Consider the following 60,948-nt stretch of genomic DNA (forward strand, 5'->3'; position numbering starts at 1 on the left):
TCCCATTAAAATACCAACGGCATACTTCACAGATCTAGAACGAACTCTCCAAAAATTCATCTGGAATTAAAAAAAGACCCCGAATAGCTGCAGCAATCCTGAGAAAGAACAAAGTAGGTGGCATCTCAATACCAGATATCAAGATGTATTACAAAGCCACTGTTCTCAAAACTGCCTGGGACTGGCACAAGAACAGGCATATAGATGAATGGAATAGAATAGAGAGCCCAGAAATTGGCCTGAACCAATATGCTCAATTAATATTGGACAAAGGAGGCAAGAACATACAATGGAGTCAAGACAGTCTCTTTAGTAAATGGTGTTGGGAAAATTGGACAGATATATGCAAGAAAATGAAACTAGACCACCAACTTACACCATACACAAAAATAAACTCAAAATGGATAAAGGACTTAAATGTATGACGGGAAACCATAAAAATTCTAGAAGAATCCAAAGGCAACAAAATCTCAGACATATGCCGAAGCAATTTCCTCACTGATACAGCTCATAGGGCACTTGAAACTAAAGAGAAAATGAACAAATGGGACTACGTCAAAATAAAAACCTTCTGCACAGCAAAAGAAACCATCAACAAAACAACAAGAAAATCCACTGCGTGGGAAAACATATTTGCCAATGTCATATCTGATAAGGGCCTAATCTCCAAAATTTATAGGGAACTCATACAACTTAACAAAAGGAAGATAAACCATCCAATCAAAAAATGGGCAAAGGATCTAAATAGACACCTTTCAAAAGAGGACATTCAGAAAGCCAAGAGACATATGAAAACATGCTCAATCACTAATCATCCGAGAGATGCAAATCAAAACAACAATGAGGTACCATCTCACACCTGTCAGACTGGCTATCATCAACAAATCAACAAATGACAAGTGCTGGAGAGGATGTGGAGAAAAAGGAACACTTGTGCACTGCTGGTGGGAATGCAGACTGGTGCAGCCACTCTGGAAGACAGTATGGAGTTTCCTCAAAAAACTAAAAATGGAACTCCCGTTTGACCCTGTGATCCCACTTCTAGGAATATATCCCAAGAAACCAGAAACACCAATCAGAAAGGATATATGCACCCATATGTTCATAGCAGCACAATTCACCATAGCTAAGATCTGGAAACAGCCTAAGTGCCCATCAGTAGATGAATGGATTAGAAAACTGTGGTACATCTACACGATGGAATACTATGCTGCTGTAAAAAAGAAGGAACTCTTACCATTTGCAACTTCATGGATGGAACTGGAGAACATTATGCTAAGTGAAATAAGCCAGTCAATGAAGGAAAAATACCACATGATCTCACTCATTCATGGATAATAAAGACCATTATATACTTATGAACAATAATAGATACAGAGGCAGAGCTGCCTCAAACAGATTGTCAAACTGCAGCGGGAAGGCTGGGGATGGTTGGGGGGCAGGAGGGAGGGGGGTAAGAGATCAACCGAAGGACTTGTATGCATGCATATAAGCATAACCAATGGACATAAGACACTGGGGGGTAGGGGAGGCCAGGGGATTGTCAAGGGCGGGGGGAAAAAAAGGACACATATGTAATACCCTTTGTAATACTTTAAGCAATTTAAAAAAAAGTATTTCAACTAAATTTGACATTCAATATTTATTTTATATTAGTTTCAGGTATGCAGCATAGTGATTAGACCAGCCGTGGGCAAACTACGGCCCACGGCCGGATCCGGCCCATTTGAAATGAATAAAACTAAAAAAAAAAAAAAAAGACCGTACCCTTTTATGTAATGATGTTTATGTTGAATTTATATTAGTTCACACAAACACTCCATCCATGCTTTTGTTCTGGCCCTCCGGTCCAGTTTAAGAACCCATTGTGGCCCTCGAGTCAAAAAGTTTGCCCACCCCTGGATTAGACATTTATATAATTTACAAATTGATCCCCCCAAAAAGTCTAGTACCCACCTGGCACCACACAGTTGTTATATTATTGACTGTATTCACTATGCTTTACATTCCTGATCAGCATCCCTCTTAAAGTATGATCTCAGAATTTCAGATGTTGTTTGACCAGTGCAGAGTGGAAAATTTCTCTTCCACATTCTAGACATTCTACATTTATTTTTTAAATATATATGTAAATAATTTTTTTTATTGATTTCAAGAGAGGAAGGGAAAGGGAAAGATAGAGAATGAGAAACATCAATGATGAGAGAGAATCACTGATCAGCTGCCTCCTGCATGCCTCTACTGGGGTTTGAGCCCACAACCCAAGCATGTGCCCTGACTGGGCATTGAACCATGACCTCCTGGTTCATAGATCTATGCTCAACCACTGTGCCACACCAGCTGGGCAAGACATTCTACATTTATTGAAGGAGCTTAAGACTAAATTAGCCTACTTGAGTAGCCTTATTTCCCTGTTTAATCTTATTGATCCTGATAAGGCTAAAATTCCAAAGGCTTTTGCACATGAAGTAAAAAAATGGGCCTGGAATATTCTCCTTCCTCATTTATTTAACCATTAGGGCCCAGACCAGACTTCCCTTCATCCATCATTATCTCCCTAAAACAGTGGTCGGCAAACTGCAGCTCGGCAAACCGGGGCTCGCGAGCCACAGGCGGCTCTTTGGCCCCTTGAGTGTGGCTCTTCCACAAAATACGGCTCTTCCACAAAATACCGACTTCTGCGCATGGGCCACAAAATTTCAATCGCACTGTACGTGCACGCCCGCACGTGGTATTTTGTGGAAGAGCCACACTCAAGGGACCAAAGAGCCGCCTGTGACTCTCGAGCCGCAGTTTGCCGACCACGGCGGCCTAAACAGCCTAGCTCTCAGTAATTGATTTTTTAAAAATATATTTTATTGATTTTTTAGAGAGGAAGGGAGAGGGATAGAGAGTTAGAAACATCGATGAGAGAGAAAAATCGATGAGAGAGAAACATCGATCAGCTGCCTCCTGCACACCTCCCACTGGGGATGTGCCCACAACCAAGGTACATGCCCTTGACTGGAATCGAACCTGGAACCTTTCAGTCCACAGCCTGGCGCTCTATCCACTGAGCCAAACAAGTTAGGGCTCAGTAACTGATATTTTAAAGGAATTTGCCTTATACTTTGGTATGCTAATTGGCACTAGCAGTCTGGCACTGAAATTATCCCAACATAAATATGCCTAATTTCCCTTAGTTCTTAATATATTAATGCCACCCCTTAATATAACAAAAAATTTCAGTCTATCTATTTTTGCTTTGTGTGATAACAGTCAAAAACAAATAAACAAAAACTGGATGATTTTAAAGGACTGTGTGAAACACTATATGCAGTGAAGGAAAGGATAGTCTGAACAAAGAGGGAGATAGTAAACAAGGAAAAAATGGCTCATTCCCGGGACTCTGGAAAGCTACAAAATGATTTTGGCTCAGCCAAGTCTTTCCAGAATCTGATCCCAACAGGGAGCCCAGTTCTGCCCACAGTTGGATCTCCTACCTCATTCCTGGAACCCACCTACCTTTGAATCAGGGAAGATTACATTCCTATTGCAGTAAGCAAGGAATGGAGAATCACAAAATCCACAGTCATCCAGAAAAATGTGTTTCTGATATAAAAGCTTTTAATTCCAAATACATTTTCCCAAATAAAACTCATGGCAATTCTAATATCAGTATTAATACAGCACTCTGCTCCAGGTTTTTTAAAAAATTGTTTAATCCTTACCCAAGGATATGTTTTTATTGATTTTAGAGAGAGAGGAAAGAGAGAAACATCAATCAGTTGCCTCCAACACACACCCCAACTGAGGATCAAACCTGCAACCTAGGTTTGTGCCCTGACCAAGAATCGAGCCCACAACCTTCTGGTGAGTGGGACAACACTCCAACCAACCAAGCCACCTGGCCAGGGCTGCTTCAGATTATTTTGAAGCAGGATTTTTTATTAAGCACCCAAATGAGAAAGGTACTGAATACAGAATTGTACAAAGCACCATAAAGGTAAAGTTCCTCCTTAAAAATGTCATTCATTCACTCACTCATTCACCAACAATAACATACCAGACACTGAGCACTTTATGTTGAGATCTCTGTCCTTAAGCATATCAAAGTAAAATAGAAGACAATGACAACTAAAAAAAATAAACACTACATTATGTTATAACACACTTCCATCTCTGCTCATGACATCCTCATCTTTTGCTTTTCCTCCTGTCAAATTGGAGGCACTTCCTCAGTCTATTTGCTGAGGTTGGCCCTTCTCTATCCAACATCTAAATATTATAATTCTGAAAAGGCTTAGTCCTAGGCCTTCTTCTCCTCTCAATTCTCTCTCTTTCTCTCCAATTACTCCCCATAGCTTTAAAAATTATTTACATTCTGCTGACTCCTAAATTGGTATCTCTAGCCTAGGCCTCTTTTATATATCCAACTGTCTAGTTAACATATTTCCCCTTAGATGTCACATAGCACCTCAATTCCTAAAAAGAATCATTGCTTTTTACCCCTCACCCCGCATCATCTCCTGGACTTCCAATATGCTATAAATATGAACATTACCATCTACCTTGTTACCAAAGGCAATCCAGTAGCAAGTTGATGCAGGTTCCAAAACATATCACCTATAAATCCACTTCTCTGTTCCTCCATTGTCTCCAGCCTTATCCAAACCACAGAAGCTCTCATCTATGCTACTATCTGCTTTCCTTGTTTCCTTCTATTCTTGCCCTCTTTCCTCTACCTCAGTCTATTCCTAATAGCCAGAGTGATTTTTTTAAGTGTAAGTTGGATTTCATGTCACTTCCCAGTTTAAAACATTTCGATGGCTTCAACTGCATTTGAAATGGTATCTGAATTCTTAATCATGGTCTGCAAAGCCTTTCACAATCTATCCCTACCTTTGTCTCCATATTCACCTGATACCAGTCTTCCCACAGCCCTTGATACTCTAGTGACAGTGGCTTTTTTAAATTACTAGAACACACTAAAAGCATTCATATTTCAGGGCTTTCATGCTTGCTATTCCCTTTGCCACAGTGCTCTTCCCATGGTTATTTAAATGACAACTTTAGATTCTCTACTTCAATAGCATTTCCACAGGCCTTTCCTGCGATGTTCCTGGCCTATCACACTCTATCCCACTATCTTATTTCTTCATAGTACCGATGTACGTATAAAAGGTTAACATACTCTTTTTTTAACGTATTTACTATATGTTTCCTACCACTAGAACATAAGCTTCTTAAAGATACAATTCTTTTTGTGTTCCTATAGTCTCTCCAGTGGCAAGCACAGCAGCTTTGTAACAATAGGTCTTAATGTCTGCCAATTGGCATAAGAGTAATATGTAGACAGAGTTAAAGATGCGTTAAAGGGATTAGGAGAAGGCTTTCCAGAGGTGGTGATCCATAAAGTAAGCTTTGAAGAACTAGTGTAATTCAGGCAGACAAATACTTTCCAGTGAAGGAAACTGTAGGAAGCAACTGTGAAATTTATTTAATTTTGTATTTAAAGATTTTTTTTCATTGATTTTTAGAGAGAGAAGAAGGGAGAGGGACACAGAACAGAGAGAGAAACATCGCCATGAGAGTGAAACATCGACTGGCTGCCCCCTGCACGACCCTACTGGGGATTGATCCCACAATCCCGGGCATGTGCCCTGACCAGAAATCAAACCAGCAACCCTTTAGTGCATAAATGATACCTAACCACCTGAGCAACAGCAGCCAGGGCTGAAATTTATTTTTTACTAAACTATGAAAAATATAATATACTAGAGGCCCGATGCACGAAATTCATTCAAGAGTAGGCCTTCCTTCCCCTGGCTGCTGGCACTGGCTTCACTCTGGCAGCCCCAGCTTCACCCAGAAGGTCCTCCGGAAGGATGTCCAGTCTAATTAGCATATTACGCTTTTATTATTATAGACTAGAGGCCCCGTGCACAAAAATTTGTGCACTGAAGGGGAAGGTCCCTCAGCCTAGCTTGCCCCCTATCACATACTGGGAGCCCTCAGGGGATGTCCTACTCCCTGCTCCTTGCTCCTTTGTGGGAGGCGACCGGGCTGATCAAGGGAAGGCACCAGCCCCATCACCCTGCTGTTGCAGCCACTGCCAGTCACTACAGCCACCAAGGTGTTTTCATCAACACGGACTCCAGTCCCTTTACCATGAAAAAATGACAACTTTCTTTAGGCATTTTCAAAATGTGTCTTTCATAGGATATGACATTTCTTTCTTTTTTCAAAAAAAAAATATGTATTTTTTATTAAGATATTACATGTGTCCTTATCCCCACGTTATCCCCTACCACCCCACTCATACCCTCATCCCCCCCCCCCCCGCCCCCCCATTGTCCCGTTGTCCGTGTCCATTGGTTAGGCCTATATGCTTGCATATAAGTCCTTTGGTTGATCTCTCCCCCTTACCCCCACCCTCCACTACCTTCCCTCCAAGGCCCAACAGTCCAATCAATGCCTCTCCATCTCTTTCTTTCTTTCTTTTTTTATCCTCACCTGAGGATATGTTTCCATTGATTTTTAGAGAATGTGGAAGAAAAAGGGGAAAGACAGAGAGAAACATCAAAGTGAGAGGAACACTTTGATTGGTTGCCTCTTGCATGAGCCCTGACCTGGGCCCAGGCCAGGGAGGAGCCTGCTACCTAGGTACATGCCCTTAGTCAGAATTGAACCCAGACCCAGCAGTGGGCATTATCCACTAAGCAAAACCAGCTAAGACAGGAGACGACATTCCTTAACCATCCAGCAGCGGACCTTCCTTTTTCTCTCCAGGAGTGTGGTAAAAAACCCTAGATCACCTATTTGGATTCTTACTACCCAAGTTACTAAGAATATTACCAGTGGCATACAGGGAGCTAAGCCAATGAGCAGTCAGAAAAGGTGTTTCCTCTGTAGTTCACACCAATTGCTGGCTTGGCCCCTGCCCAGGCCTAACGCCTCTGGCCGAGTCATTAGCCCTGTGCAGGGCCGAGTCATTAGCCCTGTGCAGGGACCTCCCTCAATCATAAGCTCAGCCCCTGCTCCCCATGAACGCTGGCTCTGCCCCTGCTCCCCGCCATCGCCAGCTCCCTCCCTGCTCCCTGCAATCTCTGGCTCTGCCCCTGCACAGGCCTAATGCCTCTGGCCAAGGCCTTAGGCCTGGGCAAGGAACCCCCAGCTCCCACCATCACCAGCTCCGCCCCTGCTACCCCCGATTGTTGGAACTGCCCCTGCCCTGACCTAACGCCTCTGGCCACAGCATTAGGCCTGGGCAGGGGACCCCCAGCTCTCCACGATCTCCCGTTCCGCCCCTGCCCAGGCCTAACGCCTGTGGCCAAGGCATTAGGCCTGGGCAGGGGACCCCCAGTTCCCAGCCATTGCCGGCTCCACCCCTGCTCAGGCCTAATGAATCTGGCCGAGGCATTAGGCCTGGGCAGGGGACCCCCAGCTCCCCGAGATCTCCTGCTCCGCCCCTGCCTAGGCCTAATGCCTCTGACCGAGGGGTTAGGCCTGGGCAGGGGACCCCCTGCTCCCCACGATCACTGGCTCCGCCCCTGCCCAGGCCTAACACCTCTGGTCAAGGCGTTAGGCTTGGGCAGAGGACCCTCAGCTCCAGGGATTGCCGGCTCTGCCCCTGCCCAGGCCTAATGCCTCTGACCAAGGCATTAGGCCTGGGCAGAGGACCCCTAGCTCCCACCATCGCCGGCTCCGCCCCTTCTACCCACGATCTCCCGCTCTGCCCCTGCCCAGGCCTAACGCCTCTGGCCAAGGCGTTGGGCCTGGGCAGCGGACCCCCAGCTCCCCACGATCGCTGACTCCGCCCCTGCTCCCCGCGGTGGCTGGTTCCGCCGTTGCCCAGGCCTAACGCCTCTGGCCAAGGCGTTAGGCCTGGGCAGGGGACCCCCAGCTCCCCACAATCGCCAACTCGGCCTCTGCTCCCTGCGATTGCCGGCTCCGCCCCGCCCAGGCCTAATGCCTCTCACTGAGGCATTAGACCTGGGCAGGGGACCCACAGCTCTCCGCAATCTCCCACTCCGCCCCTGCCCAGGCCTAACGCCTGTGGCCAAGGCATTAGGCCTGGGCAGGGGACCTCTCAGCTCTGATTGCAGGCTCCGATAGCCGATAGCCACTGGGTGCCTTCTATGCAAATTAACTGCCATATTTGTTGGTGGTTAATTTGCATATCGTGCTGATTGGCCAATGGGAGGTGTAGTGAAGGTACTGTCAATTACCCTTTTTGTCTATTATTAGATAGGACTAGAGGCCCAGTGCACAAAAATTTGTGCACTCGGGGGAGAAGGGGGGGTCCCCCAGCCCAGCCTGTGCCCTCTCGCAGTCTGGGACCCCTCGGGAGATAACGACCTCCTGGCTTAGGCCTGCTCCCGGGTGGCAGAGGGCACACCCAATCCCTAGGTGCAGGCCCTGGTCAGGCTCAGAGCAGGGCTGATTGGGGAGTTGGGGCGCCGCCCCGTCATGCACAGAGCAGGGCAGATCGGGAGGTTGCGATGTCACCGTCAGTCACGCTCAGAGTAGGGCCGATTGGGGGGTTGGGGCACAGCCCCCTGTCACACTCAAGGCAGGGTCGATGGGGAGGTTGCGGCGCCACCCCCTGTCACGCACAGAGCAGGGCCGATCAGGGGGTTGGGGCGCTGCCCCCTGTCATGCACAGAGCAGGGCCCATCAGGGGTGTTGGGGCTCCATACCCTGTCACACACAGAGCAGGGCCGATCAGGGGGTTGAGGAGCTCCCCGCTGTCACTCACAGAGTAGGGCCGATAGGGGAGTTGGGGCACCGCCCCCTGTCACACACAGAGCCGCAGGGCAATCAGGGGATTGGAGAGCTCCCCCCTATCAGGCACAGAGCAGGGCAGATAGGGAGGTTGTGGCCCCGCCCCCTGTAACAGACAGAGCCGCAGGGCGATCAGGGGGTTTGGGTGCTGCCCCGTCACGCTTATCCCGATGCCGGGAGCCTCACTGCTCCGCTGATCCCGGTGCCGGGAGGCATATTACCCTTTTACTATATAGAATAGAGGCCTGGTGCACGGGTGGGAGCCGGCTGGTTTGCCCTGAAGGGTGTCCTGGATCAGGGTGGGGGTCCCCACTGGGGTGCCTGGCCAGTCTGGGTGAGGGGCTGAGGGCTGTTTTCTGGAAGCGAGTGACTGAAGCTTCCAACCGCTCCTTGTTTTCTTTTTTTTTTATTCTGGGCCAGCTTTAGCTCTGAGGCCTCGCCGCTGAAAACATCGATACAATGTTGCTAAAGCCCGGCTGACTGAAAGCCGGTTTCTGGGGTTTTGTTTATCTTCTTATTTGCAACATAGTACATAGTTGCTTAGAGTTGTAGCTCAGAGGCCGGCAAGTGAGGCGGGGAATGTTGGAGTCCTCTTTCACTGCAGCAAGCAAGCCTCATGTTCGCTTCCAGCTGCCTGGCTGCCGGCAGCCATCTTGGCTGACAGTTAATTTGCATATACTCACTGATTAGCCAATGAAAAGGGTAGCGGTCGTACGCTAATTACCATGTTTCTCTTTTATTAGTGTAGATTCCTGGAACTGCAAGTAGTTCAACATGACAATGTGAGAAAGTGAAAGGTTTTAGAGTAAGAATAATACTTAACTCCTAAGGGACCCCCATTTCTATTCTGTAGATCTACTGAAATGTTGAGTAGAGTCCTAGGAATGAAGTGGGTAAAGGATTTTTACCCACTGGGCACTGTCTCCTGCCCTCTGCTGGTCTAGTAATACATATAGTAATATTAGTTAATATACCTTATAAATTTGGATTTAAATATGATTAGATGATTGATAAACTAATAAAAATGTAAAGCTAAAAAAGTTTAATTGTAAAGAAAATAAAATTTGCAAAAATTAGCAACAATATAATCATTAACAATGTAACAAACAGTAAAATTTAGTCAGATGCAAAAAATATGTATAAATGAGGCAAACCAAGAAGGGAAAGAGAATTCAGAAAGAGAAGCAGAAATCTACCGTAGAGAAAGTTCCCATTTTATACTTCAGTGTTAGGTTAGAATTGTACAAATAAGCTCACTGTTTTTTTCTTTTTAGTTATCCCCAGAACCCTACAGAGTCAGATACCTAGGAAATTCCCAGTAACTGCTAAATTAAACTGAACCATCCTAATCACAGCTTTTGGTAGGTGGTTTTAATTTCCACTAAATTGGAGGGGAAAGGACAGGATGTTGTACTATATTTTCTTTTGTAGGTAAAAAAATTTAAGTACAAGTAGTTTCAGGATGTATCATTAAGACCCTGGCTGGGTGGCTCAGTTTGTTTGAGCACCAGGATTTTGAATTCAATTCCTGGTCAAAGCACATTCAGGAAGCAACCAATGAGTGCATGGATGGGTAGAACAGCAGGTCAATGTTTCTCTCTTTCTCTCAGATCTATAAATTTAAAAAATTTTTTTTAGATATCTTATTAAGTATTTGTTCAAATGCAATGTCATTCCTAGAGGCCCAATTACTTGGTTTTACTCTCAGGGACCAGCATGATTATCCTATCTAATAAAAGAGTAATATGCAAATTAACCATGACTCCAACACAAAGATGGTGGCACCCAGTCCTCTCAGCCCCACTGGAGTCCTCCAGTCCCGGGGGCAGCAGCTGAGAGCAAGGCCTGCTTGGCTGTCGCCATGGAGACCCAGGAGCGGCCAAATGGGCCCCACAGACAGCAGAGAACCATGGGGAGCAGGCCTAAGCCATCCGTAGGACATCCCCTGAGGGCTCCTGGATTGGAGAGGGTGTAGGTCGGGCTGAGGGACCACTCTCCCCCCTGCACAAATTTCGTGCACCGGGCCTCTAGTAATATATAAAGAGGAGGAATAGTTTGGTGCTTAAAATATGTGAACCTCTGAACCAGATTGTGTGATCTTGGGTAAGTTATTAACTTCTCTGCAACTCAGTTTACTCATCTATAAAACAGAGATAACAGCAGTACCCATTTTATAGGGCTGTTGTGAGAAATATAGGTGAAGTGATAAAAACAATGCTTAGAGTAAGCACATACAGTACATCACTCACTGTCACTATGATTACTTTTCTATTGTTTTCCTAATTGAACTTTAAGATGGTATAAAACTATTTATGAAAACCTACATAAAGCTTTTTATTTTTTATTTTAAAATTACTAGATAAATTAAACATTTTAATATGGAAAATACTAATACTTTGAGGTACAAGAAGAAAATTTAGATATTTTTAATTTGACTTTAGAGGGAGGAAGACAGAGAGAGAAAGAGGGAAATATCAATGAGAAATAGAAACACCAGAGGAACACCGATTGGCTGTGAAGATCAAACCCACAACCTAGGCAAATGCCCTGACTAGGAATTGAACCCACCACCTTCTGGTATATGGAAGGAGGTTCCAACTAACTGAGCCACATGGGCCAGAGCAAAAATTTATGTATTTTTATAACCTTGAAGTAGAAAGAGATTCTTTTATAAAGATGATATCAATGACAGAGATCAAAAAAGAAAAATTTAAAGTTCTTGACAATTAAAAAAATTAAAAATTAAAAACAAATGAAAAATTGGGAGAAATATATTTGACCCATTATTTTGGTAAATGATAACTGTATAATGAGCCCTGAAAGAAAAATGATCTATGGACACGATAGAGAGTTCACAAAGCACTAATACAAATACCCCCCAAAATATGAAAAAAGTTCTATCCCAATACTAATTAGGGAAGAGCAAGTAAAATATCAAGGAAATCTTATTTCCCCATTTTTACCAAAGATGATAAAACACTAATACCCAATGTTGGCAATGGTGTGGGGAAGAGGATGCTCTTTAATTCATTGCTGACAGAAATGAAAATTCACACTTCCCAAGGTAATTTGGTAATATATGAAAAATGTATACCTTGTTTCTAGGAATTTATCTTAAAGATATAAAGGTGTGTGTAAGAAATCAGCTACTGGGATATTTATCACAGCACTGCAAAATGTCCAGGGAGGACTGATTATATACTTTGTGGTGTAAAGATAACAATGGAAAACAGTCATTAAATATGATGTGGTAGAAGTATACTTACTGACATAAAAGAACTTCACAATGAAATGAAAATATAAAACTTATACAACAGTAGTTTAAGCATGGGTGTATAAAGCTTTTTACGAAAATACTAGTGCCCCGGTGCGCGGATTCATGCACATTGAAAGGAAATTAATTAGAAGGTGGCTGGCAGGGCAGGACTGGGCGAGATGGGCCAGACACACTCTGGAGCCAAACTCCCATGTTTCCTCCCTGGCCTGCCATACCTGGGGTGGTGCTGTGGCTCGAAGGGCATCTTCGGAGTGAGCGGAAGGTCCCTCTGGCAGGTGGGGTCCCTCGGCCTTGCTTGCGGCGATTGGGCCAAAACCAGCTCTCCAACATCCCCTGAGGTGTCCCAGATTGCAATAGGGCAGTTCTCGATTGAGGCACCCCAGAATCGGGCTCCCTCCTCTCTGGTTCCGGGGTGTGTCACCTGAGAACCGCCACTGCCAGGTCACTGCAACTCCTGCATTGAGCCTGCCCCCTGGTGGTCAGTGTGCGTCATACCTACCGGCCAATCGGACAGTCGGATGGTTGCTTAGCCTTTTATATATATAGAGAACAGAAATCATTTCACTTGAATTCTAAACAAGAATTATTTACTAATATGCTACTTACACTAACTGATTAATTGTCTTCCTTTGCTCCTTGGATCTTCTGTACTTCAGAAGCTTACTTTGTGTTGGTGTATCAACACCTATGTTTTCAGGAGGATGGACAATGGGAGGTAACTTCAAGTTCAGAGCCTCCTTTTCTGCAGCAATGGCAGCTTTGTTTGGGTCTGACATCTTGGTCTCCTAAAAATACTCTATAATCTGAGGAGAAAAATCCATAAATCCGTTATTGTAAAAACTAGCATCAATATATTGATAACATACCTTATATATCAATACCCAAAATTCCAGGCCTTTTTAGATCTTCCTCCCAAGTATGGTATCAGTCTTCATGGCAGTTGAGGCACTATCCCTCCCGAGAACACGCTGGTGCCTTTCCCTTCCCCCTCCTCGTCCAAGGCACATTACCATTAGCTCCCTCACTCCCCAGGTCCAAGGCCCTTCCTTTACCTCTATAACTTGTTTCCTAAGGCCATGTCTTCCAGGAATTACTTTTTCTACCTCTGTGATTTACCAAATAAATGTTTTCTTACCAACACACACACACACATACACACACACACATACACTAAAACAAAACAAGAATGGCAGTTGAAATAAATGGGCAAGGATTCCTGTTAGAGTTCCAACCATCCACTTGCTATGAAAAAATGAAAAAAATCACTTCCAGGTTAGGGCTTCAGTTTCCTCAAGTATGAAATTACAGTTCTAAAAGTCTCAGTTCAGATTTTTCCTAAAATGCAAATCACAACAACAAATCCAGTTGTTGAGGTATAATCTCTCTCCCCCCAAACCAATTTAATATCATTAATATTTAAATATCAATGTTGTATCTTAGTTTTGCTACCTTCCTAGAAAGTGATATTATGATAAAGCAAAACACATAGAATATCTAAAATGTCATGTAAATGCTAGACAATTAACTGATACCAACTGCATTTACCACGGATTCCCACAGAGTTTGGAGATTTCTGCCATGAAAAAGTATTTCTGCAGGCATCTATTTGGTGATCTCTTGGCTTGAGAGAGGGGTGAAAAGCTGAAGACAAATAAGTACCTGTCTGTTTTTCACTACTTCTCAGCTGCGCAGATAAGAGGGAAACGTTCAGTGAGCTTCTCTCCTGGCAAAAGAAAAAGGAAAAACGAGGGGCGAAACTTCAGGAACCCACTGACTCCCCGACTCCCCGCCGAGGCAGGCGGTAACCTGCCTCAGATACAAAGTTGTCAGTCGCCATAGAAACTGCCCCCTGTCGCAGTTGGAGAGATTGGCTAAAAGGTTGCCTGGAGAGGCAGTTGCTGAGCTGCGACAGATTAGGATTACCTGCCACAACAAGAATTCATTACTCAAGTAAATGGAGGGTGGTTGAATGAGATTTTTTTTTTTACCTGTCTTCCTTCGGAAGGGGTCCAGGGAATCAGAATCTTCAAATTGTGGAAAACGGCAAGACTGAAAATTTGGATCTGTTGGAAAATAGATGTAAACACTCATTTCAATTGAGGATCAAGTGTTCAAGTGTCTCCATCGTAACTTCTCTATAAATATTGCAACTAATCAGCAATATCATTTATCTTGTTTCTATATTTGGTATTTATTTATACAGCACTTTTACTTCAGGAAATCATTGGCAAAAAAAAAAAAGGTTAAAGGTGTGTAAATTTTATGAGTATGCTTGGAAGCAGAAATGTGAAATTTTGCTATTTGAAGCTACACAATGGATATTCCATCTTAATAACAGCTTAAATACTATGTGCACAAATAAATAGGGGAAAAAATAAGTCCTGGGGGTGTACTGATGGCATATTCATTCAACAAATACTAGTATTTGAGCATCTATGTGCCAGTCACCATAGTATAGGCTACACTGTTGTGTCTGGCACACAATAAATCCTCTATGGGGGTGACTGGATAAAGAAGATAAAGGGATTAGCTAAAGAACATATATGCATACCCCTTGGACACAGACAATAGTTTGGTGAAGGCCAAGGGAGGGGGAAGAGGGCTGGGTAGATAAAGGGTGGACAAAGGGTGGGGAAAAGGAGGACACCTGCAATTATGTCAACATTAAAATTTTTAAATAAAAAATAGCTTAAAATAAGTAAAAATGTCATCTGAGTGAGCAAACGAACAAATTAAGTATACTTGTAGCTTGTAAAAGCAATCTATCTTTCTGTATAAAACAAAATATTTGTATGTGATGATTCTTTGACATATCCCTACAAGGACTAAAGGGAGAACAGCAGCCTTTTATATCCTAGGTGCATCTTCTCCCAGTTATTTAATCAAACACTAATCTAATAGTGCTGTGAAGAGATTTTTGCAGATATAATTCAAGTCCCTAATAAATAAAGAGATTTGGGTGGGCCTGACTCAATCCGTGGAAGTCCTTTTAAAAAGACTTAGCTCTGGCCAGTGTTGCTCGCTCAGGGGTTAGAGTGTCAGCTTGCACACCAAGGGGCTACAGGTTCAATTTCCAGTCAAGAGCAGGTACCTGGGTTACAGATTCCATCCCTACCCCCAATCGGGGTGTGTGTGGGAGGCAACCAATCGATGTGTCTCACATAGATGTTCCTCTCTCTCTTTCCCTCCCCCTCTCCCTCTCTTCCACTCTTTCTAAAAATCAATGGAAGAAATATCCTTGGGTAAGGATTAAACCACACACACACACACACACACACACACACACACAGAGGCTTAGGCATGCGAGGAGTCTGACTCCGAACAGAAACTAACTCTACAATTTCTCGTCCTCTCTGGATTTACCCTTCCAGATAGCCTGCACTACAGACCTTGGACTTGCCTAACTACTCTCTACAATTGCAAAAGCTAATTCCTTGTAATAAATTCATATATATATATACACACATATATATATACATATATATGCAAATATATACACATACATACATATGGATACATATAGAGGACATATGTAAATCTACTGGTTCTGCTTCCCTCATTAAACTCTAATACAATGCATACCTATTTTAACAGCATAATTTATGTAAGTATAATTTACATACTCTAAAATTCACCATTTTAAAGTATACAATTCAATTATTTTTAGGAAATTTATATAATTGTACAGTCATTACTAAGGTCCAGTTCTAAAATATTTCCATCTCTGCAAAAAATTCCCTTGGGTCCAGCTGGTGTGTCTCAGTGGTTGAGCATCAAGCCATGAACCAGGGGTCCACAGTTCTATTCCCTGCCAGGGCACAGGTCTGGGTAGCGGGCTCAGTCCCCAGTAAGGAGCACCTGATCCATGATTCTCTCTCATCATTCATGTTTATATCTCCCTCTCCCTCTCCCTTCCTCTCTGAAATCAATAAAAATATATTTTTATAAAAGTTCCTTTGGGCTCATATTCACTCAATCCCTACTTCCACTCCAGCTCCAAGCAACCATTGTTTTGCTTTTGGGCTATATAGACTTGCAATTTCTGAACATTTCCTATAAATGGAATCATATATTATGTAGATTTTTGTCTGGCTTCTTTCACTTAATAATTTGTTTGAGGCTCATGCATGAAGTTCATTCCTTTTTATTGCTGAATAGTCTTCCATTATAAGAACATATCACATTTGTTTATCCATTCACCAGTTGATGGAGATCTGGAGTGCTTCAGTTTGGGGCTATTATGAATAATCCTGCTATAAACATTCATGTATAAATCTTTGGGTTTATACATGAATAGATTGTCTGTAAAAGATGCAGCTGGAATTTTACATTTTCATGTCTCATCAATAAAAACCTAGAGTAAAATTCCTGGGTTGAATGGTAAGTCTGTGTTTAATCTTTTAAGACACTATCAAACTGTTTTTTTCAAAGTGTCTGAAAGATTTTACATTCCTACCAGCAAAGATTTTCTCCTATATTTTCTTCTAATTTATGATCCAGTTAGAGTTAATTTCTGTATTCAAGTTCTTTTTTTTTGCATACATATATAATTGTTCCAGTACTATTTGTTGAAAACATTGTTCTTTCCCTCACTGAACTGCCTTTGCATTGTTGTTGAAAAAAATAAATTGGCCCTAATGTAAAGGTTTATTTCTGGACACTGATCTATATGTATATCTTTATACCAATACCACACTGTCCTGATTAGTGCAACAATGGCTAAAAGTGGATAGTATTAGAGCTCCAACTTTGTTCTTTTATAAGAAGAAGTAATTTGAGGGAATGGAGGTAGGAGGAGGTGGAGGAGGTTATAGGGGGGATAAATGGTGATAGGAGACTTGACTTGGGGTAATGAACATACAATAGAGTGTACAGATGATGTGTTGAGGAATTGTGCACCTGAAACCTGTATAATTTTGCTAACCAGTGTCACTCTAATAAATTTAATGAAAAGAAAAAAAGGAAGTACTTCTTACTATTCTAGGTCCTTTGCATTTCCATATAAATTTTTGTATTAGTTTATCAATGTCTGTAAAAGATGCAGCTGGAATTTTAATAAATCTTTTGCTTTGAAGGAAAGAAAAAAACATGTTAACTAACTAAAGATATTTAATTTGAGGCTTAAAAATACTTATTTAAAAGCTCTATTTCTGAGTCTAAGGGTTATAAATATTATTTACAAGAGCAGATTATTTATGAGAGCACTTATGGATATGACACCATACTGTGAATCTCTAATACTACACAAAAAGTTTCATCTACTTCTTTTTAAAAATATATATATTTTTATTGATTTCAGAGAGGAAGAGAGAGGGATAGAGAGACAGAAACATCAATGTTGAGAATCACTGATCGGCTGCTTCTTGCATGCCCCCTACTGGGGAGGATCAAGTCCACAACCCCGGGCATGTGCCCCTGGCCAGAATCGAACCTGGGACCTCTTAGTCTACAGGCCGAAGCTCTATCCACTGAGCCAAACCAGCTAGGGCTCATCTACTTCTTAATAGAAAAATTAAATATGCTATGTTTTATATTATGCATTGTTTATATCAAAATTAAAAAAGGGATTACAGGAAAAATAAGTGAGTTCATATGTTTAAGAGTTCTTAATGAAGCTAAACTGCAATAGGTTTCACCTAAGTTCTTTGATTGAATTTCTTCAAACTAATTTTTTGATTATTGTTATATATTAACATTATACCTTATACTAAATGATTTGGCTACTTCATATATTATATATACGATGCAATACAGTATAGTATTATCTATACTAATAATAGAGGAATATGCAAATTGTCTGGGACACTGTCACAGTAACAGTAACAACCAAACAGCAGGCTGCATGGGGCAACAAGGCCCGCAGAGGGGTTAGTGAGGGACGACCAAACAACTGAACAACAGGCTGCATGGGGCAACCAGGCCAGCAGCGGGGGCAGTTGGGAGTGACCAGGCCAGCAGGGGGGGCAGTTAGGGGCAACCAGGCCGGCAGAGAGGGGCAGTTTGGGGCGACCAAACTGGCAGAGGGGGGCAGTTGGGGGCGACTATGCCGGCAGGCGGGGCAGTTGGGGCAACCAGGCCAGCAGAGGGTGCAGTTGGGGGCAACCAGGCCAGCAGGGGGGGCAGTTAGGAGCAATCAGGCCGGCAGGCAGGTGAGCATTTAGGAGCCAGTGGTCCCAGATTGTGAGAGGCAGTCAGACATCCCCCGAGGGGTCCCAGATTGGAAAGGGTGCAGGCTGGGCTGAGGGGAACCCCCCCCATGCATGATTTTGTGCACCGGGCCTCTAGTATAATATATAATGTCATCATTATAAATTATACAATTACCAGTAATAGTTAATATGAAATGTAGTAAAATATAAGAAAGAAATAGCATTGTTGGTGGTAGTGTAAATTGGTGCAGCCAATGGAGGCATTGGTTTCTGGCGTCCATTCCTTCTGCACCTGGCCCAGCCTTTGGGCCCGGCGACCGTCGCCTCCTCTCCTGAGCCCGCCGGGGCCTTTGGTCCGGGGCTGGGACGGGAAACCGGGGCTGGGTGGCAGTGAACGTGGCCCCTTTCCCAGAGGGGCCAAGGGCCAGCAGCTCCCTTCTCGGGGCTGGCGACCAACCTCCTGCGGTCCCTCCCCTGGCCAGCCAACCTCCCGTGGTCCTTCCCCTACCCCCGTGCACGAATTCGTGCACCGGGCCTCTGGTATATTCATACATATTTGTGTATGCATATGAGTCAGGGGTAGAAAGATTACTTTGTTCACTATAGGCGTATTTTAATCTTTTAAAAAATAAACGAAAAAAAGTATGACGCCTCAAGACATCTGTCTCAAAACCAAGATTAATACTGTTACAGGAATAAATTAGATCAGCCTGCTTGAAGGAAAGTTACAGTTTCTAGTAGGGTGTTTCTCTTTAAATAAGTTGATTTAAGATAGAGTTCTGCAAAGTTGCACGAAGGAAAGTGCTGGGGACCAGAAAAATGCCATGTTAATATCGCTACATGTGGGTGCTCTACACGGGAGGACTAGGACTTATTTTCTTTCTTCCGTAGGTCGGCCAGTTGATGCAATGTATTGAGGTTTATCCCTATCTTGTACCCCTGCACAACCGATAGGTCCTATACCGTCAGTCAGTATGCAGTCACCTGCCAAATGCTCGGGCGGGCAGGGGAGGGCAGGAACAGAAATTTCCAATGGCTGCAAAATTCAGCCTCCTTTTAGCACACAGTTCAGTTTCTTTTCCTCACGGTAAGCCAGGGGGGAAGGTAAGGTTTATTACTAAACACCCAATAGCCATTCTACTTGTAGCATAAGGTAGCATATACAAATAGACCATTTGTTCAGAAAAAAAGACTTCTCACTTGGTTCTTTGAATCTTCAAGGGCTTCCCCATTACCCCCCCCCCCCCCCCCCCCGTGAATTAGTCACAGAATAACAATTATATTAAACACACAAAATCACTGCTTCTTGAAATACTTTCTGCATTTGGCTTTCAGTGAAGCCACACTTAGCTCTCCTCACTCGCTGGTTCTTCTCAGTCTCCTGTCCTTTACTCGGCAATGTCTGCGTGACCTTAAACAGGTAACATCATCTCTCCGGCCTCCCACCTGAAGGAGACGTTTTTAGCAAAGTCATCGCGCACTAAGTGAGAACTGCTATATATTGTTCATTGTTATCAACTACCACAAAGCTCGGCTCCGCGCGTCGGCGCTGGCCCGGCCTGAGGCGACCCCACCGCCGCACCTCTGAAGAGGGCGAGCAGCGTCGGGAAGGCCGTGGAGAAGGTTGAGCAACGCTGGCCACGCCCGGAGCCGGACCGACTTTCCGGGCGGAGCGGCCTCGCTCTCGCGCAGTTCAGCCCAGGACGACGCGAACGGAAAGCGGGCGGTAACGGCTCTGGCGAGGCACCGCCTCCTTCCGTGAGGGGAAGGCGTGACACCGCCCAGCCACTTCCGGCGTGGCGCACCTTCCCTTCCATCCTCCAACTGCACTTTCGATAAAACCATGTAGTCTAATATTTCCCTTTGGCGCCTCTATGTGTTCTTCATTTTCCCCTCTTTAGGATTCAACTTGAAGATAAAAATTAATCTCGGAGCTATTAGACAAAGACGTGGCTACGGAAAGAAAGGGGCACGTGAGCGGCCCTCGCGAAAGTGCTTGGCAGGAGCACGTCCGCCCTCTCCTCACCGGCCGGAAGTTGCCGGACTGAATGGGCCCTCGAGCCGGCGGCGGCATCAGCTCGGCGAACACCTGAGGCTTAGCGGCCGCCGGTTGTGTCTGCCGCTGGGCCACCAGGTTCATGTGGAGGCTCCCAGGCGCCCGCGCCGCGCTTCGTGGGGTCCGCGCGGCAGTGGAGCGACACAGTCAGGCGGAGCCGGCGGTGGACTCGATGGAGCGCGCTGTAGTGCGCTGTGTGCCCTCCGAGCCGAAGCTCAGCCTGTCGTTCTCGTTGGCCGATGGCAGCCACAAGAACATGCAGCGCGACCAGAGCGAGCCGCTGGGTCGAGTCCTCAGCCGGATCGCCACCAACGCCCTTAAAGGCCACGCGAAAGCGGCCGCGGCCAAGAAGAGCCGGAAGAACCGGCCAAACGCCAGCGGCGGCGGAGCCTGTGCGGGGCCTGGGTCTGAGCAGGCGGCGGCCTGCGAGCCCGTGGTGAAGCTGTACTACCGGGAGGAGGCGGTGGCCGAAGATGTGCTCAACGTGGACGCCTGGCAGGACGGTGCGGTGCTGCAGATCGGCGATGTCAAGTACAAGGTGGAGCGCAACCCGCCCGCCTTCACCGAGCTGCAGTTGCCACGGTACATCATGGCCGGCTTCCCGGTGTGCCCCAAGCTCAGCCTCGAGTTTGGGGATCCCGCCGGCTCCCTCTTCCGCTGGTACAGGGAAGCCAAACCGGGATCGGCGGAGCCTGAGGGCGGGGGCCCCTCGTCATTGTCGCCCTCCTCGCCCAGTACTAGCTGGACGAGCACGGGCGTGGACGAGCGCGTCTACACCCCGTCCAATGCCGATATCGGGCTGCGTCTCAAGCTTCATTGCACCCCAGGCAATGGGCAGCGCTTCGGGCCCAGCCGGGAGTTGGAAAGTGTGTGTCCAGTGGAGGCTGGGCCCGGCACTTGCACCTTCGATCACCGGCATCTCTACACGAAGAAGGTGACGGACGACGCGCTCATCCGCACGGTCTCCTACAACATCCTCGCCGACACGTACGCCCAGACCGAGTTTTCGCGGACCGTCCTGTACCCGTACTGCGCTCCTTACGCCCTGGAGCTCGACTACCGTCAGAACCTGATCCAGAAGGAACTCACCGGCTACAACGCCGACCTCATCTGTTTGCAGGAGGTTGACCGCTGCGTGTTCACGGACAGCTTGGTGCCGGCCCTCGAGGCCTTTGGGCTGGAGGGCGTGTTTCGAATCAAGCAGCAGGAAGGCCTGGCTACCTTCTACCGAAAGTCCAAGTTCAGCCTCCTTAGCCAGCATGACATCTCTTTCCACGAGGCCCTGCAGTCCGACCCACTTCACAAAGAACTGCTGGAGAAATTAGTGTTGAACCCATCGGCCCAGGAGAGGGTGTTCCAGAGGTCATCTGTCCTTCAGGTAAAGCAGCTCCGCCAGTCTCTTTACACACTCATCCATGTTTAGGGTCCTGGAAAGGGAGTGTGGGTGGGGCTGCCTCTAATTGGGTGAAACCATCCAGATTTTACTGAAAGGTGTTTGCCCGTGTACCTTCAGCACGAAGGTTAACCGTCGTTCATTCATTGGGCAAGTACTTACTGAGCACTCCAGTGTGCCGGGCATGCTGCAGGTTGCCTTGAACAAGACAAACAGGGACTTTATTCGTGCTTATAACCTAGTGGGAGAGATACATGCTAACTACAAGGATAATGGGAATAGCTAATATTTCCTTACCACTTGCCAAGAACTGTTCCGACACGTTCTGAAGTACTTTAGTGTCTGACATCATGTTTTACAAAGTGCTCCATAAATACTAGCTATTATTTTAATTTTTGGTTCATAGTAATCCTGCTATTCCCATTATTTAGATATTAGCCTTCCTATTTTATAAATGGGGGAAATGGCCAAATTTACTTATCCAAGTTCATTAGTCCCTTGGTAGCTGTCCTGGGCATCAGATGGACTGTCACAGTACTCATGTTCAAGTAACCCTTATAGTAGCCTCACACCGTTACACTGCCTGCCTCTTCACTTCACTTCATTCCTCCCGTAGAGTGAGTACAATACAATATTTTGAGAGAGAGTTCACATTACTTTTATTACAGTATATGCAGTGTTATAATTGTTCTATTTTGTTATTAGTTATTGTTAACCTCTTACTGTGCCTAATTTATAAATTAAACTTTATCATAGATATGTATGTATAGGAAAACATAGTGTATATATATAGGGTTTGGTACTTTTTGTAGTCTCAGGCATCCACTGAGGATCTTAGAATATATTTCCCATGGATAAGGAGACACTACTGTATTCATAAACTTTTAGCCCTGGCAGGGTAGCTCAGTTGATTAGAGTGTCATCCTGATATGCTGAAGTTTCGGGTTCCATCCCCCGTCAGGGCACAAACAGGAATCAACCAATGAACGAATAATAAATAAGTGGAACAACAAATCAATGTGTTTCGTTTCCTCCCTACCCCTCCTTCTTCCTCCTCTCTCCTTAAAATCAATTTTAAAAAACCCACCTTTTAACAAAAGTTAAATTTCAGTTATGATTATACTTCATCAGTATGGGAAGGATATAGAATAAAATGTTATTTCATCTTATAGTCTTAGATTTTAAAAACATTCAGGAGATTGGCAGATAGCAACTGAAGTCTTAACACTTTCTGTATGTTTTAGGTTTCTGTTCTTCAGTCTACAAAGGACTCTTCTAAAAAGATATGTGTTGCTAATACCCATCTCTACTGGCATCCCAAAGGTAGGTTTTATTGGTTTTCACAAGTAACTTAAACATGGTAACTTAAGGTCAGTAAAGCTGTTTTACACAAATATATATATTTTTTCTTTAAGTTTTATTGAGATATAATTGACATACAACATTGTACAAGTTTAAGGTGTACAACACAATGACTTGATTTGCATACATTGCAAAAATGATTACCACAACAAACTTATATAAATACTAAAAAAAGGTGGGGGGTTTTTTCTTGTGATGAGAATTTTCAGGATTTATTCTCTTAACAACTTTCAAATATCGATACAGCAGTGTTAACTATACTCATGTTGTGCATTAAATCCTCAGTACTTATTTATCTTATAATTGAAAGTTTGTACCTTTTGACTACCTCTATCTAATCTTTTACACACACAAATACACATCTTGAATGTCACACAAATGCTGTAGTTTGTTTTGTTTTGTGTTTTGTTTTAACTTAAAGGCAATTTAAAAGGTACTTACATTAATGTTTTTTATATTCATAGGTGGGTACATTCGTCTTATTCAAATAGCAGTAGCCTTGGCTCACATTAGACATGTCTCATGTGATCTGTATCCTGGCATACCAGTTATATTTTGTGGGGACTTTAATAGTACCCCCATCAACAGGAATGTATCATTTTGTCATCAATGGCAACATTCCAGAGGATCATGAAGACTGGGCTTCCTATGGGGAAGAGGAACGATGCAACATGTCTCTTACCCATTTCTTGAAACTGAAAAGTGCTTGTGGTGAACCTGCTTACACAAATTATGTTGGTGGCTTTCATGGATGTCTGGATTACATTTTCATTGACTTAAATGCTTTAGAGGTTGAACAGGTGATTCCACTACCTAGTCACGAAGAAGTTACCACCCACCAGGCCTTACCTAGTGTTTCTCATCCCTCGGATCACATAGCACTTGTATGCGATTTAAAATGGAAATAGATTTGTGTTTAATGGAATTTAAGTCTGCTTTACTAAGAGATATTTAATATGAATCAAAGTTTATGTGTAACCTTCAAAGAGGAAAACTAGACACCAGGTTCTTAGTTCTTACCCTACTAGTTATGTTTTAATGTCTTCATTACATGACTTCATAATCTTTGCATAATATAGTTTCTGTACTCTTCTCCCCCCCCCCCCCCCCCCCCCCCCCTTACACTTGGAGGAAAAACAAATATATTTATGACTGGCAGGGAACATTGAATTATTGTGTACATTTTATAAATACTTTTTTTTTTAGCCTCGCTATTAAGAATTTTGTAAAATACCATTTGAATGATGCTATAATTTTTCTATCATAACATATTTCCAATTGAATCATGTTTATATAATTAGGGGGGGGGAATGCATACAAGTTAAGGTGAGAGGCCTAAGTTCTGATATGTGAGGAATAACATTAGGGCCTACCTCTACCTCAATTTGGTTAGCAATTTAATACAACTTGAGAACTTTAACAAAAGATTAAAATATTGTTATTGCTTCTCATCTTTCATTTTTCAATTAACATAGTTTCATTCTCTTATTTTTAGGATTTTAGTTGTTAGTACAACTAAATATGGTACAAATGAACATATATCTTTTTTACTGCAGCTCATTTTAATTTTTAGGATGCAAGCACAACTTAATATTCAAAGTGAATAGCAACAAAGTCAACTTTATCCCTTTGTCTTTAAGTACTCTTGCCCATGAAAAGTGTTCATAAATTAACAGAAAGTGACCATGTGATATTAGAAAATACTGCACAATACATTATGAGAAACTGCTGACTGATGTGGGCTTTAAATTTTGGATGAACTATTGAGCATTTCTGTTAGAAGTATTTTTGAAATTATTGGTTTTACAAATAGAAAAGGGAGTAGTGGGGCTTTTGAAGATCTTGGAAATAAACATCCTTTTATAGGCTTGAGCATTACAATTTGAGTTGCAGGTAAACATATATATAATTTATATACTGTAAAAAAATTTTTAATATGAAGCCAAACTTTCTAAAATTAGAAATTACAGTTTTACTGAATGGTATCTGGCCTAGAGTGGTAACCAAGCTTTTCTAACTCAATTATCACCATACCTAATTTGTAATACTTTAGCTGTTGTTTTTTTTTGATGTTTGGGAAAACTGAAATGTTATCTCATTTCTGCATTTAATTTCCAGCTTAGATATTAAAAGCCCATCCACTTCGAGAAGAGCTCTTTCCACAGTTGTGAGAGCTTTTGCTCCAAATTCTTTCATTTTTTTTCATCTTAAACCCAACACTGTAAGAACTTTACTCTTGATAAAGTAGCCTATACTTTCATATTCTGCTCACTAGCCATTGTATTTTTAACTCTTTGTTTAGTAAGTTTGAGAATGAGAGGGTTTTACATGCACTTTAGATTGAACTTTGAAGTACTTAAAAGTACTTGAGGGGGGAAATTAAGGTAGCAGTTTCTTGGGATCTTTTTTAGAAAAAGCTGTAAATGAAAAATTGATGTTACCAAATTGTGCTTTCCTAAATAACATTTTTGAGAGCATTTTAACATCAGTTTACAAATACATAAATATTAAAGCCAGAAGCTGATTCTTTTGAAAAAACTTTTTTTTTTTTTTAAATTTGGTTTTGGTCTGCCTTCAAACAAAGATGTTGACAGGGTCTTACAATAACTTGAGAGAAAACAAAAAGCTTCTAAGTGAAAAGTTGAGAAATACTTTGAAAGAAAAAATTATAACATGATATACTCATGCCCAAGAGAAAAACATATAGGTCCTATTGAACTCTGGTCAGAAAAACTCTAAACACTTATAAAACATTCCACATCTGGAATCTTTAAATTTTTTATTTGCTGACTAAACAGTGTGATCAGATTGTATATAAGCATTTCAGAGTAATTGAATATAGAATATTATAAAGTGCCACATACTCTGATTAAATCTTCAGTATACAGTTATGTTAGTATAATTGGGAGTTCAAAGGTAGGGAACACTAAGAAAACTGAATAAATATCATACCAAAATTTCCTTATATTCCAGTTAGAATAAAGCATCATTCAGAAATGTTTGTGTTTAAAGCCATCTTTGTGACTGAATTTTTCAATTATATTTGGATTTTTAGTACATTTAATTTTAATAAAATATGGAAAGTCTAACTCTATGGTGAACCACGTTTTAAGATGTCATTAGTTCTTGCTGTAGGAATTAACATTCTAAAGTTTTATATTGATTATAAATGACTAAGAGTATATAGAACACATCCTGTTCTTGAACTTTGGCACAGTTGCTACTTTAGTATACACTGGTAATTCATAATTCATTAGCAAACATTCCTGGCTATAATACAATGTTCTTTAAAATTCTGAATACTAATATCTGTTGTTTCAAATTTCCAAGAGTTTCACTGGGTGATGACTTTTCTGAAAGAATTAAGACCTGATTATCATCAGAATGTGGTGATTTCAGACTGGAAGTAGATCTCTGAGGAACATACTATAAGAGAGAGAGGGTCCAAAGAATACTACTGTGGTAAGAGCTCCTGGTGGAAACTGACACTTTTAGCTCTCATATTCTCCAGCTATGAAATACAGGCAGAAGTTCCCTACAAACTAGTTTGAGACAAAACCAAAACTCATACATATTGAAGGGTAAAAGTTTGCACTACTAGTTTATCACAAGACCCACATGGCAACTCAATAGGGAAAATCTTTCCTCTAAAAAATTAGAGTCAACACTGGTTTTCTAAACATCCCAAAACATTTTGAAATATATATATTTTATTGATTTCAGAGAGGAAGGGAGAGGGAGAGATAGAAATATCATTGATGAGACAGAATTATTGATTGGCTGCCTCCTGTATGCCCCCTACTGGGGATCAAGTCTGAAACCAGCACCCTTCAGGCCACAGGCCAACTCTATCCACTGAGCCAAAACAGCTAGGACCAAAAACATTTTGTTTAAAAATTTTTAATATTTTGCTCAATAGTACTAGAAGGAAATACTATCTAGATTTCGTTTGGGAGATGAAATAATTCAAGAGCTTTAACTGATTTGGGTAATATTCCAGTGCATAAAGCCTCGCTTTATGTGAAAGTCCATGCTTTAATTTTATTGAAGGTATTAGAGCTGTTTTGGGGTGGTTTTTGAAGCACTAAATTTAGAATAACAATACATTCTGAGATGACAGTACCAAAGCATTTTCAAAAAACATATTTTTATTGATTTCAGAAAGGAAGAGAGAGGGAGAAAGAAATAGAAACATCAATGATGAGAATCATTGATCGGCTGCCTTCTGTTCCTCCCCCACCCCCCTCCCACTGGGGATGGAACCTGGGCCCCGACTGGGAATCTGACTGTGACCTGGTTCATAGGTCAACACTTAATCACTGAGCCACCACAGCCGGGCAAAAGCATTTCTTTTAATTGAAGTGAAATTCACATAAAACCAACCATTTTAATGTGATTCCATTGCATTCAGTATAATCATGATGTGGTGTGGTGCAACCACCATCTCTAGTTCTAAAACAGTTTCATCACCTCTAAAGGGAACCCTTTATCCATTAAGCAGTCACTTCCTACCCCTCCAGCCTTGGCAACTACTAATCTGTTTTCTGCCTCAATGGATTTCCCTATTCTGGATATTTCATATAAATGGAATCATATAATATGTGACCTTTTGTGTCTGGTTTCTTTTACTTAGCACAATGTTTTTAAGGCTAATCCATGTTGTGTCAGTACTTCATTCCTTTGTATGGCTGAATAATATTCCATTGTATGGTTATGCCACACTTTATTTATCCAAATGGACATTTGGCTTGTTTCCACCTTTTGGCTATTTTGTGAATAATGCTGCTGTGAACATTTGTGTATAAGTTTTGTCTGGGCATGTTTTAAATTCTTTCAGTTATGTAACTAAGAGTGGTTGTGGGGCCATATGGTAATTGCATTTAACTTTTTAAGAAGCTGCCAAAATGTTTTCCACAGTGGCCACACAATTTTACATTCCCACCAGCAATGTATGAGTTTCAATTCCTCCATATCCTTACCAACTTATTTTACATTTTAAAAAATTTAGTTGTGGAAGTGGATGTGAGGTGGCATCTCTACCAATGCATTTTAAACTTGCTTAGTCCAATCAATTATGTTGTCGCAGTCATGAACTAGATTATTCACAATGGATTATACAACCTTCTATATTTTTTCCAGAGAGCTCATCATCTTCAGCAATTCCTACTTTTATAAGCTTGTGTCAAGCTAGAAAGGTCAGTCTTGTTGCTTCTTTTAAAAAGATTTGGGGAGAGAAACATTACACACATACACACACACACACACACAACCCCAAAGCCCTGGAGTGTAAAATAAATTAGAAAGAATTAGAAGTCTATGATAAAAACAACAAAAAAAGTGGGTCTACAGTGATTTCAGAGAATTTGCTTACTAATGTTGGCTTTTAAATGCTTTAGCCATGTTCCACTGTTACCCACCACTCTTAAAATCCCAATTTAGGTACAGAGTAGCAGCAGATGGCATGAATGCCTAAACACTAATATCTGAGAAAACTGAGCTGTCTATGGCTGAATATACCTTACCAAGTTGTAACACATAATCATAAAAAGAGACTAAACTTTGATTTTTAAAAACCTTACATTTTGAAAAAAAACCTTAAACTCAAAATAAACTTTAAAAAAAATTGAACTAATGACTTTAAAAATTATAATATGCCCGGCTGGTGTGGCTCAGTTGGTTGAGCGTCAACCTATGAACCAGGAGGTCATGGTTTAATTCCTGATCAGCGCACTTGCCCAGGTTGCGGGCTCCATCCCCGGTAGGGGGCGTGCAGGAGGCAGCTGATCAATGATTATTGATGTTCCTCTCTCTCCCTTTCTTCTCTAAAAATCAATAAAAAAATAATTTTTAAAAATTATAAGATGTTCTATTTCAGGATTAATTTATCAGTATACAAGTCCTTTTTCTATTATGGTTTTTGCTTTAAATTCTTTTTTTTTTTTTTTAATATATTTTTATTGGTTTTAGAGAGGAAGGGAGAGGGAGAGATAGAAACATCAATGATGAGAGAGAACCATTCATCAGCTGCCTCCTGCATGCCCATAGCTCCATACTGGGGAATAAGCCCACAATCCGGGCATGTGCCATACCAGGAATCCAACCATGACCCCTGGGTTCATAGCTGGACACTCAACCATTGAGCCATGCCAACTGGGCTGCTTTAAATTCTATTTAAATAGGACAAAAAGCTATCATAGCTGTTTTTATTTCTTGTTTGTCTTGTAAAAATTTGTTATATTGTGAATAGAATATTTTTTCCATTTTATTGCAAGCTAGTTATTTGCAATTCAGAACTTTTTGTATTTTTATAGCCAGTTATATTACCAGGTTCCCTGGGTAATTAGAATAGTTTGTGTGGGGTTTTTTTCAATTTTATTTTATAGATTTCACTTGAGTCTTTAGCAATAAAGGAGAGAGAATTTATCTCTTTCCAAATATTTATACCAATCATTTTATTTTATTGCTATGCTGTTATTTGTTGAATTATAGATTCATGCTTTGGGCATGATTTTAATGGAAGTGGCTTTAGAATTATTTTTATTTTTTGCTAACTTGTCCTTTATCATTTAGATATTTTTTATTTGAGGATTTTTTTATTTTCATTTTTTTAATATTTATGAATTTTCACAATTTTCTGGATGTGGTTTAATCATAACAAGTCTATTAGTGATGATCACGTAGTGATGTTTTCTTTTTTTAATTTGTTAATGGAAATGATTTCTCTTATAGATTTCCCAATATTGAACCATCCTTGTACTTCTATAATAAATTCTACTTGGTCAAAGCATAAAAAAACACAAAAACTATAATATGGAAAAAATATTATTTTAAGTTAGCCATCTTCACAGTGTATTGAATCATATTGAAGCCAGGTGTTAAAATTAACATTTTCTATATAAATGATAGTCTTTAAATTGCAGATCTTAAAAATACTAAATCTTTTTGTTCAGTTGGCTGAAACCCCTCAATATAACTAGTAATTAACAGATGGATTCATTCTGCTAACAAAATCCATGTTCAGTCCTAGCCAGTTTTACTTACTGGATAGAGCATCAGCCTGCGGACTGAAGGGTCCTGGGTTCGAATCCAGTCAAGGGCACGAACCTCAGTTGCAGGCTCCTCCCTGGCCTTGGTGGGGGCTCGTGCAGGAGGCAACCAATTGATGTTTTTCTCTCACATCAATATTTCTCTGTCTTTCCCTCTCTTCCACTCTCTAAAAATCAATGGAAAAATAGCCTCAATTTTCAAACTGAATCATCTCTACCTTCTGTCCATTTTGCATTCATTGTATGTCAAAGGGTTTATATAATGCAATCCATTTTGCCCAGTTCTCACTTTAATGATATCCTAGAATGTTACTGTATTAAAATATTCCTCGTTTTCATTTTTGCTGATTTCATCTCATTTTGTTCTATAATTGAAAATGGTTAAGTAGGGAATTGGATAGGCTTTATTTAGTTGGCTTTCTTATATTGGATGAGCAATATACAGACTTTTCAAAGTATAGCCTATAATCTTTATTTCCCCAGTGGAATAGTTTGAAGAAATGGTGTATCCATGGATACATTTACAAACAGCTGGCCCTTAGAAAATCTGAGTGAAGTAAAGCGTTTTAAAGGATATAAAACCAAAGACTATTTCTGAAGCTGTAGAATGTTTAAGTATTGCAAATAACATTATTACATTACTGTTTATTACATGCCTAAAGAAATCTAGCTTTTTGCTACCTGGCTTGTGTCCTTTTTCTTCTAAATGAAAGAACCCCATTTATGCTTTGGCTTTTCAATCCAGAATTGATCTAATTTCTCTTTAAGGGCTTTGTGTCCCTGCATATCAACTGAATTGGCAAGGATTGGCCCCCAAAAGAAACCCCATACTCATCAATTTATCAATTGATGGATATTTGGATTGCTTCTACTTTTTGGCTTCTATGAATAATGCTGTACATTTGTGTACAAGTTTTTGATTGGACATATGTTTTAATTTCTCTTGGACATATATTTAAAAGTAGAATTTCTGGACCATATGGAAAATGTTTAACCTTTTAAGGAACTGCCACACTTATTATTCCAAAGCAGCTGCACCATTTTGCATTCCCGCCAGCAATGTATGAAGAAGGTTCCAGTTTTCCACATCACCACCACCTTACCTTTTGATTACAGCTATCCTTATATGAAGCAGCACTTCACTATGGTTTTAATTTGCATTTCCCTCATGGCTAATGATGTTCAGCATCTTTTTTATGTGCTTATTGGCCAGTTGTATATCTTTGGAGCTCATTTTAAAAACTGAATTGTGGACATGCAGATGGCCAATAGAGACATGAAAAAATGCTCAACATCATTAATCATCAGAGTTGCAAATTAAAACTACAATAAGATATTACCTCACACCTGCCAGAATGGCTACCGTTAATAAATCAATAAACAAGTGCTGGTGAGAATGTGGAGAAAAGGAAACACTAGTACCCTGCTGGTGGGAATGCAGATTGGTGTAGCCACTATGGAAATCAGTATGGAATTCACTCAAAAAATTAAAAATGGACCTACCGTTTGACCCAGTGATCCCACTTCTAAAAGATATCCCAAGAAGCCAAAAACACCAATCAGAAAGAATACATGCACCCCTATGTTCAAAGCTTTATTTACAATAGCCAAGATCTGGAAACAACCCAAGTGCCCAAGAGTAGATGAGTGGATAAAAAAGCTGTGGTACATTTACACAATGAAATACTATGCAGCTGTAAAAAAGGATGTCTTGCCCTTTGCGACAGCATGAATGGACCTGGAGAATATTATCTTGAGTAAAATAAGCCAGTCAGAGAAAGACAAATATCACATGATCTCACAAGTGGAATCTAATGAACATAATAAACTGACAGACAAAATAGGTCCAGAGGCATGGAACAGACTGACATATCTCAGAGGGGAGTGAAGGGAAGGGGGGGGGGGGGACAGCGGAGATGAGAAGAGATTACAAAGAACTTATATACATATATTCATAACCAGTGGCCTGGGAGAAGGGGGGAGGGTAATTAGGGGACATCTGTAATACTGTCAACAATAAAAAATAAAAATTGGGTTGTTGTTATTTTTATATTTAGCAGCCTGCCCGCCCCCCCCCCCCCCCCCCCCCAGCTTTTAAATCATTATCCCTCATCTCTTTCAGAGCTATCTGGGAGGCAAACCTGGCTTAATACACATCCCTAATTAGTGTCACTCAACCCAGCCTAAAAAAAAGAACCATGGCCAGCAAAGTACTAGCCAGTTCCTGAGAGCCAGCTCCCTGCCTGCAGATGGCAGTGCTAAGCCCCATGATCCCAACTGAGTGCTTAGATGACCAATATAATTTAAAGCAGTGATGGCGAACCTATGACACGCGTGTCAGAGGTGACACGCGAACTCATTTTTTGTTGTTGATTTTTCTTTGTTAAATGGCATTTAAATATATAAAATAAATATCAAAAATATAAATCTTTGTTTTACTATGGTTGCAAATATCAAAAAAATTCTATATGTGACACGGCACCAGAGTTAAGTTTGGGTTTTTCAAAATGCTGACACGCCGAGCTCAAAAGGTTCGCCATCACTGATTAAAGCATACAATGAGAACAGTGCAGAAGTCCCTGGCAAGCTCAGTAAGGCAGGGCCCTGACTCAACTGTTCTATGAAATACAAGACTGCCCAGCCAGCATGGCTGGAGCGTCCACCTATGAACCAGGAGGTCACGGTTTGATTCAGGGCACATTGCCCAGTTGCAGGTTGAATCCCCAATGTGGGGCGTGCAGGAGGCAGCCGATCAATGATTCTCTCTCATCATTGATTAATGTTTCTCTCCCTCCCCATTCCTCTCTGAAATAAAAAAAATTATATATATATATAAAATAGCCCTAGCTGGTTTGGCTCAGTGAATAGAGCACTGGCCTGCAGATTGAAGAATCCCAGGTTTGATTCTGGTCAAGGGCACATGCCTGGGTTGCAGGTTCAATCCCCAGTAGGGGGCATACAGGAGGCAGCCAATCAATGATTCTCTCTCAGCATTGATGTTTCTCTCTTCTCACTCCCTCTCTGAAATCAAAATACAAAGAACCTTGTAGGCATCTATTTACTAGTACAGCTGCCTTAATTATTCTTTACCTGAGTCCAGATTGTTGCTTTTGCTATTGTTGATTTCTCACAATCTTTGTTACTAGAATATAACCATTTAAGCATTTTATAGTTTGTGAAAATAACTAAGGTAAAGGGATATTTGCCTAAAAGTAACACAGCAAGAAACAAAAGCAGCCAAGTAACCTTCTGGTAGTGGTAACTTCCTTTAAGTTAGGCACCTGAATGACATGCCACAATGTATATGCTAAGAAAAATTTATCAAGAATCCACTTGGGGGGGAGCGGCTGGGGGGGAATGGGGAGATAACCACACATTTCTAATACCTTAATCAAAAAAAAAAAAAAAGAATCCACTTGTGCTTAAATGACTCTCAGTAGTAAATTTTAGAACCAAGTTCTAAATCAATTTGATATTTATATTAATACAGCCTTTAAAGTAAAATATTTAGATGATCGTAATGAGATTAAGAATGTAAAGCTAATATTTCATTCCTAACATTTTCCTAAAAATAACTAAGCAGATTATAAACAAATCCTGTATGGGAAGAGTTCTTGGTGTTCCCAACACTAACTGCTGCACCTTGAAAAAGGTAAACTGCTGGTAGTAGACTATTTCTAATCACTTACTCAGAATTCAACCTTCTGAATAGGTAATCAGACTCTGGACCTGGTTAATTCTTCCCTATAACAGATCTTCAGATAATGTTCTTGCATATTTACCAATCATTTACTCTTTATTACTCAATATAAGTTTTCATATTAATTCTACCAGTTGGTAACTCATATTTACATTAAAGAAACATCTAACATGACACCAGAAAGCATAAGCACTTGTTTTCCAGTGATGTCAAAAGTGACTTTCAGTCCTAGCTGGTTTGGCTCAGTGAATAGAGCGTCAGCCTGTGGACTGAAAGGTCCTGGGTTCGATTCTGGTCAAGGGCACATGCCCGGGTTGCAGGCTTTATCCCCGGTAGGAGGCATGCAGGGGACAGCCGATCAATGATTCTCTCTCATCACTGATGTTTCTCTCTCTCTCTCTCTCTCTCCCCCTCTCTAAAATCAATAAAAATATATTTAAAGTAACAAAAAAAATAATAAGAAATATGTTAAGAAAAAAATGTCACTTTCACCTCCATGACCAAGAACCAGAAATCCACATTTAAGAGTTTGTTCCGGGATTTCTTATTTCTGGTCCTGCATATAAGAAGCTTGAAAGTTGCCACTCTGTCCTAACAAGAAGTAAAAACTCAACAGACTGAAACATCAACAATATTCTTAGATCCAAAAGAGAAATGTCACAGGGCAAACCAGTGCCCACCCACCCCCCCAAACTGTAGAGACAAACAGGTGAACAGAGTCACAACTTAAAGGAGCAGAAATCTCTGTGGGAACCAGTGGCAGGTAGGGAAACCTGAACTGTAATTAAGGAATTGCTGGAGGCTCAGTGTGGACAATTGAAAGTTAAAATTCCAAGGGAACCCAGTCATCAGGAGGAAGGAGGGGGTCACACTTGTGAGTTTTACTTCTTGGATTTCTGCCAACTTCTTAGAGAATATTGGAGAAAAATTCCCTCATGCTTCCAGCAGGGGGAGGGAGAAAGGAATCATCCTATATAATAAAAGCCTAACATGCTAAGTGTCCAACCTTCGACCGGTCACTATGACACACACTGACCACCAGGGGGCAGATGCTCCAACTGGAAGGTTAGCTTGCTGCTGGGGTCTGGCCAATCAAGACCAGGTAAGTTGGCCTGGAGCCCTCCTGTGGTCCCTCCCTGGCTGGCCCCGATCAGGACTGGGCAAGATGGCTCTGATTGGCCCGATGGGGACTGTGTGAGATGGGCCAGACATGCCCTGGAGCCTTCCCGTGTTCCCTCCCCAGCCCCGATTGTGCACTGGTGGGGTCCCTAGGCCTGGCCTGCGCCCTCTTGCAATCCGGGACCCCTTGAGAGATGTTGGAGAGCCGGTTTCTGCAGGCCAGGCCAAGGGACCCCACCGGTGCAGAAATCTGTGCACCAGGCGTCTCTAGTTTTAAATAATGCCAGAGCATCCTGTTCTAACAAGGTCTGCCCTAGTGAGAAACTAACCAGACTCTAATTTACAGGGGTTTTATCAGAGCCTAAATGACCAGCCAGCATAAGGAAATACTCAAATCCAGCCCACTTTAGCCCTCCTGTCTCACCTAATGAAGAGGAAAAAAAAATTAAGAAACATGTAAAATTCAGTCGAGACTGAGACCTACTCAGAACTATAGAATGCTTCCTCTACCTCCACACCTTACCATATCATTATGAAAGGCCTATTTATAAGAGGTCCTTTTACCTATTACTGTGGTTGGCAGACCACGGCTTGCGAGCCACATGCGGCTCTTTGGCCCCTTGAGTGTGGCTCTTCCACAAAATACCACGTGCGGGCGCGCACGTACAATGCAATTGAAACTTTGTGGCCCACGCGCAGAAGTCGGTATTTTGTGGAAGAGCCACACTCAAGGGGCCAAAGAGCTGGATGTGCCTCGCAAGCCGCGGTTTGCCAAGCCGCAGTTTGCCGACCACTGACCTAGTACATCATGTCCAACAATCAAGATTATAGGACATACTAAAAGGCAAAAAAAGTTTGCTGAGAGGAAGCATCAGAACCAGGCTCAGATATGGCAGGGATGACAGAATTACCAGACCAGGAATTTAAAATAATTATGACATTAAGGGCTCTAATGGATAGACAATATACAAGAACAGATGGGCAATGTTAGCAGAGATGAAATTTCTAAGAAAGAATAAAAAAGAAATGCCAGAGGTAAACACTGTCACCAATAGAGAATGCCTTTGGTGGGCTTATAAACAGACTAGAAAAAGCTAAGGAAAGAATCTCTGAGTTTGAGGATAACTCAACAGAAACTTCCAAAACTAAAATGCAGAGAGAAAAAAAACCCAAAAAATAAAAACAAACCCAAAACAGCAACAACAAAAAAACAGACTATCCAAGAATCGTGGGATAACTACAAAGGGTGTAACATATATGTAATAGGAATACAAGAGAACAGAATATTTGAAATGACCGAGAATTTCAAGTAAATGTCATGCACATAAAATTTAAAAACACACCAAGTAGAATGCCAAAAAACTTGTAACTATGCATATCATTTTCAAACTACAGAAAAATCAAAGAAAAAAATCCTTAATAATACAATAAACTTGTGTTTCGTGAACTCACAACTGTAAACCTACTTTTGCCCCACCCTGTATATGAACCCACTATAGAGACTTAACATACCTCTACTAGAATGGACTGATCAGGCAGGCAGAAATCAGTAGGGACATGCAATAGTTTAAATCAACACCACCAACCATCAACTGGCTAAACCTGACATCTATAGCCTACATCCATGGGACACATATTCTTCTCAAGCTCACATAGAACATCCATCAAAATAGATCACATTCTGGGCCATAATCACACCTTCACAAATTTAAAAGAAATCACAGTGTATACTCTCAGACCACAATGGAATCATAGAAGAAACCAAAAACAGAAAGCTGGGAAAATCTCCAAACACTTAAGACATTAAACAACACACTTCTAAATAAGACACAAACAAGGTTAGAGAAATTTGAAAATGTTTTGAAATAAAAACAACTTATCAAATTTTGTGGGATGTAGTGAAAGAAGTGCTTAGAAGGGAATTTATAGCATTGAATTTATATACAGGTTTCCTCCACTATCTGAAAGGAGAGTTCCTACGAAACCTTTCACAAGCTGAAATGGCATAGTGAAGAGTATCCCCTGCTTTCTGATAGTTCGTGCTCCACCGCTTTGCTTTACAAAAGACCTACATTAGTAAGGTAAGGTAATGATGGCTTTCTTCGTAAAAGCAAAAAACCTCTTTGGATTTTCTGGCTTAACAAAAACAAGTAATAATGTAGGTCTTCTGTTAAAATCTAAGTGGCATGACATCAAATTCTGGAAAGCAGGAGATAGCTGTATTAGAATCAAAAAACATCAGCTAAGCTTTCACCTTAGGAAATGAGAAAATGAGGAGCAAACTAAATCCAACCTAAGCAAAGAAACAATAAACCAAGAGTAGAAATCAATGAAACTGAAAACAGAAAATCAAGAGAGAAAGTCAACTAAACCAAAAGCTGTTTTTTTTAAAAGACGAATAAAACTGATGAGCCTCCAGTCTAAGAGGACACACATTAGAAATGAAAGCTGGGACATCACTAGATGCCATGGACTTTAAAATAAAGTTTGATCTCAGTAAATGTTATGAAACTTCACCATGTGATGTAATTCTGTACATATGCTAAGAAAAACTGGAAGTCTCAGTGAATGAAACACTGATGATCTGGAAAATTAAGATAACATTTCACTTAAATTTTATTTTCAATCAAGAATATATAAGGGGAAACCCCACAGAAACAAATATGCTACAAAATATCAAGATACTACATTACAGAAAAGCAACTAAGTGGTTAGACAATAGACAATGGGGGATATTATGGACTTTTATAAAAAATGCTTATTGGACAGAGAGAAAACAGATAATGGTTCTATCAACTCTGATGCTGCTAGTCAGCCTTTAAAAGAACTACAATTCCTCTTCAGTTTCTCTATTAACATACTTATTTGCCAGAATACTTTTTAAATCTAGGAATATAATCAATTGTTCTATGTATAATAGAGGTCACAGAGACCTCTTATTGATTGACCAATACTAAGTTTAACATTGTGTGAACAGTAAGCATTAAATCTTTTTTGTTGTTGTTAATCCTTACCCGAGGATATTTTTTCCATTGATTTTTAGAGACGAAGTCGGGAAGGGAGAGAAAAACATCAATGTAAGAGAGACACTGATTTGTTGCCTCCCACACTTGCCCCTAACAGGGCTAGTGAATCAAACCTAACCCTGGGCACATGCCCTTGAATGTAAGTCACTGGAGATCGAACTCTAGACTCTAACCATTGAACAACATCAGCCAGGGCAAGCATTGAATCTTTTATTTTTTTTAATATATTTTATTGATATTTTACAGAGAGGAAGGGAGAGGGAGAGTTAGAAATATCGATGAGAGAGAAACATCGATCAGCTGCCTCCTGCACACTCCCTACTGGGGATGTGCCCGCAACCAAGGTACATGCTCTTGACCGGAATTGAACCTGGCACCCTTCAGTCTGCAGGCCAACGCTCTATCCACTGAACCAAGCCGGTCAGGGAAGCATTGAATCTTGATAGTGTATTTTATAAAAAGTACTGCATATGGCCCTGGCTGGTTTTTACCAGTGGGTAGAGCACCAGCCTTCGGACTGAAGGGTTCCGAGTTCAATTCCAGTCAAGGGCACATGCCCAGGTTGCAGGCTTGATCCTCAGTAGGGGGTGTGCAGGAGGCAGTCGACCAATGACTCCCTCTCATCACTGATGTTTCTCTCTCTGAAATCAATAAAAATATATTTTTTAAAAAAATACTGCATATGTCAACTAATTAGGATAGTGATAGTGATTTTGCTTGCATTTACTGCAAAAAACATAGGGAAAAGCACTTAGGTATTCTCTCTTAATTTATTCATTTTTCCAAGTTTACTCCTATTTGGAAAAAAAAAAGAATTTCTCAATTTGATTAAAAAAACTAAAAAAAAAAAAAAACGACCCTGATTAGGGATAAAGTAAAATTTTGGGGGGTAAAAAACATACCAAGTTAATACTTTCTTAAAAAAAAAAAAAAGGCGGGTGGGGGCAGGGGAAGGGAAGTCTTCCTAATCTTTTTTTTTTAAAACCCATTTCGTGAAAATTAAGCAATTTTAGTTTCTTAATGCAGTCATTTCCAACAATGATAGAACCCCCTTACAACACAATTAACATTGTATGAATTTTCTTTACTCCCTTTCTTTGACTTACTTGGCTTAATTTTAAAATAATACAGTGGTAATTTAACTGTGATCCTACACTGAACCTACTGAAGTTTAATCTCTTGAACCCCATAAAGCTACACATACTACTAGATCTTAGTTTTAACCAACAAGAAATGATACCTTTCTTATTTGGAGAGAAGAGAAAACTCATCTGATGGGCTAGGAAAGTTGCACTTATATCAAAGTGACAGGTTAAACACACGCTTTATCCCAGTAACCTGTTTGACAATCAACTACTTAATTCCAATTTCTTTTCAGTTGAACCAGTACTTTTTGTTGTTGTTGTTAACTATTCAAAACTATACATTATTTTACAAGCATGTGCTTGGTTTTGAAAATAAAATTTCAATCCACAAATTTACCAAAATCTATGCAAGCCATTAACAATCATAAAAAATCAAGGTTTATAAAATACAAAGAAATTTAGACTATAGACAAAAACTAAGTTATTCATAAGGTTACCAAGTGGAGTCCCTAATAACTTAATAGATGTAGTTAATGAGGTATATACCTTTATTGCCTTATTCACAAAAACTTAGTCACATGTAATCTCTCTGAAGTTTCGAAATTCGTGAAGCAGAAAAGTGCTGTTACCTTTTTTCTTCTATGTAGAAAAGCAACATCAATAATAGTCTATGTATTCTGCCATGAAACAGCACTTAAATTTTTTTAACCTTAGCTGTAAAGCAAGCACATGCATACATGCTTTTGGGGCAGTTCATTTTGTTATAGCTTTTTATTCTTGATCTGTTTTTAGAAATGTACAGTGTCAAAAATGGTATTTTTTCAAATAAAACTAAATTTTAAACGTTGCTTCCCCACTCTGTCATACACACGATAGCAACACAAACTTTATTTTCATTTTAAACAATTAATAAATTTCACTGGGATCTGTATTATTATTCACAGTGTAAAGTATGTAAATCAACTTTACTAAATAAAAAATCCATGTCAAACATCTTTAAAACTCAAAAAGAACACACACAAATATATATTTTATCATTTTATTAGGAATAATTCCAAATGGGTTATGAAGAAAACTTATTCATTTGAGTTTGATGAGTTTTCCAAAAACTCTTAATGAAGATATGTTCACCAATAAACAATAAAACATCAGCAGAACTATCATATACTGGGCAAAGAGTCAGGCTGATACCAAAAGCAACATGCAACATAAAAAAGATACAATATAAAGAAAGACAATCTGCTGGGTATTAAAAATCATCTCCATATGAACTCTTTGCTACCAGCATAGAATTAATTAGCTATTGAATCCAAACCACACCAAGGTAAGCTTGGCTGATGGAAGCCAGGAGTCATAATCGGGGGGAGAGAAGGGAGGAGTAATAAGTTCCTCAGTGCAAGAGATCTCAATAGTGTTTTGGAGCATTTCCCTGGCTGGTACAAGCAGTATTAGAAAATCTTTTTGGCAAGGGAGGAAAATAAATACAAATGGAATGCTACACTTTATTTTTAAATCAGCAGACTGTCCCAGGAATGATAAAGGTATCAGTAAAGTAGCAAAGGGATAACTTTAAAACATTATTTTTTGTGGTCTCAAAAAACATTCAAAACGGATTTATTTAAAGGTGTCACAATAGCTAAGTTCAGGCATTTAGGCTTAAGGGAAGTAAAATTAAAAGAGGACACTTTTTTCCCCCAAGTTAAAGATAATTTCTTTAAAACCAAGCATATTGCTAAAGTGCAACATTTATACTTGGTAAACAATAATTGGCAACAAAATAAGTTTAAACGCTGTAATATTATGCCCAAACCAGTCCCAGATACTGTTTAATAACCAAGATGCAAACTAATTTTGTTGTAACAAGCCTAGACAAATTCTATCCAACATGTCCTTGATTAGATATCCAGTTTCATTTAACGTTTTGAAAGCTCATTTGACAGCCAGTCAAGTCCCTCATACAGACCAGTTCCTTGTGTAGCACAAGTGGCTTGAACATACCACTACAAAGAAAAAAAACAAGAAAATACGTGATTAACATGAGACTATGTATAACACAGAGTTTCAAATTTCTGAATCAGAAGATTATTTTCCCCCAATTGCTTAGGGGTATTATTTAGCCAGCAGTTTCCATAAACATACAGAAAAAAAGAAAACATAAGCCCGGCAGTGTTGCTCAGTGGTTGAGTGTCAACCCATGAACCAGGAGTTCACAGTTCGATTCCCGGTCAGGGCACATGCCCAGGTTGCAGGCTCTATCCCCAGTAAGGGGTGTGTAAGAGGCAGCTAATCAATGATTCTCATCATTGATGTTCTATCCCTCTCTCTGAAATCAGTTTTTTTAAACAAAGGAAACAAAATACATAAAACCATAGGAATAAATGAGTAAATACATTAAAGTTTTACTCAAGTGATTATTTTTATATTTAATGATCTCAGTAAGTGTATATATAGATTGGGAGTTCTCTCATAACTCTTGCTTCTCAAAAAACTCCTCTCACATTTAAAGCTACTTCTACCCACACATTAAATTTAACCAACTATCTACTACTTAATCTAAAAAGAACATTCGTGGGAAGATTAGTAACAAATAAACTACCCACCTATTCCTTATAACCCTCTTATTTCCCACTTTTTAAAAAAGTTCAGAATATAGGAGGCAAAAATTTTTGGAGTATGGGCTTGTTGGTATTTTTAGAGACATGCTTTTCAGATAATTTCATTATCTTTAGTCTTATGCATTCCAGAAAGTTCTACTTTTTAAAATTGGTAATGAATCTTTTCTCTAGTAACTCTATGTACTGCCATGAAAAGTTACAAATACAAAAAGACTTAGAAATCAATTTAATTATCTATAAGGGATAATTTATTTTTATTAATTTCTTTATTCACGTTTTATTTTGCCTTAAAGACCTTGTTTTAATATTGCAACACCACTGAAAGTATACAATGTTGCCAAGTATTATTTGAATATCAAACACCCCAGAAGGCTGGGAAAAGGCATAAATTCATATCATAGCATGGAAAACTGGTATCCTTTGCAGTTTATTTTATTTAAATCAGCCTGGAACATCTCAAACAGTCTTTACATTATTGCCACAGTACAGTATTTGCCTTGCTGACAAGCTAATAAAAAACTATTGTAAAGCACAAGCCACACTAATAGTTTGTGATATCATGTTTACATATAAAACTGCATGTTGTGTTTTGCCGATATTTAAATCACAGATATAAAATAAGCTGTTAGAGAGGGAATATTTCTTGTAATTTTAAATTAAAAACTTAGAGAGATAGAAACATCGATGAGAAAGGAACATCATCTATAGGCTGCCTCCTGCACACTCCCTACTGGGGGTTGAGCCCACAATCTGGATATGTGCCTGGACCAGGAATTGAACCAGCAACCTTCTTGGTTCCTGGGTCAACACTCAACCTCTGAGCCACACCAGCCGGGTGCCCCACAAGCTTTTGATATTACGGTACAAAACAATATCATCTAAAATATGGCTCCTAAAAACAAAATTACAAATTATTTGCCTGTTATTTAAAAGATATAAAATTTAAAATATCAATAATTTTTTAGTATTACAATTTATATACAGCAATTTTCTACATATTTATCAATACTAAAAATTTTGAGGATAAAGTTAACAAACATTAAATAAAATAAAGATATTTATTTAAATCTTTAGATCCTTAACGAATATTTATTAAAAGCTAAAAAAATGGAGAAGGTACCAGCATTCTCTAAAGTAAAACTGAACAAATTTATAACGGTATGAAATAATGCCTGAAAGGGGTCATATTTGTGTAAGCAAGAGTAAACTATAGTAAAATAATGTGTTCATTATCTGCTCAAAGGGGACAACTAGCTAATAAATTTTTAAACTAAATATAAAACAATTATCCTAATAAGACTAATAGTCAAGAAATTAATATAAGCCAAATACTTACTGTTCTGTTACGAAGAGACTGAAGACCTAATTTATCTGTCATTTCACTGATGGCCATAGCATTTGGCAAATCCTGTTTATTTGCAAAAAGCAGCAACACTGCATCTTGCAACTCATCTTCCTGAAGCTGAAAATAAAAGCTAAGACATTAACAACTATAAAACTGGAATTCAATCATTGTAACAAACTAAATAGAACACTGTCTTCCTATATATATTATTTATAAAATATCAACCCAATTTCTCTACATAAAGTTAAGGTATTCCTACAAGTTAAATCTCTTATCCTTCAGTTGTTGAGGGGTTTCTTCCAGTACTTATACATATTTTATTGTAAGTATGCCTATGCTATTTTTTAAATATACTTTTTATTGTTGACAGTATTACAGATATCTCCCATTTTCCCCTCCTATACCCCTTTCCACCCAGCCTCTACTCCCTTAGACCCGTCGTCGGGAAACTGCAGCTCGAGAGCCACATGCGGCTCTTTGGCCCCTTGAGTGTGGCTCTTCCTAAGCCTTAGGAGTACCCTAATTAAGTTAATAACAATGTAACTACCTATATAGTTTAAGTTTAAAAAATTTGGCTCTCAAAAGAAATTTCAATCGTTGTACTGTTGATATTTGACTCTGTTGACTAATGAGTTTGCCGACCACTGCCCTAGACCGTCACCCACACTATTGTCTGTGTCCAAGTGCTATGCATAGAAGTATTTAAGTTCTCTGGTTTATCTTTTCTCATCCCCCCTCCTCCCACCCAGAGATACGTCAGTTTGTTCCATGCCTCCATCCTCTAGTCTTATTTTGTTGGTAAATTCATTTTGTTCATTAGATTCCACAAATAAGTGAAATCATGTGGTATTTGTCTTTCTCTGACTGGCTTATTTCACTTAGCATAATAGTCTTCAGTTCCATCCATGCTGTCTCAAAGGGTAAGAGACCCTTCTTTTTTACAACTGCATATTTCATTATGTAAATATGACAGATTTTCTGTTGTTAATCCTCACCCAAAGATATTTTCCCATTGATTTTAGAAAGTGGAATGGAGGGGGAGAGATACATAGAGAGAAACATTCAGATGAGAGAGACACATCAATTGGTTACCTCCGACACATGCCCCAACCTGGCTGGGGGATTGAGCCTGCAACCAAGGCATGTGCCCTTGACCTGAATCAAACCCGGAACCCTTCAGTCCAGAGGCCGACCATCTATTTACCGAACCAAACTGGCTAGGGTGTAACACAGCTTTTTTTTTTTTTATCCGTTCCTCTACTGATGGGCATTTGGGCTGTTCCCAAATCTTAGCTATTGTAAAGAAGGCTGCTATGAACATAGAGGTGCATATATTCTTTCTGATTGGTGTTTCAGGGGTTTTAGGATATATTCCCAGAAGTGGGATCTTATCCTTCAGTTTTTAAATCCTGAGCAAATAATTATATGCCTTCAAGTAAAGCAAAACTTTTTCAAGCTAACCATGCTATACTCCATTAAGGTAAAACATTTATTCAGTCTTCATGATCATACATTGAGGGTAAGACTGGCAAGGACAAGAAACACATATGGCAATAAATATTTATGACAGGATCTTATGGTACTTAGAAGAACTATTTAGATTAATGATTCTTTTTGGACTTTTATCCTTTCCAGCCAGCTGGACTAGACAACAGTGCGACAACAATACAATGATTAGGGTATTAACAATGTCATAAAAAATGCAAGAATACCACCAAAAGTAGAAAGCCAGTAAAAATGAGATTCTGATACATGATACAATATGAATCTCGAAAACTTATGCTCAGTGAAAAGTAACGAAAATTTTAAAAATTAACAAAAGACCACATATTGCATGATTCCAATTATATAAATGTCCAGAATAGGCATATGTATATAGAGACATAAAGAAGATTAGTGGATGTCAGAGCTAGGGGTGTAGGGTAGAGTGGGGAATAAATAATAAATGTTCTATTTCTTTATGAGCCAATGAAAATGTTCTAAAATTAGACTGTGGTAACGGTTGTAAACTAATAACCACTAACTTGTGCATTTCAAATGAGTGAAGTTCATGGCATGTGACTTTTATCTCAAAACTATTTACAAAAAGAGAAGAAGGGGTGATATGTAACTCATCAGACAAAAGAAGAAAAAAACCACCCCAGCAGTTATTTAGTTACACATACACTGACAAAATGGTTTTACAGATTGCAATAGATGAGAATTAAGATTTCATTTCAGTAAATGTTTTATGGCCATAATTTGAAACCATGGCAAGTTTCCTCAACAACCCCACCCGCCCTGGCTTTTTAGCAAACAGACAAATGAAAACATTAACCCAATATATAGCCAGGCCAAGATGCCACTGTCAACCAAAATCCTACTACCTTCCCCCGGATTCTTAATCATGGTTACTATTACAAATCATTTCAAAGTATACATTGTAGGCACAATATAGAAAAAACTAAACCCAATGACCTTAGGAGCAAGGAATCTGAACCAGCATCCTACCCATAAAGTATCAGAACTACCAATTTTATACCTATAAAATAAGACTGGACTAATGTAAACACCCTCAATCAGAGAGATGCATCAAAAGCAGTCATGGAGCATTCTAAAAACAAGCTGGGCTTTTTCTCCTAGCCTACTACGTAGATTCTCTTCTGTGTCTGTGGTTTTTTAAAAAAAATTCTATAGGAGATTTTTATATGCATTCTTTTTTTTTCTTTATTGATTATGGTACCACATATGTGTCCTTATCCCCCCCCATTTCCGCCCCTCTGCCCCCCTCTCATGCCCTCACCCCCTGGTGTCTGTGTCCATATATGCATTCTTAAGAACCTGTGATGATAGTTCTTTCTCCCCTAAAAAGTCTCATTTGTGTAATCTAATCACAGTTAAAATGTGCCAACCACTGACATCACCACTGTCACCTAGAAAAAAATGCATCCTGGAAATGATAAATTAAAAAAATATATTCTTACCATTTTTTGCAGCTCTTCAGCTCCTTCCTGAATTCTTTCACGATCATTGCTATCTACCACAAAAATAAGACCCTGAAAAAAATTGTTTAAATAAATTATGACAGTTAAATTTAAAAAACACACTAAATATGAAACACAAGCATAAGCAGCAAAACCATATCAAGAGCTAAATGTTGAGAAGAAAATGTCCCATTATTTTAAAAAAATGGAAAAAGAACAGGGCTCTAAGTCCTGAAAACAAATTTGAGCACTATTTTTTACTTCAACATTTGAAATTTTATTTTAAATCAAAAGAAATGACACTCTTAACCAAATGAAATCTTTTCTTAGTTGTGCCAAGACTAAATTTTACCCCACTCCCTTCCTTCCCTGTGCCCTTGCATGTTTTAAGTCCAGATAAATTTAAGTAACAAAATGGCCACAAGTGGGGACAAAAGGAAAAGAATAAGCCAAAGATTCATAAATTTACTAACTGGATTTTTTGAAAGTACACAGTGCTTAAAAAAAAAAAAAAAAAAAAAGCCCTAACCGGTTTGGCTCAGTGGATAGAGCGTCGGCCTGTGGACTGAAAGGTCCCAGGTTCGATTCCGGTCAAGGGCATGTACCTTGGTTGCAGTCACATCCCCAGTTGGGGGTGTGCAGGAGGCAGCTGATCGATGTTTCTCTCTCATCGATGTTTCTAACTCTCTATCCCAGTCCCTTCCTCTCTGTGAATAATCAATAAAATATATTTAAAAAAAAAAAAAAAAAAGAGGGAGAAGAGGCATGCTTCATCAGGAAAACTTAGCCTTGCTCCAGAATGTTGCCCACCAACTCAATCAGGGTAAGGAAGTTTTAAGCAAAACATATCTAAAATTCATGGTTGACTTGATGAAACAAGAAATACTTAATAAGAAGGAAGGTAGTAATCATTCTTAAAGATATTTACAAATATTAGAATTTTATACTACGAAAGAAATGGAATTGGGAAGCAGTTCTTTGAATTAAGACTTTTCTAAAAACTTTCAAATGGGAAAATATAAAAAAGTTTTCAACTTGAGAGGGCAGATTAATTTTATAGCTTTATTAAAATCTATTCCTATTAATACAAAAGTGATTACTTTGAATGTTCTCCCCACAACCCTGATCACAGAATATTTATGATCATGTGTCACTTTTATCAGAAACTGTCTTGTGTTATTACTTATGTAAGTAACTAGATTAAATCCACTGAGGACAAAGGTCTACATCACTTTGTATTTACTCCTAAGTATTACACTGAGTTTGCCAGGGTACTTAATAGTTATTTTAGGCTATGGATGTTAAATGACATAGTATTTTGATCTAGCAACTTTCAAACCCATTTCCTTTATGTCTGTTAGAAACCATCCTTTTTATATACATTTTTTAAAAATTGATTTCAGAGAGGAAGAGAGGAGAGAAACATCAATAATGAGAGAAACATAGATTGGCTGCTTCCTGTACACCTCCTACTGGGGATTGAGCTTGAAACCCATGCATGTGCCCTGACAGGGAATCGAACCCTGACCTCCTTTTCATAGGTTGATGCTCAACCACCGAGCAACATTGGCCAGGTGTAAACAATCATTTTAAACATCCTAACCTTTAAAAAAAATTTTGGTACTAGGAGAGCCAGTATGGCATAGTATAAAGATACCCAAATTCAGATCTCAGCACTACTTACTAGTTATCCCCTCTAGAAGAGTTAATACCTCTAAAATGATCTACTTTTTTTCTGTACTATCAACCCATTTTTATTGTTTTAAAACATAAGTAATGCTATCAGTCCCAAAATAGTATTATTGAGAGGGAGAATTATTTTAGAAATAAAGTATGTTATTCACTTCCTTGGACAGCCTAGAATCAAGAGTGTAGAAAATGCCCTGACTGGTTTGGCTCAGTGGATAGAGCGTCAGCTTGCGGACTGAAAGGTCCCAGGTTCAATTCCAGTCAAGGGCATGTACCTTGGTTGCGGGCACATACCCAGTAGGGGGTGTGCAGGAGGCAGCTGATCGATGTTTCTCTCTCATCGATGTTTCTGACTCTCTATCTCTCTCCCTTCCTCTCTGGAAGAAATCAATAAAATATACTTTAAAAAAAAAAGTGTAGAAAAGGTAAAATTCTAAAAATAGGTCTGGCTATTATAAGATTACTTAAATGGCTAAATATTTATTTAATTGTTTAGAACAAAATAGTTGGAATTATCTAGTGAGGGAAGGGGAATTTACTACAATAAACACTGTGTCCTGGATTGTTAACACAAGTTAAAATCATGGCATCAGTTTCTTTTAAATTTTATAGCTGAAAGAACTGGTCAGGAGTGCTGGCAAATCTAGCTGTAACAGCTTAGCTGTTATTATCAAGTAACACATAAAGCTTTCTCCAGCAGGCATGAGGTCCCTAGGAAGAAGTACTTGGACTTTTGATTTAAGGTAATCCAAAGAGGTCAGGAATGGATCTAATCTCAAATTAAGACCTTGTAACTAACTTGCACATGCTGGGAAGCCCTTGAAATGGGCATGGCAGAGTATCTCTTTGATAAGCACACCCTGGGAGACAGTGCTGACAGCTAAGCCTTAGGCTGGCTTCCCAGTCACAGGGGTGACTTCCCTGGTCACCAAAGCAGTACATGCATGTTGGAGTTACCTTCCCTTTTCTATAACTTGTACCAAATCATTCATTCATGTCTTTCATTTGTACCATTCCTTCAAATAAAGTAATTTGGTACCTACCCTCGCCCCATAAAAAAAAAGATCTCAAAGTAAACTACCAAGCATGCTAAACAAATCTAGGGATAAAACCAGGGCTACCCTTGGTTAAAAATTATAAGGCTTAAGATTAACAAAGTTTTACTTCGCACATAATTTTACTTCAAAAACATGTTCCCTAAATGAAATACCTATGACTTACTTTAAAATAATCCTAAAGGTGAAGTACACTACAGAGGAGTACTGATTAAACAATATAGCCATAGCCTAATAACTGAAGATAATTAATAGTTATGTGGGAGTTTATTATGTTACTCTCTCTCTCCTTTTGGGTATATTTGAAAATTTCCAAAATAAGATTTATTTTTAAAGCATATGACTCATCAAAATACCTTTTCTAACCACAGCTATGCTAATGAACAGAAACATAATCTTTTAAAGAAGAAGAGGGAAATAGAAACATCGATGATGAGAGAGAATTATTGATTGGCTGCCTCCTGCATGCCCCCTACTGGGGATGGAGCCCAAAACCCAGACATATACTCTGACTGAGAAACCATGACCTCCTGGTTCATAGGTGGATGCTCAACCACTTAGCAACCCGGCTGGGCACATTCTTATTTTTAAATAAATAAACAAGCTACTTACTTAACAGGATATACTACTTAAACCTGGTTGCTAGGGTATTCACTGCCACCTGGTGGCAATGTACCTCACTTGTATACAATGTTATAAGAGCTGGAGACCAAGAATAACTGCTATCTGCAAATCTTAAACATAGGAAGTGCATGTTAACATCGCACATTACTTCGGAAACACAGCAGAGTTGGAAGCAGGTTAAATAGAAATGTAGAACAAGAACCAGCTCTCCAGTCTTAGGTAAGTCATTCCAAGCTTCAGTTTCCTTACATATAAGAGTAAGACTAGAGCAGTGGTTTTCAAGAGGGAGCAATTTAGGTTGTTGCAATTGGGTTGGGGGGAAGGAGGGTACTGCTACGGCACCTAGTGGGTAGAAGCCAGGAATGCTGCTAAACATCCTACCATGCAAAAGAGAGCTCTCCCTTCACCCAACAACAGAATTGTTCCGCCCGAAATGTCAACAGTGCTGCTGTTGAATTACTCTGTACTAGAGCCTTGTTCTGCAAAGTAAGATCTCAAACAGCAGCATCAGAACCACTACCTGGAACTTGCTAGAAACCTCAGGTGTTACTTAGCCAAGCCCTAGTGAATTGATCTGTATTTTAACAAAGACCCAGATAATTAATAGGCATATTAAAGTTTGAGAAGCACTACTAATGCCTAGTTTATAGTCCCAGAAACTCTGATTCAAGTGGTCTGGAGTTCAGGACTTTAGGATTTTGAAAGCTCCCCAAGTTACTCCAATGTGCAGCCAAATTAAGAACTTCTGCGCTAATGTCTCTTCCATGTGTTATTTACATATACTACACAGTAATGTAAAACTATCTTACAAATCAACAGGGCAGATTAACCTTAATATATTTTTGTAATGCCATTTTTTTTAGAATTTTTTTAAATTCTCACCTGAGGATTTATTTTTGATTTTGAGAGAGAGAGAGAGAGAGAGAGAGAACATCAATGTGAGAGAAACATCAATCGGTAACTTCCTGTGCACACCCCAAATGGAAATTGAACCAGCAACCTTTTGGTGTAGGGAACATGCTCCAATCAACAGAGCCACCCGGCCAGGGTTGTAATGTATTTTAGTAAAGTAAACAATTAACTGGGGTAAATGAAGAAAGATTGTCTTACATTCATTAAAAACTATAATGACAGAAAGTTATACATATCTTACTTTCTAGACTAAGAATGAAACCAATAGAACTACTGCTGAAACAGCTAATTCAATCTTGAGAATAATCCACACACTTAAAAATATTACTATGACAGCTATGTAACTCTTCCACCCTCAGTAATTTAGCCTCAAAAGCTTGAGAGTTCACTGACGAATATGGTAGTGATAAGAAGAATGCCAACTCATATAGTAAACACCAACAGCCAGTTAAACAGTAAATATTAACATAAATTTTAGAGCATGAAACCTATAAAGAAAAGTTATAAAAAATGTATAGCATTCCTTACCTGGGTGTTCTGGAAATAATGCCTCCAGAGAGGCCTTATTTTATCTTGACCACCAACATCCCATACTGTGAAACAAATGTTCTTATATTCTACTGTTTCCACATTAAAACCTACAAAGAGAAAAACCAAAAAGACTGTTGTGCACAATGTCATTAAGAAAATAAACCCCTTTAATTGTGGAATTATCTCAAAATTGCTTTTTTAAAGTCCCACTAAATAATAAACAAACTTAAAAATCAAGGAGTTATAATGATGAATGCATGTCATTGTACATCTGTTTAGACAGAATGTACACCAAAAGTGAACCCAAAGGTAAAAACTATGGACCTTGCGTGATTATGACATGAAAATGTAGGTTCATCAACTGTAACAAATGTTATCACTCCAGTGCAGTGGTTCTCAACCTTCTGGCCCTTTAAATACAGTTCCTCATGTTGTGACCCAACCATAAAATTATTTTCGTTGCTACTTCATAACTGTAATGTTGCTACTGCAATGAATCATAATGTAAATATCTGATATGCAGGATGGTCTTAGGCGACCCCCGTGAAAGAGTCGTCCGACCACCAAAGGGGTCGTAACCCACAGGTTGAGAACTGCTGCTCTAGTGAGTGATGTTGACTATGGGGGAAGGGATAATTTAGGATACCTCCCAATTTTTCTGTGAAAATAAAACTGCTCTAAAAACAAAGTCTTTAAATATAAGGCAGTTTCAAAATTAAGCTCTATTCTATTTCACTTTATAATAATCACCTGTAAACTTTCTTACCAATGGTAGGAATTGTGGTGACTATCTCCCCTAACTTCAGTTTATACAGAATGGTCGTCTTGCCAGCAGCATCCAATCCAACTAGAAAAGACATCACAGGTTTTAAATCTAGACCAAAAGCACACACTAAGAAATTATTTTGCAACAAATATATAGTTTGAAAGCTAAAGTTGACTGGTCAAGGCACAAATGAGTTAGAAATAAAATCACCTCATTTCTGATTTCACTTTTTCTTTCTAGACCTAAAGAGATAGCATATAGTAGTGAAAAGAAAATAGCATCTGGCTGATTCAGGCAATAATTTCTAGATTTGCTTTGCCATAAACTAGTCAAGTGCCTTTAAACAAGTCACTTTAGGAAACTAAAGCCAGAGAAATTAGCTATAAAATAAGGACACTGGATCAGATAATTTATGATCTCCTCCAACTCGTCTGTATTATTTCTATGACCTATTACCATTTTAAAAAACACAAATTAGAAGTTGAGTAAGAACACATAAGAACAAGTGAATAAAGAATTAACTTTAAGATTAGTAAACTCAATACTATGTCCTAATCTCTTTAAATGACTTCCAAAGGAAGATAAGGCCAATTTTACTCCTGCTTACATTCATTTCAACGTCAAATGTGCAGAAATGAGAACAAAAGACTGGTTAATATGAGTTGTAAAAATGATCCTATCATATTCATCTCCAACATATGTCTAAATTCTTAAAATGCTTCCTTGAGGCATAGACAAGTGTGGAAGAATGTGGTTTCTGAAAAAAATTCATATTAAAACAAGAAGTCATACCACTTTATTACAGTGATAGTGAAGAACAAATTAAATACTTATTTTAAGTATGAATCTCTCAAAACCTGAATATTCTACATTGTTTGCTAAAGTCTTCATAAATGGAAGGAAGGTCAGTATCTAATAATCTCATTGAATGTACCATTGCTGTAAGGATATCACATTTGGCCACTTGAATTTCCACATTACCACAGATTTTGAAATTCAACTGAGTGTTGATTTAAGCAAAGATGTGTTTTAAAAATTTAAATCAAAGCAAGACTTGGCACATGAAACCAATTCTATTAAGTTTTAAAAGAAAACCAGAAATCACCTCACTTATCTAATCTACATTCCCGTGCAAGTAAGTTTAATTTTGATCAGTTACTTCAAAAACAGAACTAAAGGCTATAGGCAACTCATACTCCTACCCTTTCTGCTTTGTTCCCTATAAAGCAGGGGTGGAGAACGTCCGTATAAGGCCCTCCAAGTCATTTGGTCTGGCCCTGCCAAGGCATTAGGGATGAGTTAATTTAGCAGAAGTTGATAATTTTGTATGGCCCGTGAATGATGTTATAAATATCCAAATGGCCCTTGGCAGAAAAAAGGGTAGCTTTAAGATTTCTCTGGAAACTCTGACATCTTCAATCTTCTTATTCCTATGTCCTCTAATAAAACTTTGGTCTCTACTTCTTCATACTGGGATTCAGGTTTATTCTTTCCAAAATACTGACACTTACTAGACAGAGTGAGCAGCCCACTCTCAGCCCTCACTTATGGACATAAGAAAAATCAACTGTTACCAGGAAGAGTTTTGTTTTCTGTGTATGGAACATTACCAAAAAAATCGAAAAAACAAAACAAAACAAAACAAAAAAACAAACAAAACCACACAGGTCTTCAGCAACAATACAGAAAATGGGAATAACATATAATCTTTTCATTGTTGAAAAAAAGCTGTCTCTTGAGAGCATAAATGCCACTCTCGATTCTGATCAAATTTTAAAATAAAGCAAAAGTCCCCTTTAACTAAGTCCAAATATGATTAGGTACAAGTCAGAAGAATTGAAATTGAGATGGTGATTAGGAAAAATACTTGAGTTACAGTTTGAGAACTATGGCACATGCCACTCCTCACTGGGGTCCAAATGAACCTCATACTGCCATTTAAAAACAATGTAAATTCAAAAATATTGACAAGGAACGGGAGAAAACAGAATTATGATTATATAACTACTGTAAGTTACAGTAATCTAATTTTTATTTTAATAAAAGCTTTACACCTTCCTGTATGCATAATTACTATTCTACTTACATATTGTTAATTTTTTTGGTAACACAATAAACGTGTTACTTTCATTAAAAAAAGAACAGCCCTAGCCAGTTTGGCTCAGTGGACAGAGTGGACTAAAGGGTCTTAGGTTCGATTTCGGTTGAGGGAATGTATCTTCGTTGTGGGCTCGATCCCCAGTAGGAAGCATGCAGGAGGTAGCTGATCAATGTTTCTCTCTCATTGAGGTTTCTAACTCTCTATCCCTCTCCTTTCCTCTCTGTAAAAATCAATAAAAATATATATATATATATTTAAAAAGGAGTTTACAAAATAGTGCAACCATAGGTTTTTTAAGTAACCACGTTATTTTTAAAATAAAAACTATAAGACAATATTTAAATGACTTGCAGCCACATAGAAGTTTCTAAAATCATGAAGCTATCATTTGAGTTGAACCCAAAATGATAGTGCTACATATATATATATATATATATATGTATATATATATGCAAACCAAAAGTTTCTTTAAAAGATATTTCTATTGTAAGATTTAAGATGCACACATTAATGTTTACCATCATTTAAAATTCATTATACAGGTCTTTACTCAAAAACATGTTGGTCTAACAATATTGTGCTATTTTAATAATTTCTTAAGTTTGTACTTCCTTAATGTTCCAATGTTTGGCAATGAGACTTCTCCACAAAATGAAAATTATAACCAATTTTTAACTAGCCAAGATAAGACTCTAATCTGTACAGTCCAGTTATGTCCTCCCTCCCTCTCACCCCCATAAACAACTCACTGTATTGAAAGATACACTGGAATTACTTGTTCTCCTTACTGGACCCACACTTTGACCAAAGTGTTAGCAGCAAAACTAACCCCCAAAATCTCTGTCAATCATTAAAAAGTTTGTCTACCAAACTGTGGCAGCAAGAAATATTTATATTTTAAATTAAGATAGATTTCAATTATCTCAACTTAGAGAAAAAAACAAATGCAGAAAGGAAAAAACGGGGAAGAAAAAAAAGTAAAATTTCATATACTTTTATTTCCTTTATCTTTCAAATTTTCTTACAAAGAAGATTGAAATACAACTTCATAATAATTTAACATTGAGTGTTTACTGTGTTCCATCCATATCTCTAGGTGATTCCATTTTTATAATTTAATCCCCACAATAACCCTCAATTTTTCAGATGAAGCATCTGAGGTTCAGTAATGTCCCCAGAATCACAGGAATAATGGAGAACAGATAATTCAACCCCTGGGCCTTGTGGAGAAATTAAACCCCTCATACTAGTGGGAATGTAAAATGGCATAGCTGCTTTGGAAAACAGTTTGGCAGTTCCTCTGAATGTTGAACATAGTTAACAGGACCCAACAATTCCACTCCTAGGTATTTATTTACCCAAGAGAATAAAAAACATATGCCCACACAAAAACTTACTCACAAATGTTCATAACAGTATTATTTGTAATAGCCAAAAAGTGAAAACAACCCCATTTCCATCAAACAACCCAATTTGAACTGTAGTATATGTATACAGCAGGATTATTGTTCAGTCATAAAAAGGAATGAAGTACTGATACATGCTATAATATGGATAAACCTAGAAAACATGATGCTAAGTGAAAGAAGCTAGACACTAAAGGTCACATATTGGCCCTAGTTGGTTTGGCTCAGTGGATAGAGTGTCGGCCTGTGGACTAAAGGGTCCCAGGTTCCATTCCAGTCAGGGGCACATGCCAGGGTTGCGCTCCATCCCCAGTGGGGGGTCTGCAGGAGGTAGCTGATCAATGATTCTGGTTGCTGTTTCTAACTCTCTCTCTCCCTTTCTCTCTGAATGTTTAAAAAAAAGGTCACATATTGTATGACTCCATTATACAAAATATTCTAAGTAGACAAACCCATAGAAACAGAAAGTAAAGTAGATGAATGGTTGCAAGAGGTATTGGGGGATGGGGCAATGACAGACATTTTGGGGGTATGGGGTTTCTTTCTGGGCTGATAGAAACGTTCTAGAATTAAGAAAGTAGTGATCGTTACACAACTTTGTGAATATACTAAAAACCACTGAACTGTACATTTTAAAGGGATGAATTACATGTTTTGTGAGTTACATCTCAATTTTTAAATTAAAAACAAAACAAACAAAAACACCTAGACTGATGCCAGAGCTCTCAAATAGTATTTGCACACTGCCATTCTGCCTTTATATTCTTCTGGTGGACACAATCTATCTTAATATTTTATCTAATTACTCAGAGGTTTGACCATCAGGGGATCCTTCCTCCTAAACCTATCTGGTCCCCACCCCCCCCCCACCCCCAAAATAGTCAAAATATAAGGGAAAGGCAGAACTTAACTGGTATTAGCAATCTTTTAGAAAGGAACATTTTTCAGCTTTTCAACTGTCAAGAACTTGCAAGTTCAGAGAATAGAATTAGTAATTCCTCTATGAACACACTGGTGGTTTTCAGACATAAACAAAATGTGTGTGGGGGGGTCATTTACTGAAATTACGTATTATCAGATCAAAATATGTTGATCCTACATAAAATAGCATAATGCAGGGCTACAGGAGAGATAAAAGTTGGAAACTCTGAATTTAAGCTCATATTAGTTACAGGAGCAATTTCTCCTTCAAGGGAAAAAACTATGATTGACGGATTTCTGTCAATCTATAGTTTAAATTACTTTAAATCTGATACTGTTTTTAACTAGTTTACTGCAAGCTGTAACTTCAATCAAACACCTTTTTAAATTACTTGAACTTTTGGGAGAGTGGATATAGGAATAAAACTTAAAATTCTCCACAGTAATTTGGCAAACCAGACTCAGTAGCTGAGTATTAATTCTAATACTTGAATAGAGGCAGACATTTTGAGTGTCCATTATTTATGCTGCCACTCAGAAAGCTGAACAAAAATTTCTAAGACTTATCAAACTTTCAAATCACCTATTTCTCTATCCATCATATGGTTATACTTCATTTGATGAGTTACCTAAAAGTTGTCCTTGTGACTGAAGTATTTTTAATCAAGGAACCTAATATCCTGAAATTATAATGCAAAACAATAGCAAACCTGAGTAATAAATGAATAATTCCAAATCAGGACTTCTACGCCCTGCACAAATGCACAAAGTTAAATACTTTTCCTCTTCCATTTTCTTTCCATCATTTTTGAGAAGGGGAAGAAATGCTCCCCTAATATAGTAAAAATAGGAAAGTACTTATAGCATAATTCTACTGTTCTTTTCCCTCTTAACCTGTAGCCATCACAAAGATTAAGGAAATGAAAAACAGCAATTTACTTCCAACAATCTTCAGTAAAAGGACCAAACATACATTTCCAGGAACACAAGGTCATACTAGTTCATCTCTTTAAGGAACAGGCTGAAAATTAATTTATCACAGTCCAAAGTTCTCTCATTAACTTCGGATACTTTTTTAGACTGCCATTTTTCAGTGACTTTTAAAGCCTAAATAACATGCTTGCCCTCCTAAATTTCGTTTTCAAAAATGAAATCCGAGAAACACTTTGAAAGAGAAAATATTTTAATTTTCCTTTGTGAATGATTCATTAACAACTGTCCCATGAATTGTGAAGAAGTCAGAAGCTTAACAGAGAAGTTAAAAAAAAAGAACAAAATGTGTTTACCCTTCATCTTAATACACCTTGAAATATTACTGAACCTTGCTTTGGAAAACTTTCAAGGTTACAACTTGAAAATAAAACCTTTACCCCTTCCACTCTCTAGAAAACAGGTAATGACCCAGGTTGCAGTTTTAAAGTTAGAGGGGCACCTTTTAGCATTCCTGGGTCCATGGAGCTTAGCCACAGCGCAGACTCCCCACAGCGCTGCGCGGAAAGGGCTGCTGACTTCCCTCCAATGACAAGTCCCTTCTCCCTCCGCTGAGCAAAAAATGACCCTGAAAAGCAGGTTTCCAAAAGCCTATTTCCCAAAAGAACTAAAAAAGAACACCTTTGTAATGATTAAGAAGGCTACCCTAAAATTAAGCGTCATAAAGTTCAGTTACTGAAAACTTGTTATCGGCTTAAGAAAATTACTTTCTAAAAGTTCCTCCCCACCCCCATTAAACCTAGGGCTAATAAAACTACCAATAAAAATCAGTTTGAAAACCAAAGAGACTGAATCAAACACCTTTAGTTTTTGAGAGTGGCTAAAAGGAACATATTCATGAAAAACTCCGTTTGCAGGGCTACTAACGAGGAAAGGGAAAAATACGAAGCGGAACCCAGCGCGAAGCCAAGTTGAGCGAAGTGAGCAGAGGTCTCCGGTCGCTCCTGAACCCTCGGGCGCTCCCGGGCCACCGCGCCGAGCCGGCCACTTCCGCCCACGGCCAGCCCCGGGCTCGGCGACCGCTCGCTCGCATACCACTGGCGTGTGCAGGGTGTGCACCGGCGGAAAGGGGGGCGGGGAGGGCTGGAGTCGCTCTGCCTCCTCCCGACCGCTGCCCACACCCGGGGAAGCGGGGAGCCAGCTCGCACTCTCAGAGGGGGCCCCGCGAGATCCCAGTTCGCTTCCCCCGTATCTCCGCCCAATCTTGCTGGCCTTTCAGTGAGATCGAGGCGAGGAAGCCAAACGCAGGGGGAGGGAGCCTTGCCCACGCCGCTACAGGGCCTCCGGACAGGTCTGGGACCACCACCCACCCTTCACCCCATTGTTCCCCCTTAAGAATTCCGCCCGACCCCCAACCGCCGCCCCTCCCCCACCACGGCAAAATGAGGCAAAACCAGGCCCCGACGCCGCCGCCACCGCAGGGACCGGCGTTCCCCGACCCCCACTGGGCTCGGACTCCGCTCTCGGTCGCTCACTCACCCATCAAAATGCGCATTTGCTTCTTGCCGAAGAGGCGGGAGAAGAGGGAGGAGATGGTGAGGCCCATGGCGGTAGTTGCACTCGCGATGGGCAGGAGCAGAAGGGGTTCGGAGCTTCCCCCGGCCTTCTCTTTTCACGCTCCCGGCAAGCTGAGCGAGGAGGAGAGGCGCTAACGAAGAAAGAGGGCGGCAGGGGCGGCTCGCTAGCCGGCGCGCCGGGCGACGCTCCGGGGCCGGGATCAGCGGGGCGCGGACCTGCTCGACGACTGCCGCGGCGGCTCCGGCTCTAGAGTTAAGGCTTCGGCTGTGCCACGTCACTCGGCAGCCGCGGCGACTCCGGCAGCGGCCCGGCCCCTCCAACGCGGACAGAATCGCGTCACCGCCGGCCCATCCCCCTGCGCTTCCGGTGCTGCCCGAGCCACTGCGCCTGCGCCCGCAACGGAGGGGCCAGCTTTGCTGACGAGCATCTCCAGTCGCCGCCACCTCCGGGACGTGGCTGCAGGAAGCGGGCGAGGCCGGTTAGCACAGGCGTACTGGGGGACAAAGTCCCACAATGCCTCGCTTTGTCACTGCCAATCAGACTTTAGCGAGACCCTTCCGCCTGATAAGTGCATCCTGGAGGTTGTCATCCTTGCTTCCGGAAAGGTGGGCTGTGCCTTGCGGGTTGGGAGGCAGTTAACTTCGTTCTCTATGCCTTTTGGGCGTCGTCCTCCAATGCTACGCGTGTTGGGGATTCCCCGGTCCCACCAACGAACACGTTGCACGCGCTGGACCGGACCCATTCCCTAGTGGAGGACGAGCCGGCGGAGAGCCGGCGGCAACCGTTGAGGAAGCCAGGTCTGCGGCTTCGACCCCCCCCAGGCGAGGTCATACTGAAGATCCCTACTCCTAAGTCAAGACAAGAGAACGCCTATTTTCAACAACTATTCAGCTTTTTAAGAGAAGCCAACGAGCAAGGCTCACTTTTCTACTGTCTCCCAGAAGCATGTAAGATTGATTCCTTAAGTTGAGGAAGTGGGAAGCCTTCTCACTTTAAATATATTTATGATCTTAATGTTTTCCTGATTCAAAATAAGGCATACGTCTTGTGGGGGGAAAAAAGGTATGAAAAAACAAGTTCCCGGTAATCTCTGCCACTTCCCACATAGACCCCAATTGCTGGAGCAGTTTAGGATGCTCACCTGCTCTGAAGATCTCTTTCAATTTCAACCCCCTTGGAAATACTTCCTTGACTGACTAGATAAATCACTCCCACTCAAAGAATCATAACCGCTCTTCGTAGTTAAGACCTGACTTTTAATATTAACTATTGACAACCCTCCTTTCGCCCACTTGTCTGAAACCTTTAAAAAGGGGTATCTGAAATACTTTCAAAAATAAAGATAAATTTTTTAAAAGTAATTTAAAATAACCGTCAGTTATGAGAATGCAAATCAAAACCACAGTGATATACCAATTTGATACTGAAGAAGATGGCTAAAATAAAAAGATAACGACTGTTAAGAATGTAGATAAATCAGAACCCTCATACACTGCTGATGGAAACATAAAATGGTAAAAGAACTTTAGAAACAGTCTGGCAGTTTCTCAAAAAGTTAAGCATAGACTTTCCATTTGACTCAGTAATTCCACTCGTAGGTAGTCAAGAGAAATGAAAACATGTCCATACAAATACTCATAGCAACATTATTCATAACTAGAATTCTGGTGCATGAATTTATGCACTGGTGGGGGGTCCCTCTGCCTGGCCAGCGATCTGGCCGGCTGTGGGGAGGGACCTCAGGAGGTTGGCCAACTGGCCCAATTGGTGGGAGGGGGGAGGTGGAGGCATGGGAGGTTGGCTGTGAGAGTGCACTGACCACCAGGGGGTAGCTCCTGCATTAAGCATCTGCCCCCTGGTGGTCAGTGCACATCCTGGCTACCGTCCCATCAAGGTTGCTTAGGCTTTTATATATATATAGATAGCCCAAAGTGGAAATGACTCAAATGTCCATCAACTAGTGAGTAAACAAAATGTACTACAGTCATACAATGAATATTATTCAACAACAAAAAGGAATAAAGCACTGACATCTACAGTGGGGCCTTGACTTACGAGTGTCCCGACTAACAAGTTTTTTGAGATACCAGCTGTGTCTCAGCCGATTTTTTGCATTGAGTTGACAGAGTAATTTGAGTTAACGAGCTCCTTAACGAGCTCGGTCTCGGAATGAATTAAACTCATAAGTCAAGGCCCCACTGTACTACAAACTAGCTAAGCCTTGAGAAGTTTATACTAAGTGGTGGGAAAAATCTAGTCACAAAGGACCACATAGCCTATGATTCCATTTGTATGAAGGGTTCAGAGCAGTCAATCTATGGAGACAGCAAATTTGTGGTTGCTTAGGGGTAGGAAGGATGGGAGGCTTGGGGATTACAGCTAAAGAGTGGAGGGTTTCTTTTTGAGGTGATAAAAATGTTCTGGAATTGATGGTGGTGATGGTTACATGGTTCTATGAATTACTGGAACTAGTGAATTATAAACTTTGAATGAGGAATTGTATGGCAAAGTTGTTACCAAAAAATAAAATAAT

The 60,948-nt window shown here is 40.0% G+C and overlaps 3 protein-coding genes across 8 annotated transcripts in view; 1 reads left to right on the plus strand and 2 right to left on the minus strand.

The window, feature by feature from the left end:
• Positions 1-13,816, minus strand: part of DNAH12 (dynein axonemal heavy chain 12) — a 239,044-nt gene extending 225,228 nt beyond the window's left edge. For 5 of the 6 annotated variants that reach the window (XM_070390826.1, XM_070390827.1, XM_070390825.1 and 2 more), the window contains exons 1-2: positions 13,703-13,816; positions 12,650-12,846 (exon numbers count right to left, since the gene is read on the minus strand). In XM_070390826.1, the coding sequence (XP_070246927.1) occupies positions 12,650-12,819 (170 nt within the window). In that variant the 5' untranslated portion in view covers positions 12,820-12,846; positions 13,703-13,816. Of the gene's footprint in view, positions 1-12,649; positions 12,847-13,588; positions 13,655-13,702 lie in introns of those variants that run through there. The other variant, XM_070390824.1, reaches the window with a different exon arrangement.
• Positions 13,817-20,226: 6,410 nt separating this feature from the next.
• On the plus strand, positions 20,227-31,952 carry PDE12 (phosphodiesterase 12). The gene is given in 4 exon segments (XM_070390829.1): positions 20,227-21,626; positions 22,886-22,964; positions 23,468-23,580; positions 23,582-31,952. Coding segments are annotated over 4 exon segments (1,818 nt in total). The 5' UTR covers positions 20,227-20,330; the 3' UTR covers positions 23,912-31,952.
• Positions 31,953-37,618: 5,666 nt separating this feature from the next.
• ARF4 (ARF GTPase 4) lies at positions 37,619-58,723 on the minus strand. The gene is made up of 6 exons (XM_070390830.1): positions 58,377-58,723; positions 51,480-51,560; positions 50,711-50,820; positions 45,903-45,974; positions 42,931-43,056; positions 37,619-40,979 (listed from the first exon to the last, which is right to left on the minus strand). Exons 1-6 carry the CDS (start codon positions 58,441-58,443, stop codon positions 40,893-40,895), a joined length of 543 nt encoding a protein of 180 aa, XP_070246931.1. The 5' UTR covers positions 58,444-58,723; the 3' UTR covers positions 37,619-40,892.
• Positions 58,724-60,948: the final 2,225 nt, after the last annotated feature.

Source organism: Myotis yumanensis, unplaced genomic scaffold (assembly GCF_028538775.1).
Source record: "Myotis yumanensis isolate MYYU_CA2020_CCGP unplaced genomic scaffold, mMyoYum1.0.hap1 SCAF_14, whole genome shotgun sequence".
NCBI classification, from domain to species: Eukaryota; Metazoa; Chordata; class Mammalia; order Chiroptera; family Vespertilionidae; genus Myotis; species Myotis yumanensis.

What these genes read in the sequence shown, in the direction of transcription:
- ARF4 (XM_070390830.1), bottom strand. Translation starts at nt 58,443, where the DNA reads ATGGGCCTCACCATCTCCTCCCTCTTCTCCCGCCTCTTCGGCAAGAAG. An exon ending in CTGAAGAGCTGCAAAAAATG is followed by an intron (nt 43,057 to 45,902) that starts GTAAGAATATAT and finishes TTTTATTTTCAG; the next exon opens with CTTCAGGAAGATGAGTTGCA. An exon ending in AGTCTCTTCGTAACAGAACA is followed by an intron (nt 40,980 to 42,930) that starts GTAAGTATTTGG and finishes TTTTCTTTGTAG; the next exon opens with TGGTATGTTCAAGCCACTTG.